The 72089-nt window shown below is 44.7% G+C and overlaps 1 protein-coding gene across 1 annotated transcript; it reads right to left on the reverse strand.

The window, feature by feature from the left end:
- Positions 1–4876: 4876 nt before the first annotated feature.
- Positions 4877–28439, reverse strand: ZFP64 (ZFP64 zinc finger protein). Its single transcript, XM_044298098.1, has 6 exons — positions 28302–28439; positions 25584–25817; positions 22357–22509; positions 21225–21287; positions 19326–19577; positions 4877–7782 (listed from the first exon to the last, which is right to left on the reverse strand). The coding sequence occupies exons 1-6, from the start codon at positions 28342–28344 to the stop codon at positions 6563–6565; spliced, it is 1965 nt and encodes a 654-aa protein (XP_044154033.1). The 5' UTR covers positions 28345–28439; the 3' UTR covers positions 4877–6562.
- Between the last annotated feature and the right edge of the window lie 43650 nt (positions 28440–72089).

Raw genomic sequence — 72089 nt, forward strand, 5'->3', positions numbered from 1 at the left:
TGGTGCAGATTTATCAATGTGCCACAGGGTCCTATTACATAGGCAGATACTGTGGGCGCCGATCGACAATATACAAGTTGATCGGCGCTTGTTTACATGGCCCGATTGCAAAGTGCAAGTTCATCCCTCAATGGGCATATTGTCACCAGCACATCCCAGTTTGTCCAGGGCAATATCCTGCCTACAAACGACGGTTTAAGGTGTCCCATTAAAGAGGCGATCAGCGACGCCTTTACAAAAGGCTATTATCGGGAACAAGCGTTTGTATAAACGTTCATTCAACTTGACCTATGTAACAGGCTGCTAATACAGGAGCGGCCTGGAATCTGGTGGGCACCATATGTGGTCTCCTGAGTGTCAGCTCCTTTTTATTTTATCTTAGGTCCATAAGGGAGCAGCTACGATCAGTGACTCCTGCTTAAGCTATGTTCACATATGCCTATGGGATTCCAGAATTATGTTCTGGCCCGCTGGATGCCCATTCACTATACTGGGATCTGTCGGGTTCCTGGCATGAATGCAGAAACCTCCTGGATCCCTTTATAGTGAATGGGTATTGGGCAGGCCCCAGCAGTGTCCAGCTAAGCTGGATATGGCAATTACAGTATTGTAACAGAATTACTGGAATCTGATATGCAGATGTCAATGTAACCTTAACTGTGTTTTCTATTGGAGTCTCAAACCCACTTCTTCTTTCATCAGAGTCTCTCCTCTATGCTTTACACTGCAGCTCTGCTTGTGCAGATATACTGCTGAGTATAAGCACAAGCGCAGCAGGAAGGCAGTCAATGCAGGACTGATTTCTATTAAATTTAAAAAAGAGAAGTTTATAAACTAGAAACAACTAAATCACCATGCAGAAAGATTAATAGGAACTGGTGCGCATAAAGCGGAAGGGTCTTAATGAGGGCAAAACCAGGAGAGGTTGAGATGAGTGTGTGTTTTGCACAACCTGAAAGGTTGAACAACAGATTAGGTTTTAAAGCAAACTAAAATAAAATCCAAAAATGTAAAAATACAGTGAGTAAATGTGAATGTTTAAACTGCTTATTTAAAAGAAAGCATTTTTTTAAATTTTTTTCTCTTTTAGGTGTGAATGCAGCACCCACTACTGCCCCCCTCTGTGCACTCTGTACCAATTATTTGTGACTCTACTTCTGTGCAATGACACAAAGCCTTGAAGATACCAGTTGGTCCTTTTCCTTGCACAATCTTGGTCTCTTGCGCCACCTGCCTGCTATAGTGCTAACTGCAGGGTCCTACAGTTTTACTATGCACTTTGTCAGACAACAGAGTTTTGTCCTCATCTTCACTTTCTTAAATTGTGGCGTTGGATAATGGTCGTATTCTCACTGAGCAGCATTGCTTCAGAGAGATCATACAGCTCCATATGGAGGATCTGCCGAGCCATATAGACTTCAGTGCGTACGCATACACGCACATTTAGGGTCCATTCACACGTCCGCAATTTCATTCCGCATTTTGCAGAACAGAATTGCGGACCCATTTATTTCTATGGGGGTGCACGATGTGCGGCCCGGCTCCGGAAATGCGGACCTGCACTTCCGGGTCCGCATTTCCGTTCCTGAAAAAAATAGAACATGTCCTATTCTTGTCCGCAATTGCGGACAAGAATAGGCATATTCAATTAGTGCCGGCAATGCAGAACGCACATTGCCGCTGTTCGTGTTTTGCTGATCCGCAAAACACATTCCGGATGTGTGAATGGAGCCTTAGGCTGGGGCTATACTGTGACTCATGTCATACCGTCACAAATCGCTGCCTTTTGCATTTTAAATTCTGTCAGCTGACCCATCGCCACACATTGAAACATGCCATTTGGTCAGCTTGTGCTGTTAATACAGAGATGGTAGCTTGTGGTCTGTGGTCAAGCATCACCTAGCAGACAATACGGATTCCATGAAGAAGACCTGCGCTGTAATATCCAGTTAAACCTCCACCTCTGTATTTACACCCAGGCTTTACATGACTGTCTGCTATATGAAACATCACACATTTGGCACACACAATAAACAACATTTTCTTTGTGCAATTTTGAAAACTATTTGGAGCATTTTTTCAGAAAGGCATCACCTTTAAGGGGTTGTCTGACTTAAAATAAAAATTGTATAAGCAGGGAAGGCGTTTAAAACAAAATAAGTTATACGCACTGGTTTAAACCCCTCCACTATAGCCCTCTCTACTTTGTTGCATGGTGATGTGCCGGTATACCGCACGTGACCGCTGCAGCCAATCGCTGGCCTTAGCAATTTTAATGGATTATACTGCCGAGGCCAGTGACTGACTGCAGCGGTATACTGGACACCATCGATGCAGCATTGAGGAGGATCAGAGCAGTGGCGCTAAGGCGTAGATGGTTTGAACTGGAAAAATAAACTAGTTTAATTATTTTAACCCCTTCCCTGCCTTAGCAATTTTTATTTGAACTTTGACAACCCCTTTAAATATGACGGACGAAGGGCATTTCCAAAACGGAAAGAAATGGCTATCTCACAGTAGATTTGCATATACTTTACTATTTCATTACACAATCGTTGTATAAAAACCTCAAACTTCATAAAACATATGATTCTCAGTCCCTTTAAATGTTAGAATGCGGAGCTCTCGCATAACAAATCCATATACATGTAAAAAGAGTTTATATACATATATATATATATATATACAGTACACACCAAAAGTCTGGACACACCTTCTCATTCAAAGAGTTTTCTTTATTTTCATGACTATGAATATTGTAGATTCACACTGAAGGCATCAAAACTATGAATTAACACATGTGGAATTATATACATAACAAAAAAGTGTGAAACAACTGAAAATATGTCATATTCTAGGTTCTTCAAAGTAGCCACCTTTTGCTTTGATTACTGCTTTGCACACTCTTGGCATTCTCTTGATGAGCTTCAAGAGGTAGTCACCTGAAATGGTTTTCACTTCACAGGTGTGCCCTGTCAGGTTTAATAAGTGGGATTTCCTGCCTTATAAATGGGGTTGGGCCCATCAGTTGCGTTGTGGAGAAGTCAGGTGGATACACAGCTGATAGTCCTACTGAATAGACTGTTAGAATTTGTATTATGGAAAGAAAAAAGCAGCTAAGTAAAGAAAAACGAGTGGCCATCATTACTTTAAGAAATGAATGTCAGTCAGTCAGAAAAATTGGGAAAACTTTGAAAGTGTCCCCAAGTGCAGTCACAAAAACCATCAAGCGCTACAAAGAAACTTGCTAACATGCGGACCGCCCCAGGAGAGGAAGACCAAGAGTCACCTCTGCTGCGGAGGATAAGTTCATCCGAGTCACCAGCCTCAGAAATCGCAGGTTAACAGCAGCTCAGATTAGAGACCAGGTCAATGCCACACAGAGTTCTAGCAGCAGACACATCTCTAGAACAACTGTTAAGAGGAGACTGTGTGAATCAGGCCTTCATGGTAGAATATCTGCTAGGAAACCACTGCTAAGGACAGGCAACAAGCAGAAGAGACTTGTTTGGGCTAAAGAACACAAGGAATGACATTAGACCAGTGGAAATCTGTGCTTTGCTCTGATGAGTCCAAATTTGAGATCTTTGGTTCCAACCACCGTGTCTTTGTGCGATGCAGAAAAGGTGAACGGATGGACTCTACATGCCTGGTTCCCACCGTGAAGCATGGAGGAGGAGGTGTGATGGTGTGGGGGTGCTTTGCTGGTGACACTGTTGGGGATTTATTCAAAATTGAAGGTATACTGAACCAGCATGGCTACCACAGCATCTTGCAGCGGCATGCCATTCCATCCGGTTTGCGTTTAGTTGGACCATAATTTATTTTTCAACAGGACAATGACCCCAAACACACCTCCAGGCTGTGTAAGGGCTATTTGACCATGAAGGAGAGTGATGGGGTGCTGCGCCAGATGACCTGGCCTCCACAGTCAGCGGACCTGAACCCAATCGAGATGGTTTGGGGTGAGCTGGACCGCAGAGTGAAGGCAAAAGGGCCAACAAGTGCTAAGCATCTCTGGGAACTCCTTCAAGACTGTTGGAAGACCATTTCAGGTGACTACCTCTTGAAGCTCATCAAGTGAATGCCAAGAGTGTGCAAAGCAGTAATCAAAGCAAAAGGTGGCTACTTTGAAGAACCTTGAATATGACATATTTTCAGTTGTTTCACACTTTTTTGTTATGTATATAATTCCACATGTGTTAATTCATAGTTTTGATGTCTTCAGTGTGAATCTACAATTTTCATTGTCCTGAAAATAAAGAAAACTCTTTGAATGAGAAGGTGTGTCCAAACTTTTGGTCTGTACTGTATATATCACACATTTGGCACACACAATAAACAACATTTTGAAAAATATTTGGAACATTTTTTCAGAAAGGCATCACCTTTAAGGGGTTGTCTGACTTAAAATAAAAATTGTATAAGCAGGGAAGGCGTTAAAACAAAATAAGTTATACGTACTGGTTTAAACCCCTCCACTATAGCCCTATCTACTTTGTTGCATGGTGATGTGCCGGTATACTGCATGTGACCGCTGCAGCCAATCACTGGCCTTAGCAATTTTAATGGATTATACTGCTGAGGCCAGTGACTGACTGCAGCGGTATACTGGACACCATCACTTTATATATATATACGGTTTAGTTCTATACTGGACACATATATATATATATATATGCGGTTTAGTTCTACTTATAATTCATTATGTTGGTATGCACATGTCACAGTCAATTGTATCTTAGTTTGTAGTTTTCCAATTGTTTCCATGTATAAGCTAGATCAGTGTTTCCCAACCAGTGTGCCTCCAGGTGTTGCAAAACTACAACTCCCAGCATGCCTGCACAGCCAAAGGCTGTCCGGACATGCTGGGAGTTGTAGTTTTGAAACAGCTGGAGGCATGCTGGTTGGGAAACACTGATCTAGATGACAGTCTAGGTAAACTGCATTTTTATATACATGAACTCTTTTTATATGTACAGTATATGGATTTTTTATGCGAGAGCTCCGCATTCTAACATTTAAAGGGACCGAGATAATATGTTCATTTTGGTTTTAGGAATTTTGAGGTTTTTATATAATGTATGTGTAATGAAATAGTAAAGTATATGCAAATCTACTGTGAGCCAGCCATTTCTTTCAGTTTTGTATATCTAATAACTAATTGGTAGTTAGTGGGCCGTGCTCCAGTTCGATATACTGGTGAGCATCCCCGATATCTGTTATTTAAGGCCAATTCCACACTAGTGTAATATGAGCGCACTTCTGTGCTGCTAATCTCAGTCTGAACTAGGATCTGGTCACCAGAACAGAATGTGAGTTTCAGTGATCAGATTAAGGGTCCATTCACACATCCGTAGAATAGGTCTGGATCCGTTCCGCAACGAATCCGGACCCATTCATTCTCTATGGGGTCGAAAGAGATGCGGACAGCACACAGTGTGCTGTCCACATCCACAATTCCGGAGAGTGGCCCCGATCTTCCGATCCGCGGCTCCCGGAAAAAAAAAAGAATAGAACATTTTCTATTCTTGTCCGCAATTGAGGACAAGAATAGGCAGTTCTATGGGGGTGCCGGCCGGGTGTATTGCGGATCTGCAATACACTATGGACGTGTGAATGGACACTAACTCGGGTTTTGCAACCGTATTACACTTGTGTAAAATTGGTCTCATCAACGGTGTCACCGTTTAAACAAATGTAATAGTAGGTGAAAATGGCACCATATTGCTCAAAAAGATGTAAATGGCATGATAAACTTGGCGCCACATTAGGCACGTTAGACTCTTCTTTATGTTACCTCATAACTGGTGTACATTTACACCAATATTATGTGCCAAGAAATGTTGCCCATAGTTGAAGCGTTTTATGACACCCATGAGGTAATTCATGTATGAAAATACAAGTGAAGGGGACCCTGCTCTACATCGATGAATAGAAGAGAAATCTGACGTCACCACTGAAAGAAATGAAGACCTGCTTGGGAAGTAATATATACTGTATATATTAGTCTGATGTTGCTCTTTACTTTCCAGTTCTTTGAAAGGTTGTGGATATGCCTTACCAACTCAACTGAGGCACATGTCTGTGAGATAATGTAAGATGGCTGAGTAGGGGTGCTCTCCTGCATATTCAGGGAACATCTGGAGTTTATGAAAGGCACTCAGATGGTCACTACGGTTTACATAGGACACTGACCGCTAAAGGCCTCTTTACACTGGCCAAGCATCAGGCAGATAATCACTAACTAATGTTCATAGAATCACTCGTTAGCGATGATCTGCCGATGTAACGGTGCCGCCATTTAGTGATCGCTCCTCCCCATACTGTGGTCTCCTCCACTGATGAGCAAACGATTGTCAGGAAGAAACGCTTCCCTCCTGACAATCGTCTGCTCTATCTAGCAGTGTAAAGGGGTCTTTAGTAAATCAGCTTTCTTGCCCTAACCAGTACAACCAACAAGAGTGTGACTGACATGGTGCTAACCTTGTATGTAGCACATTAAGTGGCAGTGCATAGTTTTTATCTAAGAAACAGTCTCAATCCTCCAAGATACGTCCAGTCAATCAGGTATGGCGTCCGCAGGGCATAGAACGTCAGGGCTTTCATTGTCTTGGATGATGATGTACTTTTCTTTGGGAGAGGCCACCGAAGGCGAAGGAAAATTTGGGGAGGACGGAGAGTTGGGTGCCGCAGAGTCACCATCTCGCACCCTAACCACAGTCACGTTATCGGACTCTTCATGAATTAAGACATTGAGACCCTCCAGGTCTGAACAGGACATGCCTTCGGCATTGATAAAGGTTGGGTTGGATGGGGATCCCTGGCTATGGTCCGCATCATTCCCTATCAGTTCCTCATTTATATGGTCACCATCCGCATGTACCATTTCTACTTCAGTGCTTTGAGAAGACCTTGTCTGAGAAGAGGCCATTAAATTGACATGGCTCAACATCTGGAGCTGGTTGCTAGTCAGTGTATTCTCTGGATCTGAAGCATTCTCCAAAGAAGTCTCTGTACTGTCTTTGCCTTGAAGCATTTGCCCAACTTTCTCTTTCCCTGTAATGAACGTTGTGGCTGGACTGGCTTTGGAAGGACTCTCTGTCGTTTGATCATCACTCTCTCTTGATGGATCGAGTGAAAGCTGCAGTATGGACAAGGTTTGGTTCTTCCGTATAATGTACTCGTTGTGTTGCTTCTTGTGACTGCGCAGAGAGTCTTCTCGAACAAACGAAGCCTCACAGAGGTCACACTTAAAAGTTTTTTTGGCTTCCACTTTGTTATTTTTCCGTGCCGTGGACTGCCTTTGAAAATTGCCTTCTGTCTTCTGTGGATCAGATATCTCTTTGACTTGGTCACCGTGAACCTTTTTGATGTGAGTTGTCAGGTTGCTGCGCTGTTTCGTGTCAAATTTACAGAAATGGCATTTAAACGGTCGGTCACTAGAGTGGATCCGCTCATGCACCTTCAGAGCTGCTCTATTGGCGCAGGAATAGCTGCACTCGAGGCATTTAACTGGTTGCTCGGGTAAGTGAGAGCGTAAATGTTGCCGCAGATCAGCCTTGCTGCTACACTGAAACTCACATTGATTGCACTTAAACATGCTCTCGGAGTTATGCTTCATGCGTATGTGCGATTTCAGGTTCCCCTTCATTGCACAATAGAAATCACAAAAGTCACAGTGGTATGGCTTCTCCCCTGTGTGGACTCGCATGTGTCTCTTCAGGTCAGAGTTGATCTTAAACTTGGAATTACAGAGGATACAGTGGAAAGGTGCATCTCCTGAAATGCAAGAGAACAAAAGAAAAGTGTAAACTTCTTAACTAAAAAGGGTTCTCTGGGAATGATGGATTATCCTTGGGTTACAAGTTACAACATCACTGTGTTATCTGTGGGGATACAATCCAGGGTGCCTGCCAGTCAGAAGAATGAAGAAGAAGACACCTACCCATCAGAAGAACCAAGAAGAAGACACCTTACAGTCAGAAGAACGAAGAAAACAATGCCTGCCAGTCAGAAAAAACTAAGGAGCCACTGTGCCTTCATAAGAAAAGGAAGGGACAGTGGCACTCGCCAGAGTCCAGGGGCGTTGGCCCCTCACTAATCACATATTTGATGGAAACCAAACTCAAATTCTAAACCCTCCCTTTCCAAAAAAGCAAATGTAAGTTTAGCCTTCTTGCATACATCAAAGGCTACATGCAAACGACCATCTGTATTTTGCAGTCTGCATTTTTTGTGGGCCCATTGACTTCATCGGGTCATTTGTCCTGCGGAACGGACATGCAGATAGCACATAGATAATCCATATGCTCTCCACATCTGTATGTGCTTTCTGCAAAATGATAAAGTGCAGACCATGGAAGTCAATGAGTCCACAAAAACAAATGCAGATGGCACACAGACTGCAGACCACAAAACAGACATGGTCATGTGCATGAGGCCTAATAGTAATCATGGTAATAACCTTTATACAGCGACAACATATTCCACAGCGCTTTACCATCGAATCAGAAATTCAGACAAGAGCGAGCAGGACCTTCACTATCAATCTAAAGGACACCCCTCTTATGTTAGCAGTAATTCATTACCACAGTGGATTGATACACATACGTTTATAAGCTGAAATATCTTATTCTTCTATAGAAAATTCTGCATTTTCTTCAAGGCTTGTAAGAAAAAAATACTTTATGTGACTTAGAGAACTCTTCTCAGAGAGCACCTCTCATTGATATAACAGACTTAGGATCTCTTAGAGAAGCGGAAATTGACTCTGTAAAGGTAAACTGGCCAGTCACTGCAAATTTAACCTGTTACGGACACAGGGCATACAGGTATGCCCTGGTGTCCTGGTACTTAAAAACACAGGGCGCACCTGTACGCCCTGTGTAGTTCCGATCACCGCCGCGCGACGGGCGGTGATCGGAACTGGGTGCCTGCTAAAATCAATCAGCAGGCACCCTGGGTCAATGCCGAGTGGGGTCCTGTGACCCCCTGTATTGGCAATCGCTGCAAATGGCAGGTCAATTCAGACGCTTTCGGAAGTTTCTGATCCCCGCTTCAGTGACTACGGGGATCAGAAACTTCAAAATGCTTTTTTTTTATGTTTAACCCCCACTTCCCTCTGCAGCCCTCTTTGTGATGTGCCGGCGGGCTGTGCGGGGGAAGGAGGTGCGGACGGTGATCAGCACCATGGACAGCCAGAAGCCAGTTGCCATGGTAACCATCACTCGCTGCCACAACAGAGCAGCGGGTGATGGGGAGGAAGTGGGGCCCCCTCCCTCTGTGATCCCATCAAGAATCGGGGGCTGAAAAGGCAAAGCTCCCTCCCTGTTAACCTCTTCCATACAACGGTCCCTACGGATCTCCACAGAGCTCTGTTTCCTTAAAATGTGACCTCCACAACATCCTGCCCATCTTAACAGTAACCTCTACAGCACCCGACCCCTTAACTGACCTTCATAACGGACTGTCCCCTTAACTGTGACCTCCATAGCAGCCTGCCCCCTAGGGTGGCCAGAGGTCCGGCTTTCAGACTCCTGTCCTCTGCCCGGAGCAGGGCCTGGACGGACACAGGGATGTCCTTTTGAACAGCTCACACTCGCACTGTGCTGGGTGTGAGCTGCAGGAAGAAAGTCACCCTCACTCCCACCCCTGCAGCTGACAGAAATAGATTTTTACCTTTATTTTTTTAATCCCCGTCGGCTGCGGAGTGGGAGGGGCGTGGCCTACCCGGATCAGGGCGTGGCTTGTCAGGGCCTAGGGGTGGGGTTTTTAAGTCCGTCTTTTGAGGGTGGCCTGAATGGCCACTCTACCTGCCCCCTTAACTGTGACCTCCACAGCACTCCGTTACCTTAAGTGTAATCCACAGGGCACTGCCCCTTTAAAGCTGACCTACAGAAGTGAAGAAAAATGGCTGGGTTGTTATGGAAACCTGGTGCAAAACTGTATATGTGAAGACTAAGGGCCTGGGAGCTTCTATTGGCTGATAAGGGTCATGTGACTAGGCTTCTATTGGCTAATGCATTTTTGGGGAATATCTTAGGAACGGTACGTGCTAGAGAGCTGAGATCCAGTCTAAAACCTTTCCGGACACCTGACGTACCTGTGTGCCAAATTTCGTGATTGTAAATGCGACGGTGCGGACTCCTTTAGTGGACATACACACATACACTTAGCTTTATATATTAGATATACAGTTGCAAGAAAAAGTATGTGAACCCTTTGGAATGATATGGATTTCTGCACAAATTGGTCATAAAATGTGATCTGATCTTCAAAAATAGACAATAACAGTCTGCTTAAACTAATAACACACAAAGAATTAAATGTTACCATGTTTTTATTAAACACACCATGTAAACATTCACAGTGAAGGTGGAAAAAGTATGTGAACCCCATAGACTAATGACATCTCCAAGAGCTAATTAGAGTGAGGTGTCAGCCAACTGGAGTCCAATCAATGAGATGAGATTGGATGTGTTGGTTACAGCTGCCCTGCCCTATAAAAAACACACACCAGTTCTGGGTTTGCTTTTTACAAGAAGCATTGCCTGATGAGAATGATGCCTCACACAAAAGAGCTCTCAGAAGACCTACGATTAAGAATTGTTGACTTGCATAAAGCTGGAAAGGGTTATAAAAGTATCTCCAAAAGCCTTGCTGTTCATCAGTCCATGGTAAGACAAATTGTCTATAAAAGGAGAAAGTTCAGCACTGCTGCTACTCTCCCTAGGAGTGGCCGTCCTGTAAAGATGACTGCAAGAGCACAGCGCAGACTGCTCAATGAGGTGAAGAAGAATCCTAGAGTGTCAGCTAAAGACTTACAAAAGTATCTGGCATATGCTAACATCCCTGTTAGCGAATCTACGATACGTAAAACACTAAACAAGAATGGATTTCATGGGAGGATGCCACAGAGGAAGCCACTGCTGTCCAAAAAATCATTGCTGCACGTTTCCAGTTTGCACAAGAGCACCTGGATGTTCCACACCAGTATTGGCAAATTATTCTGTGGACAGATGAAACCAAAGTTGAGTTGTTTGGAAGAAACACACAACACTATGTGTGGAGAAAAAGAGGCACAGCACACCAACATCAAAACCTCATCCCAACTGTGAAGTATAGTGGTGGGGGCATCATGGTTTGGGGCTGCTTTGTTGCGTCAGGGCCTGGGCGGATTGCCATTATCGAAGGAAAAATGAATTGCCAAGTTTATCAAGACATTTTGCAGGAGAACTTAAAGGGAACCTGTCACCGGGATTTTGGGTATAGAGCTGAGGACATGGGTTGCTAGATGGCCGCTAGCAGATTCGCAATACCCAGTCCCCATAGCTCTGTGTGCTTTCATCATGTAAAAAAAAAAGATTTGATACATGCATTTAATTTTTTGTGTGTTATTAGTTTAAGCAGACTGTGATTGTCTATTGTTGTGACTTAGATGAAGATCAGATCACATTTTATGACCAATTTGTGCAGAAATCCATATCATTCCAAAGGGGTTCACATATTTTTTCTTGCAACTGTATAATTATTATTAGTCTGCCTCTAAAAAGATGACAACCTCCATATCAAAGATTCATTATAGAGCGGTCTACCCATTGGATTTGTTGAGCAGTTTAAAGAATCTTATTGTAAACCGGATTTCTGTTATTTTTGGAAGGGTAAACTCTTACCCTCTCGGCAGGCTCCGCTGCTGTGTAACTGATGGCTGCTTTCAGCCTGTGCTCCCTTCTATATACATTCAAAGTGCATTTAATTAAAATATCAGTAGGAGACCAATTTGCTGTTTTCCTTTATATTTTAACTTTTTTACCTGAAATTTATTCATCTAATAATAAGGAATATCTCAGCTTTGTAAACAGCCGGCTGCAGTCGGGGAACGTTCAGCTGAATTTCACACTTAATCGCACTAAAAGCTTTAGTATGTAGATCAAGAGCACATCAATATGCATTTAGATTATTATCTTCCTCAGATCGGGGGGCTAGATAGAAGTGTACGTATGTACCATCTAAGTGGTTTACTTACCCCTAAAAAAACTGCAGAATTTGGATTAACACTGTCTACAATCGTAAATGCAATTTCGCCAAATAGTTTAACTCTTTCCTGCCTGACACTTTTAGGGTAGGGCTACACGGCAACACCGGTCGCGAAACAGCTGTCGTGGCCAGAAACACAGGGCAATCGCAGTGTACCAGTGATCCCATAGAAATTATCGCAGCGCAAATCGCAAGTGCGACCCCTTGAATGTCGAAAAAAGTCCAACACATGCTCCACGACCCCATGAATCGCAAAAAATACAGTTTTGGATTTTTCGCCATTCAGGGTTCGCAGTTGCGACTAGGCCAAGTATAGGATCATCCGCATGTCTTCCTCATCCGAATGTTCATTCTGCAAAAAGATAGAATATATCCTCAAAATGCAGACCACAGACCCATTGAGGTTGATAGGTACACACAAAAACACACACACACACCCCTCAAAACAGATATGGTCGTGTACATGAGGCCTCAAAGGCCAACTGGTACGAGTTTCAGTTTTGTGAAGCTAGATTATGAGGCAGTGGGTGTATGGCGCTGTCCGCAGCACTTCCAACACCAGTTATTGCACAGTCTCAAGGGATGATCTACAACAGCCTCCACTGCAAGACTGGAAGAGCATCCTGGAAATGTACCCACAGTAAAGAGCAGGGTGTCATAATGTATGTACACCCTCCAGCCCGAATTACTGACAATAGACTGACTGGACGTGGAGAAGCCTAGGAAATCAAGATTACCCGTCACGGACACTCACATGACAGATGTCAGGAGATCAGAGAGACTGGTAACACGTGGGTTAATCTGAATGGTTCCTTGTGGATCATTTGTGTCTGTGTTGGTTTGGTAATGACCACACCTCTTGCAGGTGTTGTTGGTTTGGTCATTTAACCTCCCCCATTTATTACTGCTTACCCCTTCTGGGGTGCGGTTTATAGCTTCAGTTTCTGGACTCTGGGCTAGCTGGTTGTTGGATCTCGGTTGAGCTCCTGGCGCTGCCTTTGCTACACGTGAAGTTAAGTGTCGTCTTCCCTATTTGTATTTTGTTTGTTTAGATCTAGGCCTGAGGGAGACTCCTGTTCATCCTTCTGGTGGAGGAATAGGTTGTCTCAAGTCCTGTCAGTATACCAGGACCCCACAGGGTGTGTTAGGGCTCTAGGTTCCAGTGTATGAACGATCCTACCATCGAGATCAGTTCATACTGATAGTTAGTCAGGACTTGGATTAGGGTTGTTCTAGGAGGTGACCTTCTCCTCTACCCTAGTTTTCAGGCCTAGTTCCTGTCCCATTTCCTCCTGTGCTCGGTGTGGAGTTTTCCATCCACACCGCATCCGTGACAATACTATAATGACATGCAAAGAAGGACCCAACAAATTTTGGGGATAAGAATGAAACAAACATCAATATCATGTCACATTAGTAAAAATGAGCAAATGTATTCTCTTTCAACATTGTAATGTTAGAAAATCCCCACCAAATTCTAAAAGATCCCCTCGAAAAGCCTGGGGCCCCTCGTATACATTATACTTACCTGCTCCCTGGCACCCGTGTTGCTCTGGATTTCTGCAAGGCCGCCACTGCATCTGGAGGGGGGGAGCAGTCAATAGCAGGCCAAGCCCCCTTGAGGCTGGTCACTGTAGCCCTTTAACCCCTTAAGGACATAGGACGTACCGGTACGCCCTATTTCCCGAGTCCTTAAGGACCAAGGACGTACCGGTACGTCCTGACTTTAAAATCGGCATTCCGGCGCCGCAGGGGTTAATTTGAACAGGATGCCGGCTGAAATCATTCAGCCGGCATCCTGTTAAAACGCCAGGGGGGGTCATGTGACCCCCCCGTGTCGGCGATCGCAGCAAACCGCAGGTCAATTCAGACCTGCGGTTTGCTGCGCTTTTTGCAGTTTCTGATCCCCGCGGTCCCTGACCGCGGGGATCAGAAACTTCTGAGTGCCTAAAATCAATATTGCGCACCCCCCCCTGCACCCCTGTATGATTTGATGGCGGCGGGTGGTGCAGGGGGGGTGTCGCAGGCAGTGGGGGCGTTGCGGGAGGCGGGCGGTGCGGCAGGCGGGATCGCGATCCCCCGCCCGCCTCCCATTGCATAATCGTTGGTGTACAGTGGGTATACCAGGGTGCCAGCACATTGCTGGCACCCTGGTATAAACGGCTGACATCGTTGATGCGATGTCAGCCGTTTAACCCTTTCCATACAGCGGTCCGTACGGACCGCTGTATGGAAAAGGTTAACAGTAAAAGGGAGCTCCCTCCCTCTCCGATCGGGGGGCTGCTGTGCCTTTGCAGCCCCCCGATGGAGAGGGAGAGAGCCCCCAGACAGCCCCCCCAGAGCCCCGTCCTTACCCTTCCCCGTCTGCGCAGTTATGACCATAACTGAGCAGACGGGGAAGGTTCCCATGGCAACAGGACGCCTGCTCAGGCGTCCTGCTGTCCATGGTGCTGAACAGATCTGTGCTGAAAGCATAGATCTGTTCAGTGTAAGTAAAATACAGTGCAGAACCCTATATAGGGTTCTGTACTGTATTATACAGACATCAGACCCACTGGATCTTCAAGAACCAAGTGGGTCTGGGTCAAAAAAAAAAAAAAATAAGTGAGAAAAGTTAAGATAAAAAAAAAAAACATTTATCACTGAATAAAAATTTAAAAAAAATAATAAACTACACATATTAGGTATCGCCGCGTCCGTAACGACCTGATCTATAAAACGGTCATGTTACTTTCCCCGCACAGTGAACGCCATAAAAATAAAAAAATAAAAACTATGAGAAAATTGAAATTTTGCCCACCTTACTTCCCAAAAAAGGTAATAAAAGTGATCAAAAAAGTCGCATGTACGCCAAAATAGTACCAATCAAACCGTCATCTCATCCCGCAAAAAATTTGACCCTACTCAAGATAATCGCCCAAAAACTGAAAAAACTATGGCTCTTAGACTATGGAAACACTAAAACATCATTTTTTTTGTTTCAAAAATAAAATCATTGTGTAAAACCTACATAAATAAAAATAAAGTATACATATTAGGTATTGCCGCGTCCGTATCGACCGGCTCTATATAAATATCATATGACCTAACCCCTCAGGTGACCACCATAAAAAATAAAAATAATAAATTGTGCAAAAAAAGCAATTTTTTGCCATCTTACGTCACAAAAAGTGTAATAGCAAGCGATCAAAAAGTCATATGCACCCCAAAATAGTGCCAATCAAACTGTCATCTCATCCCGCAAAAAATTAGACCCTACTCAAGATAATCGCCCAAAAACTGAAAAAACTATGGCTCTCAGACTATGGAGACACTAAACAATTTTTTGGTTTTAAAAATGAAGTTATTGTATAAAACTTACATAAATAAAAAAATTGTATACATATTAGGTATCGCTACGTCCGTGACAACCTGCTCTATAAAATTACCACGTGATCTAACCTGTCAGATGAATGTTGTAAATAACAAAAAAAAAAACGTGCCAAAAAAGCTATTTCTTGTTACCTTGCCGCACAAAAAGTGTAATATAGAGCAACCAAAAATCATATCTACCCTGAACTAGTACCAACAATACTGCCACCCTATTCCGTACTTTCTAAAATGGGGTCACTTTTTTGGAGTTTCTACTCTAGGGGTGCATCAGGGGGGCTTCAAATAGGACATGGTGTCAAAAAACCAGTCCAGCAAAATCTGCCTTCCAAAAACCGTATGGCATTCCTTTCCTTCTGCGCCCTGCCGTGTGCCCGTACAGCGGTCTACAGCCACATATGAGGTTTTTCTGTAAACTACAGAATCAGGGCCATAAATAATGAGTTTTGTTTGGCTGTTAACCCTTGCTTTGTAACTGGAAAAAAAATATTAAAATGGAAAATCTGCCAAAAAAGTGAAATTTTGAAATTGTATCTCTATTTTCCATTAAATCTTGTGCAACACCTAAAGGGTTAACAAAGTTTGTAAAATCAGTTTTGAATACCTTGAGGGGTGTAGTTTCTTAGATGGGGTCACTTTTATGGAGTTTCTACTCTAGGGGTGCATCAGGGGGCTTCAAATGGGACATGGTGTCAAAAAAACTGTCCAGCAAAATCTGGCTTCCAAAAACCATACAGCGTACCTTTCACTCTACGCCCCGCTGTGTGGCCGTACAGTAGTTTACGGCCACATATGGGGTGTTTCTGTAAACGGCAGAGTCAGGGCAATAAAGATACAGTCTTGTTTGGCTGTTAACCCTTGCTTTGTTAGTGGAAAAAATGGGTTAAAATTGAAAATTAGGCAAAAAAATGAAATTCTCAAATTTCATCCCCATTTGCCAATAACTCTTGTGCAACACCTAAAGGGTTAACGAAGTTTGTAAAATCAGTTTTGAATACCTTGAGGGGTGTAGTTTCTTAGATGGGGTCACTTTTATGGAGTTTCTACTCTAGGGGTGCATCAGGGGGCTTCAAATGGGACATGGTGTCAAAAAAACTGTCCAGCAAAATCTGGCTTCCAAAAACCATCCGGCGCACCTTTCACTCTACGCCCCGCTGTGTGGCCGTACAGTAGTTTACGGCCACATATGGGGTGTTTCTGTAAACGGCAGAGTCAGGGCAATAAAGATACAGTCTTTTTTGGCTGTTAACCCTTGCTTTGTTAGTGGAAAAAATGGGTTAAAATTGAAAATTAGGCAAAAAAATGAAATTCTCAAATTTCATCCCCATTTGCCAATAACTCTTGTGCAACACCTAAAGGGTTAACAGAGTTTGTAAAATCAGTTTTGAATACCTTGAGGGGTGTAGTTTATAGAATGGGGTCATTTTTGGGTGGTTTCTATTATGTAAGCCTTGCAAAGTGACTTCAGAGCTGTAGTGGTCCCTAAAAATTGGGTTTTTGTAAATTTCTGAAAAATTTCAAGATTTGCTTCTAAACTTCTAAGCCTTGTAACATCCCCAAAAAATAAAATATCATTCCCAAAATAATTCAAACATGAAGTAGACATATGGGGAATGTAAAGTCATCACAATTTTTGGGGGTATTACTATGTATTACAGAAGTAGAGAAACTGAAACTTTGAAATTTGCTAATTTTTCCAAATTTTTGGTAAATTAGGTATTTTATTATGCAAAAAAATTAATTTTTTTGACTTTATTTTACCAGTGTCATGAAGTACAATATGTGACGAAAAAACAATCTCAGAATGGCCTGTATAAGTAAAAGCGTTTTAAAGTTATCAGCACTTAAAGTGACACTGGTCAGATTTGCAAAAAATGGCCTGGTCCTTAAGGTGAAAATGAGCCTGGTCCTTAAGGGGTTAAAGGGCTTTTCCAAGAATTTTTTTTTTAATGGCCACTGAGCTCTTATTCACCATTCAAATGTCCTGCCGTACTGGTCTCAGCAGAGCCTGCAGCAGTCACATGCCATTCATCGTTCACATGACCACTGCAGCCATTCGCTGTCCTCACCCTGCCCCATCAGCCGGCTCCCGAAGATAGGAGAGACCAGCAGATTAACCCCTAAGTTCTCTGCAAGACTGTTTGTGTCAGGATAATGCAGAAAATACTGCAGACTGACACACTGTCAGGGGGCCTATACTTGTTTAACTGTAGCATCTGTATCCAGGCTTAGTGTTCCTTTAAGGACGCAGCTCCTTTCAATCTTAAAGGGGTTGTCAGGCTGATCACATATATATTTTTTTTCAAAGGTCAAATGGTAGCAGTTACATTTCAATGACAATAGGGACCAGGAAGTAGAAGCTGAACGGAAGAGATGAAGAATCAGTGAGGCGTGTATCACTTATTTTTTTAAGCCATTCTGGTCCCTTAAATTTTAGGAATGCATCCATTGTTTCCAATCTCTCCACTTCAAAATAAAAAAAGTTTATATTTTTCTTCCATTGTATCTGTATAAGAGATTATTTTTTGAAGACGGTTGTACTTTAAAATGGCATCATTTTGGGGTACATATTATATATTGCATAATGTTCAAAAAATGCTGAAATTCCGCCGGGGTTTTTTCAGTTTTGCTTCGACAGCATTCATCCTGTGGTATAAATGACCTGTTAGCTTTATTCTGTGGGTGAGGGCGATTACATTGATATCAAATTTGTATAGTTTGTGGTTGTTTTATACTATTTTGGCATAATTAAGGTTTTTTTTTAACAATTTTTATGCTCCTTTCCAAGATGACAAAGCTTTCATTGTTCCGTTAACAGAGCTGTGTGAGGGTTTGTTTTTTGCAGGAGAACTTTCACTTTTTATTGGTACTATTTTAGGGTAGATACAACAGCATCCTAATGCATTAGGCCTTGGAGGGCAACAATGGGGTAACACAAGGAGCCACTCCCTATGCCTAAACACCTAGACGTCACAGCTCGGCCGTGCCCGTATTGCGGCCCACAAACAGCGGGTCTGCAATATGCGGGCATTGGACGTGTGAACCCCGCATCATGAATGTGGACCCATTCACTTGAATGGGTCCGCAATCCAGAAGGTCCGGTGCGGAATGGAGGCACGGAACATCACGGAAATCCTTCCGTGGGGTTTCTGTCCGTGCCATTTAAACCGCAAAAAAGTAGTGCATGCACTACTTTTTGGCGGTGCAAACGGATCGTGGACCCATTCCAGTTGAATAGGTGTGAATCAGTCTGCGGAATACGCACGGATGTTGCCTGTGCATTGAGGGAAACAAATTGTGGTCCCCAATGCACAGAACGGCCGATCAATGGCCATGGGCATGAGGCCCAAGGGGATAAATGGCAGCTAGCATGATTCCAGCCATTGCAGAAAGATGTCAGTTTTATGTTACAGCCAATAACTGCTGCTCATGATGCGAGTACAACTCCTGCGCCATCCCTGCGTATTACATTTAGGGCTCATTCAGACGGCTGTATGTTGCTTTCCGCATCTAATCCACAATTTTGCAGATTAGATGCGGACCCACTCACTTCTATGGGCCCGTTCCTCCGTTCCACAGTCCCGCAAAACAAATAAAACTTCCTATTCTTGTCAGTGAAAATCGTGGCCATGGCCCCATTGAAGTCTATAGGTCCGCAAAAATGCGTAATGCAATCCGATTTTTGGCGGACCTGCTGAACTGACTGCAAAAAAGCGGATCAGCATTTTTTCAGCCTGCAAAAAACATATGGCCGTCTGAATGAGCCCTCACAGTGCTTCCATTAATGGCTAGCTGTCAGAGCCTAAGTGTACAGCGCACGTTAGGAAGGGGATAAGCAGTTGTCTACTATATTCTGAAACGTCACTTATAAGTGGAGGAACTAGTTGAATCTTGCCAGTCTACATGGAGTCTCTTACCTGTGTGTGACCGCAGATGCACAGTCAGCTGGCTGGAGTTGCGGCTGGCATATGGGCAGATCTGACACTTGAATGGGCGCTCATCCGTGTGAATGCGCTGGTGTTTGCAAAGGCTACTACTGTCTGCTGCACTGTAGTCGCACTCCTTACATTTATATGGTTTCTCTCCCGTGTGGGACCGCATGTGCGTCTTTAGCTTATCCTTCCGGCTGAAACACTTTCCACATGTCTCACACTTGTGGGGTTTGTCACCTGAGGGTGAATGAGAATAACATTGGAAACAATACGTGAATACGTAGCAATTCCCCAAAAATAAGCATTTATTACTTTATTTGCTTCGTAAGCAGGTTTCTGATAATGCAATGGGGCCAACAAAGTCCTACCAGCACTCAGCCTAAGGACTATAATGCAATGCAGTCTACCATAGAACAGCCTGTGCCAGGGGCGGCTGCGGGGAGCTGGAATTTCCTGCTTAGTTGCCCATACCAACCAATCAGATTCAACCTTTCATTTTCCAAAGGAGCTCTAAAAATGAAAAGTGGAATCTCATTGGTTGCAATGGGCAACTAAGCCAGTTTTCATTTACAGCAGTTTTGATAAATCTCCTCCATTGTGTCTACAGATACAGATATCATAGGCAGATAGGAGGGAGGTGGTACTTCTAGCAGTCAGTGATGGTAATGTCGTATACAGATGAATCTGTTACATGTGCACTTGGCAGCTGAAGGCATCTGTGTTGGTCCCATGTTCATATGTGCCCGCATTGCTGAGAAAAATGATGTTTTAGTATATGCAAATGAGCCTCTAGGAGCAACGGGGGTGTTGCTATTACACCTAGAGGCTCTGCTCTCTCTACAACTGCCACGCCTCCTGTACTTTGAGTCTCTAGGAGCAATGGGGGTGTTGCCTTTATACCTAGAGGCTCTGCTCTCTTTGCAACTGCCACTCTCCCTGCACTTTCATTGACAGGGCCAGGCAGTGAAAATGTCATCACACCAGACCCTGTCAATCAAAGTGCAGGGAGAGTGGCAGTTTCAAAGAGAGCAGAGCCTCTAGGTGTAATGGCAACACACCCGTTGCTCCTAGAGGCTCATTTGCATATATTAAAACATCATTTTTCTCAGCAATGCAGGCACATATGAACATGGGACCAACACAGATGCCTTCAGCTGCCAAGCGCACATACAAGAGGTCAGCCAATGTCATAGGTACAAATCTGCTTACAGATACCCTTTAAGTCTGCATTTAAAAGCTATGTACACCTTTGGGGGCAATTTTTTTAGGATTGCATTTTACTAATTTTGGTCTTAAAAATATTGAGCTGTTCTGTCACAAAGGGTGTGAAAAGGGTTTTTCTAGCTGTGTGAAGTCTATTTTTACTTTTAGCCAAACCCTTATCTCTAAATTACTAAGAGGCCATAAACATTTATTTAATCCACATTCTTATCAGTAAGATAAGGATTGAGGATTTGATGAGTGTTTATAAGGTCAGAGAGCAGAGATAAGGAGACAGCTAGTTGTCTGAGGAAGCAGGGAGAAAATTCAGATCCTGCTAGTAGAGCATCTCAGCTCTGTACAGAGAAAAGAACTCCATATTTTTAATGAAGACCAAATGAAAAAAATATTTTTTCCTCATAATGAGTACAATGGAATAAAAAATGCCCCCAAAGGTGTGCTTTGCCTTTAAGTCTGGCCATACACCTAAGATGTATTATGGAAATGCACTCGAGATAAGAACAGCAGGCACAGAAAACCTATAAGTAATCGACAGGTATTTTAATCCCGTCCATGAACTGCTAAGACTGGAATATTCCTTGAAGGAAAAACATTGTTAGTGTTATAATATCACATAAAAGAAAAAATATATATAGGTTGCCTGACCTCATCTTTCACAAATACCTGTATGGGTCCTCAAGTGACGCTCCATGTCTTTCATTCCATAAGCAGTTTTGAACTGACAGCCTAAAGTTAGAGGTCAAAGGGGAAAATACGTTACACGGCTTACTTCTTAGAGGGGCTGTTTGCATTTTATTATGTTTTACTTTCTTTGTCAGAAAACTCCTTCATCTACCCTATTAGGATATACGGGTGTAATACAGGGGGTAGAACTAGAGGAGAGAGCCTCTGGTATGTCCTTAAACTGAGCTGGAGCTGGGTAATCCTTAAAAAGGGTTGTTCATCTTCTGGGGGTCTTCCAGCAGACCCCTCCTCATAACTGGACATGTGGAGAGAAGCATACTTACCTCCTCCCTGCCGCTGGGTCCCAACTCCATGGCTCCCCCGCAGCACTTGAGTCCCCCACTGTCAACAGTTGATGCCACTGCAGCCAATGACATGCCCCTCCTCCGTCACATAACCAGTTGAGGTGACGCAATGGGGAAAGGTAACTGCTGCGGCCAGTAAATGGCTTCAGTGATGTCATGGGGTGGGGTCTGCAGAAAGATCCCCAGAAGATGAACAACACTTTTAATTTTCCCAGCATTGGATGTTTTGCACCCACTTCCCCCAGACATAATAGGTGATTGCTGGGAGTCACAGGGAGTGGTTTCTCCTTAAAGGGGTGTCTCACTTCTGCAAATGGCATTTATCATGCTGAGAAAGTTAATACAAGGCACTTTCTCATGTATTGTGATTGTCCACATTGCTTCCTTTACTGACTTAATTCATTTTTCCATCGCATTATACACTGCTCGTATCCACGGGTTATGACCACCCCGCAATCCAGGAGTGGTGGTCGTGCTTGCTTACTATAGGAAAAAGTGCCAGCCTATGTGCACACCCGCAATCTCGGCCACCAAGAGAGACTGGTGCTTTTTTCTATATTGTGAAAGCACGGCCACCACTTCTGGATTGCAGGGAAACAAGCAGTGTATAATTTGAAGGAAAAATGAACCAAGCCAGCAAAGGAGGCAATATGGACAAACACAATACATTAGTAAGGGCCTTGTATTAACCTTCTCTACATGATAAATGCTATTTGCTGAAGTGAGACAAGCCATTTAAGGGAAGAATATATAATGGCCCTTGTCACCTGGGTAGTGGCAGCTTTGCTTCTTCTGGGATAAGGAAGCAGAGAGTTTCCTGGAGCGACATTTTGTGGCTATAGTGACGCTCTGGGATGCTGGCCCTTCACTCGGCAAAAAGGTTTGATATCCGTGTTCAAACACAAATTCTGGAGCAGAAACTGAAAAATAAAAACAACATAAGGGGCTGTTCACATCTGTTGCATAGGTTGTGTTTTTATGTTCCATCAGGGGGGCAGAAAAATAGGTAGTGTGAGAGGCTGTCAGCCAATAGCAGGCTGCGATTGGGACGAGCCTCTCTAGCATCACAGGTGACACTAGGGAGGCTCGTCCCCAACGTGGCCTCCTATTGGCTGCACCCCCCCATCGCCGGATGTTTTGATCTGGGCAAAGGGGAGATGCAGCGGCGGCTGTGCAGGGATCTGGTGTGACGCGGGTGCTGGGGAGCAGGTAAGTATAATGTATACGAGGGGCCCGGGCTTCGGGGGGGTTTATTATAGTGGTTGGATAACCCCTTTAGAGGGGTATTCCCATCTGGAACATTTATGACATATTGATCGGATGTGCCATAAATGTGCAGCAGGTGTGTGGTCCCACCTCTGGGACCTGCTCCTATCTAAAGAATGGGGCCACAAAGTGAGCAGAGAGCACTCCATTCACTTCAGGGCCTTGTTCTTGACAGTGCAGCAGATCTCAGAGGTGGGACCCGCACCAATCAAACATCTATGGCACATCCTATCAATACACTATGAGTGTCCCAGATGGGAATAACCCTTTAAAGTGGTTGCCCTGGTAAAAAATATTGTTAAAACGGGTCAGCATGTTGGAAATAAATATATAACGAACGGCATACTCACCTCACCGATCCCCCACCACTGCCGTTCCAAAACTGCCCGGTCCTCCGTCATTCTCTATTCCTCCTGCATCACTGATGTCACCAAAACAGGGGCTGCTGCGGCCAGTCACAGCAGTAGTCCACCACAGCCAGTAGCTGGCTGCAGCACTCACATGTCCCTGTCAGGATGGCACTGCTGCAGCTGGATTGGGAGCAGAGGGGGATCGGTCAGGGGAATACGCCTTTTAAATATACAGGGAGTGCAGAATTATTAGGCAAGTTGTATTTTTGAGGATTAATTTTATTATTGAACAACAACCATGTTCTCAATGAACCCAAAAAACTCATTAATATCAAAGCTGAATGTTTTTGGAAGTAGTTTTTAGTTTGTTTTTAGTTTTAGCTATTTTAGGGGGATATCTGTGTGTGCAGATGACTATTACTGTGCATAATTATTAGGCAACTTAACAAAAAACAAATATATACCCATTTCTATTTTTTATTTTTACCAGTGAAACCAATATAACATCTCAACATTCACAAATATACATTTCTGACATTCAAAAACAAAACAAAAACAAATCAGTGACCAATATAGCCACCTTTCTTTGCAAGGACACTCAAAAGCCTGCCATCCATGGATTCTGTCAGTGTTTTGATCTGTTCACCATCAACATTGCGTGCAGCAGCAACCACAGCCTCCCAGACACTGTTCAGAGAGGTGTACTGTTTTCCGTCCTTGTAAATCTCACATTTGATGATGGACCACAGGTTCTCAATGGGGTTCAGATCAGGTGAACAAGGAGGCTGTGTCATTAGTTTTTCTTCTTTTATACCCTTTCTTGCCAGCCACGCTGTGGAGTACTTGGACGCGTGTGATGGAGCATTGTCATTGTCAAATCATGTTTTTCTTGAAGGATGCAGACTTCTTCCTGTACCACTGCTTGAAGAAGGTGTCTTCCAGAAACTGGCAGTAGGACTGGGAGTTGAGCTTGACTCCATCCTCAACCCGAAAAGGCCCCACAAGCTCATCTTTGATGATACCAGCCCAAACCAGTACTCCACCTCCACCTTGCTGGCGTCTGAGTCGGACTGGCGCTCTCTGCCCTTTACCAATCCAGCTACGGGCCCATCCATCTGGCCCATCAAGACTCACTCTCATTTCATCAGTCCATAAAACCTTAGAAAAATCAGTCTTGAGATATTTCTTGGCCCAGTCTTGACGTTTCAGCTTGTGTGTCTTGTTCAGTGGTGGTCGTCTTTCAGCCTTTCTTACCTTGGCCATGTCTCTGAGTATTGCACACCTTGTGCTTTTGGGCACTCCAGTGATGTTGCAGCTCTGAAATATGGCCAAACTGGTGGCAAGTGGCATCTTGGCAGCTGCACGCTTGACTTTTCTCAGTTCATGGGCAGTTATTTTGCGCCTTGGTTTTTCCACACGCTTCTTGCGACCCTGTTGACTATTTTGAATGAAACGCTTGATTGTTCGATGATCACGCTTCAGAAGCTTTGCAATTTTAAGAGTGCTGCATCCCTCTGCAAGATATCTCACTATTTTTGACTTTTCTGAGCCTGTCAAGTCCTTCTTTTGACCCATTTTGCCAAAGGAAAGGAAGTTGCCTAATAATTATGCAAACCTGATATAGGGTGTTGATGTCATTAGACCACACCCCTTCTCATTACAGAGATGCACATCACCTAATATGCTTAATTGGTAGTAGGCTTTCGAGCCTATACAGCTTGGAGTAAGACAACATGCATAAAGAGGATGATGTGGTCAAAATACTCATTTGCCTAATAATTCTGCACTCGCTGTATATATATATATATATATATTTCCAACATACTGAGCCATTTTAACGATATTTTCTTTTTCCATTGACAAACCCTTTAAATCACTGATTAATGCAAAGTCTTTAAATTTCTAATATACTTCGTTTAGGCTCTCCATCATTTCCAAGAGCTTTGCTTGCCATCAGTGAATGAGACCATTGCTGTTTACTTCCAGAAGCTGAAGTCTGCACTGTAGATAATCCTCTGTAAACTGACGATATCAGCAGCATGAATCTCTTTCCTGTTCAGCTGTTGTAAAACTACAACCACCAGCATGCTCCGCTCACCTATATGAGAGTCCCCAGGATAGCCAAGCAGGTGTGCATGATGGGAGTTGTAGTTTCACAACGGCTGGAGGTTGCTGACCCTTGGTCTACACTAATACATTGCTATGACACCAGAGTGAGTAGGACGAGGTCAAGAAGGATGATCAAGATTCAGTGACAGCAAGCAGAGATACTGAAAAAACAAAGTAGATGAAACTACAGAGATTTAATATAGCAAAAATTATCTACATCTTGTTTTCCTCCCTCATGTCTTCTTCTGTAGAGAACCGTGAAGGCTTACCAGTGATAGTCTGTGTCTCCGAGGTGATGGTCCGCGCTGCTGTCTGAGACGGGGTCACCGTTTCTGCCGATACAAACTGGACGGCGTTCGCTCCGCCCGTGGTGGCGCTGGTAAGGTGGCAGCCAGTCTGCTTGTGTGCCACAAAAGCATCCAGATTATTGAACTGGGCCTTGCAGAGGCCACAGATGTGTATGTCTGCAGTGAGCTCCACCAGCACTGTGGCCCCTCCTGAAACTAGACACGATAGAAAGGCAATTACCACATCTACTACGTGGACATCAGCTGACTTGTACATGTTGGGGGTCATTCACACATTAGTGTCTGTCCTGTGGATGCAGGTACACTGACTCTGCTGCATCTGCAAACATCCCTATTTAGGACGTGTCTAATTTTTTATTTTTTTTTGCTGATTGATACGTTTTTTTTCGGCACCCACTAAAAAATGGCAAGTTTAAAAAATAAATAAAATTTTACACATCTTTCTAGGTATCGGATCAGCGATAAACGGACAGAACACGGCTGGTCCGCAGACTTCTATGGGCCATGTCATCATTGTGTTTCCACCGATCCATGGCAAAATCAATGAATGCCTGAGCTGTCTGATGTGCATAAGCACTCAAAGGGGTTTTTCTTAAAGGGGTTGTTCAGCCTTTACGAAGCGATGGCCTATCCTCAGGATAAGCCATCACTAGCTGATCGGTAGGGGTTCCAACACCGTATACCCACACTGATCAACTGTTTCGGTGTAGCTCCCATTGACTTCAATGGCAGCAGCGCTGTAGTAACGCGTTCCCTCCACGACAGAGCCGACGGTGTTGTGTAGATCTGGCAATGGTGCGTCACCCAAATAGCTGATCTGCAGGGTGTCAGACCCCCGACAAGCGGCTAGTGATGGCCCCTCCTGAGAATAGGCCATCACTTAGTAAAGGCTGGACGACCCCTTTAAAGGGGTTTTCTGAAAGTAGAATATTGATGACCTACCCCCAGGACAAGTCATCAATATCAGATTGGTGGGTATCCGACTCCCGCACCTCCACAATCAGGTGTTTGAAGAGGCCACGGTGCTCCAATGAGCGCTGTGGCCTCTTCCTAGGTCTGTGACATTGGCCACATGGCCCATGTGCAGCTCAGACCCATTCAAATGGGCTGCAATACCAGGCACAGCCATTATACAATGTGTGGCACTGTGCTTGATATGCTGTGAGGAGGCTGCGGCCTCTTCAGGCAGCTGATCAGTGTCGGTGCCAGGAGTCAGACCCCTATCTATCAGATATCCTGAGGATACGTCATCAATATTCTACTCCTGAATAGTCCTTTTAAAATAAGCCATCAATTGCAGATCCGTAGGGGTCCGACACCCACCGATCAGCTTGATATTATACCAAGTGTAGCATTGTATAGTGGCCATGGGTGGTACTGCAGCTCACTCTCATTCACTTGATTGCACTTGGAGCACGTGACTGATGGACGTGAGGTCACTGGCTGAGGAAGGGGCCGCAGAGTGCATAAGAGCGTGCAGCTAATCGGGGTGCTGGGAATCGGACCCCCATTATTCAGATATAGGTGACCTATCCTGAGGATAAGTCATCAATATTTAAGTCCCAAAAAACTCCTTTGGTATTCCGTTTACATTAAATTATCCCCTATCCACAGGGTATGGGATAACTATTAGATCAGTGAGGGTCCTACCGCTGGGCCCCCTACTGATCACAAGAACAGGGGCCCTGTACCCCCTGCAATGAACACCCCCCTGTCATTTAACCTCTCAGGTGCCACGATCAACGCTGAGTGCGGTACCTGTGAGTGAAGGCAGAGGTACGCGTCTCCCTCCGCCTTCCGATCAGAGCCCCCCACAGTGAAATCGCGGGGCTCCGGTTGGTTGCCATGGCAGCCTGGACGCTGCTAAAGCTCTCCAGGCCTGCCATGGCGTTCTCCATACTGAGCTATGTATGACGAGAATAGGAGAGGGGGATCAAAACATCCCATGTACTAGGCCACTAAGGGGTCTAATAGTTTAAAAAAAAATAGGTATCGCCGCATCCAAAAATTATTCAAATTTTTTTTTAAAATCCTGTACACTGAACACCATAACAAAAAAAAAAAAGAAAAACGCACGATTCGCTATTTCTTTGTCATCTTGTCCTTCCGAAAAATAACAACGATCAAAAAGACATACATACCACAAAAATGGTACCAATAAAAATATAGTTTGTTACAGGAAAAAAAAAAGCCCTTATACAGCTCGTTAGACCGAAGCATAAAAAGACTTTATTTTTTTAAGTAGCAGTCGCATTTGTATGGAGCCGCTGAACCCCCAAAACCTTGTCGGAATTCTGTTTTGTTTTTAAATTTTGCCACACAAATAATTTTTTTATGTTTTCCAATAAATCCAAAATGGTTAAGGTCACCCCTTTTCGAGTTGGTTTCTTTTTCTCTCTGGCCTCAAATGTTAAAAACCTAATGATGACGTAACCGATGACGTTGAAAAATAAAAGCATGAGTGAACATCAGCGACAGTATGCGTTCACACACTGCGGCTGTCTCCCAGCACAGGCCCGGCTGCAGCCTCCCTGGAGAAGAGGCTGGTGCACTCTGGGAGCCGCGCTGTCACTCTGCAGCCGTTCAGGGATCATCGTTATAAGCGCAGGCACGTTCCGGGGTTACTCACATTGAGCCCAGGGCGGCGCCCCGGAACCTGCACGCTCTCCTAATACTCACACTGCACGGCGGGAAATCCCTCGGCGGCTGCGCTGGGGTTCATGGCCGCCCCCGGGACCCCCTGCTGCGGAGCCCAGAATAATACAGGGGGGGTTTCGGGGGCCTGTGAGGCTACTGAGAGTAGTTATTAATGGTAGATGCTAGATCCTAGTAGGATAAAGGACCTTAGATGATGTCATGGTCATGTGATCGGTCACATGGGGTGGGAGGAGTCAGGGGTGTTTTGCTGCTGCATGTGTATGTGTGATAAGTCAAAGTTTTAGAGTCTGTACCGTATAGAGCAGGGGCAGGCAGTGTGACACTACAACTCCCAGCATGCATGCTTTCTCTGCTCTATTTGCTGGGAATTGTAGTTTCACAGCAGAGAAAACAGATGCAGACTAGGCAGATAGAGCTATGATTGTGATGTGTGTGATGCATAGTAGGATAGCAGAGCTGTGTGTGTGATGCATAGTAGGACAGCAGAACTGTGTGTGTGATGCATAGTAGGATAGCAGAGCTGTGCGTGTGATGCATAGTAGGACAGTAGAGCTGTGTGCGTGTGTGATGCATAGTAGGACAGCAGAGCTGTGTGCTTGTGTGATGCATAGTAGGACAGCAGAGCTGTGTGTGATGCATAGTAGGACAGCAGAGCTGTGTGTGTGTGTGTGATGCATAGTAGGACAGCAGAGCTGTGTGAGTGTATTATGCATAGTAGGACAGCAGAGCTGTGTGCGTGTGTGATGCATAGTAGGACAGCAGAGCTGTGTGCGTGTGTGATGCTTAGTACGACAGCAGAGCTTTGTGCGTGTGTGATGTATAGTAGGACAGCAGAGCTGTGTGCGTGTGTGATGCATAGTAGGACAGCAGAGCTGTGTGCGTGTGTGATGCATAGTAGGACAGCAGAGCTGTGTGCATGTGTGATGCATAGTAGGACAGGAGAGTTGTGTGCATGTGTGATGCATAGTAGGACAGCAGAGCTGTGTGCGTGTGTGATGCATAGTATGACAGCAGAGTTGTGTGCGTGTGTGATGCATAGTAGGACAGCAGAGCTGTGTGCGTGTGATGCATAGTAGGACAGCAGAGCTGTGTGCGTGTGTGATGCATAGTAGGACAGGAGAGTTGTGTGCATGTGTGATGCATAGTAGGACAGCAGAGCTGTGTGCGTGTGTGATGCATAGTAGGACAGCAGAACTGTGTGTGTGATGCATAGTAGGACAGCAGAGCTGTGTGCGTGTGTGATGCATAGTAGGACAGTAGTACTGTGTGCAGCAGAGCTGTGTGTTTGCTGATTGCAGGGGGGTCCCAGCAGTCTGACCCCCCCCCTTCCCCACAATCCGTTATTTATCACCAATCAGTGAATGAAACCATAACTTTGGGTGTTATGAATGCGAGGATTCCATTTATCTATAGCTTTTTCTTATTCTTTCTTCCCCCTGAAAATAATGGACAAAATCTGGGAAACCGTGATTTTAATATTTATTTATTTTTACTTAGGGTTGCATCGGGTATAGAATTATCAATACCCAATCGATACTTTTGTACCCGGATCGATACGATACTAGGCTGCAGTGGAGGAGAAGGGAGTCTCTCCCAACTGTGCCGCTGCCACCAATGAGAATAGAAAGGGGGAGGGGCTGTGGCCACTGTGCCACCAATGATTATAATTTATAATACTGAGGTTGGGGGGGAGGGAGTGCACTGCGCCACCAATGAAGATAACTAAGCCATTAATTCAAATATAGGCAGCAGGTGCCGACGGTGTCACATACCCGGCACCCGACCTCTATGTCAAGGCCTTGCGATCTGCGACAAATAACCCCTCAGGTGCGGCACCAGATCGCAGCTCCTTGCCACAGAGGTCGGGTGCCGGGTATGTAATTCTGCTGCCGACACCCGCCGCCTATATTTGTAATAAAGGTTAGTCATCTTCATCGGTGCCGCAGTGCGCCTCCCCCAACCCCAGTATTATAAATTCTAATCGTTAGTGGCGTAGTGCGCCCCCCCTCAACCCCCCAGTATTATAGTCATTGGTGGCAGTGGCATTTTGCATGATGCCATGGCTGGTGGAAGGGATCTTCTGTGGGGAAAAAAGATTGTCATGTTCCATCTGAAGGGCTGCACTGCTGTACGCTTCCCTTATTCATGTGCCCCCACACACCTACTGAGGCTGTCCAGACGAGAAAGCTGGCCTCCGCGGCAGGGGAGCAGGAGCTCATGAATAAGCCGGACTCTCCTGCAGGCACTGGCGGCATTGTACAGTAAGGTATGCGACTGTGTCCGTCACTACTTTATACTGCCCTCAGTGAGGAGCAGTTCCCTTTAAGACAACACAGCAGTGCTTTTCCGTTAGCATGCGGTGCCCTGCGGCACACTGACTCCCTGCACACTGGCGTTTTGTTTGCCCTGAGGATTCATGGCCAGGCTGAGGGGTGTTTGGTCAGGCACAGCACATGGTGCCGCAGAATCAAAGCCGCTAGTAATGGGATTGTTTACTCATTGTAGTTGTAGTTTATAACATTCATTATGTTTTTGCTTTACATTTTTAAAATCCTTTTAATGTTTTAGATGCTATTTACCGGCAATTATCTTATGCATTTGTAAACCAATCTGTAGTGTAAAAAAAATGTGTTTTATATATATGAAGCATAACAAGTTCTGAGATGGGGAGGCTCTAAAAGTTTTACATAATAGAAGCTTTATAGTATTGTCATATATGAGAAATGGGGGGGGGGGGGAGTGAGAAACTCATATTTTAGGCGACTTTCACACTGGCGCTTTGGCTTTCCGTTTGTGAGATCCGTTCAGGGCTCTCACATGCGGTCCAAAACGGATCAGTTTGGCGCTAATGCATTCTGAATGGAAAAGGATCCGCTCAGAATGCATCAGTTTGCCTCCGATCAGTCTACATTCCGCTCTGGAGGCGGACACCAAAACGCTGCCTGCAGCGTTTTGGTGTCCGTCTGACGAAACTGAGCCAAACGGATCCGTCCTGGCACACAATGTAAGTCAATGGGGACGGATCCGTTTTCTATGACACAATCTGGCACAATAGAAAACTGATCTGTCCTCCATTGACTTTCAATGGGTTTCAAGACGGATCCGTCTTGGCTATGTTCAAGATAGTACAAACGGATCCGTTCTGAACGGATGCAAACGTTGTTGTATTATCTGAACTGATCCGTCTGTGCAGATCCATGACGGATCCGCTCCAAACGCAAGTGTGAAAGTAGCCTTACTTGTGCAAGGGACGGGCGCCAGTGCTGCTCATGAGATGGTTTGGTACATAAAACTTTTTTTTGTTTTTTGGAATAAGATGTGCAACTTTTTAACAGACTTTTTGGCCCACTTCCTCCAGCATGTTCATGTCTGCTGCCTCCTGTCCTGTTCTAATCTAGATTTCCTTCACGAAGCTGGACACCTACTTTAGGCTACATTCGCTCACAAAATGGCCATGAAAAATGGACACACTGTCAGCTTTTCATGACCATTTTTACATCCATTTTCTGGATGCTGGTTTTGCATCCATTTTTAACGGCCATTAGAAGTGGATGGTTTTTGTTGGTTTTTTATTTACCATATTGTTAGCCCTATAAGACGCACCGGCACATAAGACGCATCTAGGTTTTAGAAGAGGACAATAAGAAAAAAATATTTTTCATTAGACCTGAGATCAGACCCCCAATGTTAATAAGACCCTCGATCAGACCTCAGATAAGAGCCCCAGTATAAATAAGACCCCCCATTCAAACCTCACCTCAGACCCCCATGCCTCAGCTCACATAAAATAAAAAACTAACCTCTCCTGCAGCGCTCTCTCTCTTCTTCCTGCTGCGGTTGTGCTGTGACCAGACTAGAGTGGCCACTGGCTTCACCCCAGAAACCTGGACCTCACCAGCCACGCCCCCAAACTTCTAAACCACGCCCCCGCTCTGTTAATCCACACCCCGCTTCATTACGCCACGCATCATCGCCAGCCAAAAAAAAAGGTGGGGGAAGAACTTTCAGACCGGAAGGTGAACTGGGGGCAGCCCGGGGCACTTCTCTCCCCCTCAGTCAGCCACAGGGAGCCATGTCTGCGGCTCTAGTGACTGACTGGGGGGAGAGAAGCCTCACTCAGTTTGTGCTGGCAGCTCACGCTCAGACAGCGCAATGCTACTGTCTGAGCATGAGCTACTGAAAAGAAGGACATTCCTGCGTCCATCCAGGCCCTGAAATAGACGGAGGACAGGGAGTCTGAAAACCGGACTGTCCGGTCTAAAACTGGACATCTTGCCACACTAGACCCGACGAGCACAGCATAAGGTCACAGAGTGCCCTCACACTATGTGCATCTACAGCACATCCAACAGCAGAGGACCAGGAAGCGGTAAGTGCTGCATTCACCGCTACCCGGTCCTCCGGTACTAATGAGCGCTTCTATAAAGCCTCATTCACACGTTGATGTCCGTACTCAAATCCGTGAGCAGGTGGTCAGTTATGCATCCATTAAGCTGTCCGTGAAGGATCTGTGTTGGGTCCGTGTGTCCGTTTTTTGCTGTCCGTGTGTCATCCGTGTTTCACTGACACTGAACAACTGGAAAATTATTTTCAAAGCATTTCTTCTTAATGATCCGTGAAAAACGGATGGTATCCGTGTTGCATCCGTGGTTTTCACGGACCCATAGACTATAATGGACGTGATGGATCCGTGAACACGGACAAAATAGAGCATGCATCCGTGCTTAAATCACTGACCCACTGACCGCGCTAAAACACTGATGTCTGAATACACACATTAAAATGAATAGGGATGTGTGCTGTCCATTGAGAACATGTACAGTACACGTCCATGAAACACTGATGGGTGAATGAGGCTTAATGGAAGTGCAGCACGCCAGACCTGCAGGGTATAGCGACAGTGAGGTCACGGTATGGGCAATCAAGGGTTACTCACTTTCCTGAGGAGAACCCTGGGCAGGCATGCGGCAGTGAAGGAGAGGTAGACACAAGTTCCTCTGGGGCACACTCTGTAGATAGGGACCAGGCCTGATGGTGTGTGAGGTGCCCTGGATGTTGCAGGTGTTTTGAGTGCCTTAGGTAAGGTCCCTTTAAGGATTGTGACGCCAGTGCCTGTAACGGTGGCACACCGATTTGTAGGTGGATTAAATGAGTACACAGATGGTAAACCAAACGTTGCTTTACTTGGTGAAAACAGTCCAACTTTGTACATGTAGTTACAGAAGATGGTGATACAGTCCTTTACAGTTCCCAATGCACAGCAGGTTTATATCACAGCAGGTTTCAATCTTGCAAGATACTTGGAGGGTATATAGTTAATGCTTTGCAGTGCAATGCTGCTCTATCCCCACAGCTATGCTAGCTGGCTGGATCCCAAGGCACGGATGCCTAATTGCTGGCTTAAATCCTTGGTATAAATTCCTTCCTCCAGTATTGGCACTTGCTTATGGTTACAGTACCTTTGTTTTCTGGCTGTCTCACTGCTGGATGTGAAAGGTGGCTGCAGGTTTCTCCCAGGAGGTGGGTGATGTCCTACTACTGGGGTATCTCAACTGAGCTATCCTTAGCCTCAGGAGCTTCAGGCTGACTAGGTGACTCCTCTAGTCCCCTGGAATACACTACTCCTCCCCTGTCTGGGCCGTCCTATATATAACTAGGGCTCTCTAGCTCCCTCTAACGTCTGGGAGGCTAAACTGCACCCTGACAGGCCTGACACCCAGTTAACACAGGGAAATACATGCACATGACATTCAATGCAATAAGACACATTAACCCCTTTTGTGTATTGCCCACCTTTACCTAGTGGGACACTACAGAAGCGCTCATTAGTATACGCCCCATAAGACACAGTGATATTTTTTGGGGAAAAAAATATGGTAAATCTATAACACCGCAGAGTTGTGTTACTACATGCCTCTACCCCGCTACTATCTTCTAAAAGCCTTTATACTGTCATCAGATGTGATTTTGCTCATGTCCTCCAGAAATGTGCATATAAAACTATGTTAAATGTAATGGTTCATGTAATTATCCTCGTTACCAGCGGGTGGCAGCATCATTGGCAGAGATAGTCTTAATGTTATGGCACTTCAGAGTGGAACATTCCTGTTCTATTCTCCCCCCCCCCCTTCTGGAGAGAGGTGGGCCGGTCCCTCTTCCTGCAGCAAGGGAGGGAAAAACCAGTTAGAGCCAGATATAGTTACCCCCTGTTGGGGAAAGGAGGGTTTTGAGTAGTACTCCCTCCTTAGGGAAGAAAGTAGGGGCATGTCTCCACAAGAGACGTGACCATATACCCAGTTTGAGCACCTTCAGCCCTACTGGATGAAGAGAGCAGAAACTACAGCCAAACTACAGAGTTCCAAGAAGAAAGCATCCCCTGAGAATCCATCTGTGAGAGAAGACCAGAGTCCTAGGATAAGCCTATTCCTCCTCAGCTAGTCTGTCCCCACACAGCAGAAGTTACAGATTTGACTACTTTCACACTAGCGGCAGGACGGATCCGACCGGCTGTTCACCCTGTCGGATCCATCCTGCCGCTATTTTGCCATGCCGCCGGACTGCCGCTCCGTCCCCATTGCTCCGGCGCAGCATGGCAGTGCGCGGTGAGAGGCCGCAGGACTAAAGTCGGACATGCAGTACTTTTAGTCCGGCGGCCTTTCGCTGTGCAGTGCTGTGCTGCGCCGGAGCTCCGCCCCGTCCCCATTATAGTCAATGCTGATGGAGCGGCAGTCCGGCGGCACAGCGAAATAGCGGCAGGATGGATCTGACAGGGTGAACAGCCTGTCGCATCCGTCCTGCCGGCTAATGTGAAAGTACTCTAAGTGCAGAAGCTAATCCTGCCACAGTTACAGAGCTACCAAGCAGACATCTATCCTGCAAGCTCCACATTCAAAGCAGAAGTACTCATTCCTGCCAATCATTGCCAAAACCTGCTGGGACCAAGAGACCAAAGCTGTATACCGCTTGGATGCAAGTTATTTCAAGTAAAGAAACGTTTGAACTTCATCTAAAGGTCTGGACATCATTTATTCTGTGCAAAGTTCCTTTATTACTCCTACTATCACTACACTCAAATTTATTGCAAGTGCCGTACCCAGGTAGGAGACACCGTGACACAACTACCACAACACTACAGAGACATTATAGGTCATTACACCACTCTGGCATTCCTAACCTGGGACGTGGGTTATAACACCTTTGAAGGGCCCTGGGATAGTATCCTGTGCACGCTGCAATTGGCGTCACGACAAATACAGAATATTATCCACCCGTACCTGGCCACTGCAATAAAATTGGCGTCACGAACAGCTTTACTCTGGTCCTGGGTATCAAGAGTAATGTCTGACAGTGAAAATGGACTGCAGTGATCCATCAGCAGCAACTGCAGCCACCTGCATCATGCCTCTTACTATGGCATACTATTTTGGGGCACCAAATTACCCAAGTTACTCAGGAGAACCCCATTCACTCAGGGAATTCTGTGATAAAATGCTAGCCACATTTAAGCTATATCCAATATCACAGGATCAGAAAGTGGAAATCCTGATTGGCCAGTTACAGGGAGCTGCGCTCCAGGAAGTCAGGAAGTCAAGTCCTGGCCTCGGCCAAAGTGGAAAACCGCTGAGTAGATCCTAGACCGACTCAGTGCCACCTTTGAGACTAGGACCGCCTCTGAGCTTAAAATGCGCTTCTTTGGAAAGCGGCAGCAGTCAAAGGAGACCTTGAGAGACTTTGCTGTGTCTCTGCAGGAAGCCCTGCGGGCTGTTATCCACATTGATCTCCGTGAAGCTGAGGGACAAGATCAAACCCTCAGAGAACAGTTTATTGAAGGTGTCCTTGACGAATCCCTCAAACGTCAGCTGAACCACCCAGATACCCCTTTCTTGAATTTTAAGGAACTTGCTATTGGCATCCTAGGGCAGTGATGGGCAAAATCCCATCATGGCTTGCTGTAGGTTGATAGCTGTAGACAGTCTGGGCATACTGGGAGTTGTAGTTTTACAACAGCTGGAGAGCCGCAGTTTGCCCATCCCTGTCCTAGGGGAAAGTCACCAATCTGAACCCCCTGAAAACAAGAGGGCAGGGCCCGCACTACGGCCTGCTACTCACAGCCAAATAGCTGAACATGGAGCTCAGGCACCAGTTCCAGATGCCGTTGCAACTCTGATGGCTCAAGTCTCCCTCTTAGCTGAGAATATGGAGAGGATGAGAGAACAGCTAGAGCGACTGGAACAGCAGCCCAAGGTGGAGAAAGGGACTTCTGCAACCAGAGACCGCCCTACACCTGGTCCACGAGAACATCAGCACCAGCCGACCGGTAGGTTGCCAGACCCCGGTTATGAAGGCACTAGGAAATACCTATGCCTGCATTGTCAAGGTATGGACACACTGAAAAGGACTGCCGTAAGTAAAACAAATATCCTCTCAGATCAAGAAGCGCCCCTCGGGAGGAAGAATACTAGGTCCCAAAAATCCAGCCTTTCTGCCTAGATATGTGGGTCCCCGCCCCATGGTTGAAGTCGACATCAACAGAATGAAGTTTCCTGCTTTAATCGATACCGGATCTCAAGTGACCATCTGCCAAGTAGCATTTGAAACATGCCGAAACGGAGCCCAGCTGACGCAACCTCCTGAATCCTGGCTCCACATCATAGCTACCAATGGCAAACCGGTGCCGATACTAGGTTATTGGGAACCTACCTTATAGATTGAAGATACTAAACTCCCATGCCAAGGGGTAGTCGTGATTCAGGTCCCGGAAGATGACAATTTCCCTGTAGTCCTGGGGATGAATGTACTTGGCAACTGTAACCCTGAAGTGGTGAAAGCCTTAAAGAAAACCCTACTGACTGCACCCCATGCAACTCAATGTGCTATAAACCGGACCATTCAAGTGCTAGCCGCCCAGCAAAAAATCTGCAATCAACAGGGCGAAATATGCAGTGTCCGCATCAAGGATGCTCAACCTATCAAACTCCAGCCTGGAGCAGAGACTCTGATATGGTGCAGGGCCTGCATCGATGTATAGGTCGTGGGACCTATACATCTTCAAGATCATCCCCTTGTCCTAGCCGCTAGGAGCATGGTCACCGTAGCACTACCCAGTCGCCTGCCTATATCACATCCATCAGCAGGATATCCTGGATTCCCCTACTGCTGCGGCCCAACAATCTCTCCAAACAGTGGAGGAAGCCAAAGACCTGCCGGAACAACCCTATTGGGCCGAATTATATATTGGGGATACCACCACCTATGCTGAACAGATCGAAGGTGTGCTGGACTTAGTCAAACAACACCATCAAGTCTTCAGCAAACATTCTCTGGACTATGGTCAGACTAGCTTAATACAGCACACCAGTCCAACCGACACTCATCCTCCAATTAAATAGAGATAAAGACCAGTGCCTCCTTCCATGTACCAACAGGTGAAGAAGATGGTTCAGGATATGAAGACAGCTACCATCATCCAGGATAGTCACAGCCCCTGGGCTGTGCCCCTAGTCTTGGTAAAAAAAGAAGTATGGAACCATCCTTTTCTGTGTGGATTACTGTAAGATCAACAACATTACACACAAGGATGCATACCCCCTGCCACGAATTAAGGGGTCCCTGGTAGCTCTGGGATCCTCTTCTTACTTTTCAAACCTGGATCTAACCAATGGCTATTGGCAAGTCCCCATGGCACCAGAAGATAAAGAAAAAACAGCTTTTGCCACTCCAATGGGTCTGTTCGAGTTCAACTACATGCCATTTGGGTTGTGCAACGCCCCCAGGATATTTAAGAGACTTTTGGAAAGATGTATTGGACACAAAAACTTTGAGACCATATTGCTGTACCTGGATGATGTGATCGTCTACTCCAAGACCTACGAAGAGCATTTACAGCACTTGGCAGAAGTGACCCAGACTTTGGCCCAACATGGACTGAAAGTGAAACCTTCAAAGTGTCACTTACTGAAGCCCCAGGTGAAATATCTGGGACATGTTGTGAGTGCGGCGGGCGTGAGACCTGACCCTGACAAGATAGCCGCAGTACAAAGCTGGCCTCACTGATCAGGGATCTGCATTTGAGTCTCAGTTATTATATGAACTTTGTACCTTGTACAACTGCAAAAAACTGAGGGCCACTGCATACCACCCTCAGGGGAACGGGCTGTGCGAAAAGATGAACCAGACACTGATCAACATGCTCAAAGCTATGCCACCTCACAACAGGGCCAAATGGCTGTTACTTCTCCCTGAAATAGTGTACCTGTGCAACAATACAACTTATTGCTCCACTGGGTCCACCCCATACTGCCTCATGTTTGGAAGACATAGCCGTTTACCTGCAGATCTTACCTTCAACGTCCCTATGCCGGACTCTGAACCACTCCTTCCCCAATCTGATTGGGTCAAAGAGCATCAGAAGCGCCTGGAAGACGCCAGAGAAATAGTGGACTTCAAAATAGAGAAGGCCCAACAAAAACAGGACTTTGATACGCATGCACATGCTAAGCCCTTACAGCCTGGAGACCAGGTCTAGCTAAAAAACAATCACCCAGTAAGCAAGCTGGATAGTCGCTGGGAGCGTGAGCCATATGCAATAGCAGCCTTCCCCTCATCGGAGGTCTACGAAATCCAGAGAGAAGATAAAGGTACTCAGCGAGTACATCGCAACAGGCTCAAGAAATGCCTGCATGAACCTGTTCAGGAGCAGTCAAGAGAAGTGGATGAGTCATCTGAACTGTCGTTGTCTTCAGGAAATGAGACTCCAATAGAGTTGTTGGGGAAAGAAGGGTTTTGAGTAGTACTCCCTCCTTAGGGAAGAAAGTAGGGGCATGTCTCCGCATGAGATGTGGCTATATACCCAGTCTGAGCACCTCCAGCCCTGCTGGATGAAGAGAGCAGAAACTACAGCCAAACTTCAGAATTCCAAGAAGAAAGCATCCACTGAGAAGCCATCTGTGAGATAAGTCCAGAGTCCTAGGATAAGCCTATTCCTCCTCAGCTAGTCTGTCCCCACACAGCAGAAGTTACAGATAAGTGCAGAAGCTAATCCTGCCACAGTTACAGAGCTACCAAGCAGACGTCTATCCTGCAAGCTCCACATTTAAAGCAGAAGTACTCATTCCTGCCAATCATTGCCTCAACCTGCTGGGACCAAGAGACCAAAGCTGTATACTGTTATTTCAAGTAAAGCAACGTTTGAACTTTATCTAAAGGTCTGGACATAATTTATTCTGCAAAGTTCCTCTATTACTCCATCACTATGCTCAAATTTATTGCAAGTGAGCCAGGAGTCCGGCCGTACCCAGGTATGAGACACCATGACACAACTATCACAACACTACAGAGATATTATAGGCCATTACACCACTCTGGCAATCCTAACCTGGAACGTGCGTTATAACACCTTGGAAGGGCCCTGGGATAGTACCCTGCGCACGCTGCAATTGGCGTCACAACAAATACAGAATATTATCCACCCGTACCTGGCCACTGCAAATCCCAACCCCTGGAGTATGCATAATGTCCCCCATAGTGGCCCCAGCAGTAATAATGTCCCCCATAGAGGCCCCTAGCAGTAATAATGTCCCCCAGAGTGGCCACCAGCAGTAATAATGTTCCCTAGAGTGGCCCCCAACCCAATAAACATATTAAAGTCAATGGATATGTGTGCTGTCTGTGAAGAACACAGACAGCACACATCCATGATTCACTGACGTGTGAAAGCCCTTATATTTTCTAGTAGTAATTAAATAATTTTCTCCGGTCTGTGTAGGATTTCTCCTCCCAGGAACCAGATTAAATCATAACATGGAATGCAAGAAAATAATGAAGCTTATTAAGGTGTGATTTATCTTCTGGCTTGCTGAGAGTAGTGTGGGCCGTGCGTGGCAGCGTTATTAATATCAGATAATCATTCTACCATCCTGACAGAAGAAACGAGTTAGAAGGTATTTCTTTCTACAGGTGTAACAGCTTAAATGGGTTCTCTGGGAGTGATTTAAAATGGCCGCAGGTAACCTATCCTAGAAGGTGAGCAGAACTGGTTGTCCCCCCTTGCAGAGCTGCCTAGGTGAGTGAGGAGGCACGGGCACACTACACACTACACTCTAGCACTTGCATATACTACATATTGGTGAGTGCTGCTGTCAGGCAGCTCAGCCATGATAGTATAACATAGGCAGGATCGTATTATTAAAGTCTATTGTAGAGCAGTGTAGTGAGCCTCCTCACCCCCTAGGCAGCTCTGCAAGGGGTGGCAACCATCCTGTTCACATTCTAGGACAGGTTAGCGGAGGACAGTTTAAATAATTCTTGGAGAACCCCTTTAAGTAATAAATCCCTTTAGAGACGGCCACGTGGTCAGGTTTCCTGACAAAATCATGAGTGGATCATAAAAAGTAGAGAAAATCTAAAATTATACAGGGCAGAAACGACTTCTCACCTTTTGTGAGTTCACTCCTGGGTTTGGTATCTAGAACTGCATGCAGAAACCTGACCGTGTGGTCGTACCCTTAAAAAGTTGCAGATCTTCTCATTACACAAAAAAAGTGAGTTTTCAAACCATCTCATGAGCAGCACTGGCACCGGTGCCGTGCACAAGTAAGACATGAGTTTCTCTGTGCCCTTCCCCCCATTACTCATATATGACAATACTATAAAGCTTCTATTCTGTAAAACTTTTAGAGCCTCCCCATCTCAGAACTTGTTATGCTTCATATATATAAAACACATTTTCCCCCTACAGATTGGTTTACAAATGCATAAGATAATTGCCAGTAAATAGCGTCTAAAACATTAAAAGGATGTTAAAATTGTGAAGTGAAAACGTAATGAATGTTATAAATTACATCCCACGTTTAATGTACTCTTAAATGGATTGTCCCATTAAGACAACGTATCCCCTATTCACTGTCCTAATGCTGTGTCCTAATGCAGGGGGCCGACCACTGTAGCTGCCACCGATGACGAGAATGCTCCCCTGTTTTAATGGAGCGGCGGTCATGCGTATGCGCTGCTGCCCTCAGCTCCTTTATTCCACTGTCTCCTGCAGTCCCATAGAGTTCAAACTTGGAGCATGGACCCTTGTTTGTGTGATTGTGTCGTAGTTTTATTCCGGCCGCCTCTCTGCATATTTGCCGTGCTGCCGCCAGACCTCCGGCCCGCCCCTATTATAGTCAATGGGACCGGAGCGGACCTCCAGCAACATGCGCGCACTAGCGGCAGCACGGATCCGGCAGGCTGCTCACCTGCCGGAATAGCCTGCCGGATAAGGCTGCCGCTAATGTGAAAGTAGCCTTACAAGTACAGCGGTTGTCAGGTCTTTAAGAATGGCATCCGCTCCGGAGCGAGCGCCATAGCTAGCAGGTGTTTCATACAGCAGACACCTGCGGCTAATGTCTGCGATCCTTGTCCGTAATGCGGACAATAATAAGACATGTTCTATTTTTTTGCAGAACGGACACAGAATGCACATGGAGCTACTTCCGTTTTTTTTTTTTTTCCGACCCATGAAATAAATGGTTCCGCATAAAAAAAAACGCAATGGACACGGAAAGAAAATACATTTGTGTGCATAAGCCCTTACAGTAAGCATGGGACAAGTAAAGATGATGTGCCACTGGACGAAGCGTGCAAGGGTGAGATGTCCCTTTATGGTCAGGGTAATGAGGGGCACTACTGACTCTTCTGCGGCTGCCAACTCCGTGATAAATGTGTGAGGAGACAGGGAGCTAGAATATCAGCTTCAGATTTGTGTAACATACTTCTGCCCTAAGCCGAGCGTTCTCACATTAATAAATTATAGATTCCAGGGCTGAGAAGGAAATTGCTGTCGCTAAACCTCACTGCTGTTCTCTCAGTTCTTCCCCATGTGGAGCTAAACCCAAAAAAAATCCCATCACTCAATGACTTGTTAGTTTGATAAACTGTCATAAGTGAGCTGCTACAATGGGAACCACTAACACAGCAGCATTTATGGGGCTCCGGGGAGATCTGCAAACACAAGGCGTCTTTAGGAACTGGAAACGCAGCCAGGTATGCGCAGGCAGAAATGTCACCGCAGAGAAATGGAGCCTTGTGTTCCCTGCAGGTTTCCATTAGTCGCAGTGCATGCAAGTGTCTGTAGAGTGGAATTAGCTTTGTAGGTAATGCATTGTCACCGTGCGGCCCCTTAGTCGGCACCATTTACATCTTCCCTGGAAAGCAGGTGATGCTCGGAGAGTGATCTATAATTCACAAGCAGGAGCACAAACACGCTGTATTTGAATGCGAAAACCGAACTTCAAAGCCGCACGGCATGTTTCAACAAGGAGTGACACGGCGCGGAGCTCACCACCACCCCTCTGCTTCCCCTAGATGCAAGGCAAATGTTTGTCATATTTAGGCCTCATGCACACGACCATTGTTGTGTCCCGTGTCCGTTGTTCTGTTTTCCGTGATTTTCTGCGGACCCATTGACTTTCAATGGGTCCGTGGAAAACTCGGCTAATGCACCGTTTGTCATCCGCGTCCGTGATCCGTGTTTCCAGTCCGTGAAAAAAATATGACCTGTCCTATTTTTTGCACGGACAACGGTTCGTAGACCCATTCAAGTCAATGGGTCCGTGAAAAAACACGGATGCACACAAGATTGTCGTCCGCGTCAGTTTTTTTCCTACCATTTGCATGGCAAACTAAACTTAGATTTTTTTTTTAACTTTCCTTCATGTTTGGAGATCCTCCAAAAATAAACGAAGACACACGGAAACAAAAACAGACACGGATCACGGAACAACGGAACCCCTTTTTGCGGACCGCAAAAAAATACTGTCGTGTGCATGAGGCCTAAACGAGAGGATCATGAGTAGGATAGAAACAAAGGAGGCAAAAGTGACCTCTAAAGGCAGATTCACACACAGCAACGGGGTGCGGCAGTTTGTGCGATTTTAGCGTGTTCGAGAAAGTATAGTGTGCTCTAGGTATGGCTTTTTTTCAGGCATCTCTGTAGATGTTAAAAAAAATGCCAATTAAAAGTATACATGATTAAAAATACATGCAGAGAAAAAGACAAAAAAAAAAGCCTTAAAGGACAACTGTCAGACAGATTTTAAGCTCAGGTACATTAGTAAATCTGTGCCAATGTTTACAAAAAAACACAGTTGCCCCCCCAAAAAAACTTCAAGTCGTTATTCTGACATTTTTACAGCCCCCCAAAAAAGCCAGTGCCAGGTTGTGTGTGTTGGGACTCACAGGCTTCCTTCACACATAGGATTTTTAAAGGGCATTTAACATAGTAACATGGTTTGTAAGGCTAAAAAAAGACATCTGCAAGTTGATCCATAGGAAGGCAAAAAAAACCCCCGTGAGGTAGAAGTCAATTTTGCTAAAAAAAAATCCTTCTCAACTCCAATCAGGCAATCAGAATAACTCCCTGGATCAACGACCCCTCTCTAGTAGCTATAGCCTGTAATATTATTACGCTCCAGAAATACATCCAGGCCCCTCTTAAACTCTTTTAGTGACCTCACCATCACCACCTCCTCAGGCAGAAAGGTCCATAGTCTCACTGCTCTTACCGTAAAGAATCCTCTTCTATGTTTGTGTACAAACCTTCTTTCCTCCAGACGCAGAGGATGTCCCCTCGTCACAGTCACTGTCCTGGGGATAAATAAATGACAGAAGAGATCTCTGATATAGTTATACATAGTTATTAGATCTCCTCTTAGTCATCTTTTTTCTAAAATTAATAACCATAATGATAATCTTTCAGGGTACTGTAGTCCCCCTGTTCCAGTTATTACTTTAGTTGCCCTCCTCTGGACCCTCTCCAGCTCTGCTATGTCTGCTTTGTTCACTGGAGCCCAGAACTGTACACAGTACTCCATGTGCGGTCTGACCAGTGATTTGTAAAGTGGTAGGACTATGTTCTTATCACGGGCATCTATGCCCCTTTTGATGCAACCCATTATCTTATTGGCCTTGGCAGCAGCTTCCTGACACTGGTTTCTACAGCTTAGTTTGCCGTTTATTAAAATTCCTAGGTCCTTTTCCACGTCAGTGTTACCCAGTGTTTTATCATTTAGTGTGTACGGGTGACTTGCATTATTCCTTCCCATGCCTTCTACAAGACAAGATATATCATTGAGCCAGTTACTTACCCACATACAGACATTTTCTCCTAGTCCAAGCATTCTCATTTTATATACTAACTTTTTATGTGGTACAGAGTCAAATGCTTTGGAGAAGTCCAGGTTCTCTCTGCAACTTCCACTCTCTCTCCCCTTTGATTGACTTTAGCAGAAGTCAGAGCCAAGTGTGATGATGTTTTCTCTGCCTGTCCCTAAAAATCAAAGTGCAGAGGACATGGTACTTACAGAGATAAAGAGAGCAGAGCCTCAAAGAGTAAGGGCAATGCCCTCATTGCTCTTACAGACTGATTTGTATATATTAATACTTTATTTTTATCAGCAATGCGGGCACAAATGAACATGGAACCAACACAGATGCCACACGCAGCAGGTCAACCAGTTTCATAGGTACAAATCTGCTACCCATTAAAAAATCCTATGAGCGAAGGAAGCCTGTGGGTTGCAACACACACAAATTGGCACTGGCTTTTTTTTGGGGGGGGGATGGGGGGCTGTAAAAATGCCAGAATAATGACTTGCACCACCAACTGTACCACCACCAGCAAAGTGTCATTTTATTATATGCAAAAATCTGTTATGTTCATGTAATGTGCCTGGTTGTCCAGCAGGTGTCAACGTATCTGGCAGAGAGATCTTTAGTTAGGATGAAACTTACCATTCGATTCTCCCATCTTTTGGGCAGTAGTGGGCTAGTTCCACTCTCTACCAAGTGAGGGGTTTGCAGGAAGCTGTAGTGGAGTGAGAGAGTGAAGCAGCATTGTGTGGTGATGTTTTCATCCGTGTACAGTTAGAAGCAGCAGCGTTGCGGGGACCAGGAGCGGCACGGGGTACAGGGTAAGTATATTACCTGTGAGGGGCCTAGCATATGGGGGGGGGGTTGTTTGAGAACTTGGATGAAAGAAGAAATCAATGGTGTTGAGTCTAGTGCTCCAAAAGCTGATTCTCTAATACTTTGTTAGTCTTGTGCACACAGCTGACCACATTTCAATCCACGAAAAATGGATCCTTAAAATATGGATAGCTTCCATGGGCAGTCTGTATTTTTCTCATTCCAATCACTAGAAAGGGTTATTCTCATCTGCAAATAAAAACCAGAATAGGACATGCTTTATAATAAGGCTACTTTCACACGACCGTAGTTTTTTGTGGTCCGCAAAACATGGATACCAGCTCGTGTGTGTTCTGCAATTTGCGGACTGCACATGGCCGCCGCAAAATGATAGCAAATGCCTATTTTTGTCCGTAGTTGCGGACAAGAATAGGACCTGCTCTATCTTTTTTGCAGGGCTGCGGAACAGAACTACGGTGGGCTGTCTGCATCTTTTGCAGCCCCATTGAAATTAATCAATTTTATGGAATGGATGCAGACTGATTTATACGGTTGTGTGAACGAGCCCTTATTTACAGAATGTGTGCATGTCCCCATAGAAATAAATGGGTCAGTGGTTTATCTGCAAAAATATGGATGTGGCCATGGCCTCATAGAAATAAATGGGTCTGTATTTTATCTGCAAAAAATGCGGGTAACACACTGAAGCAAAATACAGTTGCGCACATGAGCCCTTGAAGGGGTATTCTGGTTTTGTGATATTGATGACCCCTGCCGATCATCTGTTTGAAGGGACTGCGGTGCTAGTGCAAGAGCTGCGTTCTCTTCAGTGTTTACCTGCATTCCGTCTCCCTTGTGGCGGCGCAGCAGTGTAATTACAGCTTCCTCTTCCATTTACTTGAATAGGACGAACAGCTGTAATTACACCGCTGCTACGAGGGAGACGTAGAAGAGGACGCAGCTCTTGCACTGGCAATACTGACCTATACTGAGGAATACCCTTTTAAAGGTGTCACCCTGAAAATATTTTTCTCACTTTCCATCCTATTTTATGTGACACATATTCTGGCCACTAGAGGTCGCCTCTGCACAAGTGTTATTAGAGGATCTGTGCTAATCTGAGAGAAGTGCCTCTTCCTGGATGTTTTATGTTGGCCATTGACATTAGGTAATTATCGCGCAATCCAGTTTTCCGTGCGGGGCCTGGCAATGTCTGATCTGATACCCCCCGGGCAGATCCTTTGTTTCCCTTGATATGAGCGGTGGCACAGGAAAAGTGCATTTACAATATCTTCACACTGATGTGATATATACCCAAAGACTTCCTGCCATACTGCTAACAGACCTCCCAAGTGTCCCTCTTTGATCCTTAAATGTCCCTCTTTTTGATCTGAGGTATAGATTTGCATTATTACATTTACAATATTGACCCAGAAATAATTTCTCTGGTTCCTCTCTGTATATTTGAGGCCGTCTTGTATATTATTTCATTATTTGATGAATTTGGGATTTTAGAAATTTCTATATTAAGATAATTTTTGCACCATTTCCTAAGAGAAAACTATTAACGTGTATAGATATGCAGGAAGAATGGATCTTTCACGCAATGAACCATAAGTGTCCCTCTTTGACCGTCCAAAAAGTTGGGAGGTATGCTACCACACCTGATCGTTTCCTGCTTCCCGACCCATGTCCTCTGCTTGCCCCTTGTACAGATTTTCATGACTTTCGGTGTCCGTAGCCATGTAGACAGGACTTGAGATTTTGGGGTGTCTGCAGATTTTGTAGGTATATACATCACCGTAACCCGCATCATTGAGCCATTACTGTCACGAGGGTGTCAAGAGCCACGTCTGACTCCGTTATACCCGGGGTCAGGAAGTCGCAGCGGGTGGCTGCGCGCTCTATGTCTAAAGATCACGGTGTTTCTTAGTGTTTGTTTTCTGTGTTTGCCTTACTATCCTTTTTGTCTCACTCAGGGATCCGTAGCTTCTCCTCCTCAGCTGTTTCTTGTCTGCCACTCCCAAACTCCTTATATTCTCCTCTCACACTTCTCTTGTTGCCAGTTATAGAGCTTCCTGCCTGGACATCTATGCTGACCCACTGGAGCTGAGAATCTGGTTGTTGTTCCAGAGTGCTACCCTCCGGATCCCTGTTGGGCTTTTGTTGTCTCCTGTTGTTGCCCACCTGGGATTATATGTTTAGTTTGTATTGTCTGTCCTCCCCTTGGTGTTTTCCTCTAGAGCTAGTGGTGCGGACTAGTGTTCCCACCGCCCTGTTCACTATCTAGGGCTCATCCTAGGGAAAGCCAGGGTTTTAGGCACGTGATCGGCGTACGGGTGAGGAACCCGTCTAGGGACGACAGGGCAGCCAGGTGCCAGACGCAAGGTGAGTCAGGGGTCACCACCTTCCCTCTCACTAGTGCAGGGCCTCCCCCTTTTCCTCCCTCCGTGTCACGTATGTGACAGTTACGCCGATCGTGATATTATAACTGGCCCTTATTTTTTGAAAAAAAAAAATATATATTTAATTTTTTTTTTCTCTACTTAGAATCCAATATGGATCCTATTGCTGCTTTGGCAAAACAGCTTCAAGGCCTGTCTTTGGAGGTGGCAGGATTGAAGGCGTCTGTCCTCCAACAGCAGCAGCAAATGCAGCAGACCGTAAGCCCAGCGGTTGCTATGGGTAACCAGGTTGTTACAGAACCCAAGGTTGTTCTTCCTGACAGATTCTCTGGGGGAAGGGACAAATTTGTGTTGTTCCGTGAGGCCTGCAAATTATATTTTAAGCTGCGCCCTTACTCCTCAGGTAATGAAGAACAGCGGGTGGGGATTGTTATTTCCCTGCTTCAGGGGGACCCGCAATCCTGGGCGTTCTCGTTACCCCCTGGTTCCCAGGCTCTCCGGTCAGTGGAGGGATTTTTTGGGGCTTTGGGTCTCATATATGATGACCCTGACCGTGTCGCCCTGGCTGAGTCGAAATTACGGAGACTCCTACAGGGAGATCGGCCAGCAGAGGAATATTGCTCAGAGTTCCGCAGGTGGGCTACGGATACTCAGTGGAACGACCCGGCTCTCAGGAGTCAGTTCTGCTCTGGGTTATCTGAAAGGGTTAAGGATGCGCTGGCGCTGTATGAGACCCCCCTTTCCCTTGATGCTGTTATGTCCCTCTCTATCAGGATAGATAGACGTCTTAGGGAGAGATCGAAAATTCCTGAGCAATCGGTAACCTCTCCCAAGCAGCAGTTAGTCTGTACGGACTTGGATGAGCCTATGCAGCTAGGAGGAACTTCTCGTCAGGTCCGTCCTCCTGAGGTTCGCCGTAGGTGGGGGGCTTGTTTTTTCTGTGGGGGGAGGGGTCATTTCATTAATGTCTGTCCCTCCTTTCCCAAAAACAAAAGACCGTCGGAAAACTACTAACCCCAGGCTGTGCGGAGGATGTCAGCCGGGGGGTATACGTTTCCTCCATACGAACATCTCAATTTGTGTTGCCAGCGGTTATTGTTTTTGGTGTTAAGACGGAGTCTATTTCTTTTTTTTCTAGACAGTGGAGCAGGGGTAAATTTGATTGATGCCCATTTTGCCCGCACTATGGGTTTGTCTCTCTGTACGCTGCAGAGACCCATTCCCATATTCGCTATTGACTCTGCTCCTCTGTCTCAGAGAAACCTCACTCACGTTGTCCATAACTTACATCTTCGGGTAGGGGACCACCATAAGGAGCGTCTTTCATGTTACGTTCTGGAGGGCCTTCCCTCTCCTGTGGTATTGGGTCTTCCCTGGTTGGTAGCGCACAATCCAGTGGTGGATTGGCAGGCCAGGGAGATATTGGAGTGGAGTGAGCATTGCAGAGAGAATTGCTTAAATAACAATTGCTTAATCGCCTCCATAGCTTCCCTACCTACATTTATTTCGGACTTTGAGGACGTTTTTTCTGAAAAGGGTTGTCAGAAGCTACCACCTCATCGTCCTTATGATTGCCCGGTTAACCTGATTCCCGGTGCAAAATTACCCAAGTCCAGGTTGTATAATCTTTCGGGTCCCGAGAGACAAGCCATGAAAGATTATATCTCCGAGAGTCTGGCCAAGGGACACATCAGACCCTCTTCTTCACCCGTGGCTGCAGGGTTTTTCTTTGTTAAAAAGAAAGATGGGGGCCTGCGTCCTTGCCTAGATTTCCGTGAGCTAAACCGGATAACCGTCCGAGACCCATACCCTCTTCCTCTCATTCCTGACCTTTTTAATCAGATTGCGGGTGCTAAGTGGTTCTCCAAACTTGATCTTAGGGGGGCCTACAATCTGATTCGTATCAAGGAAGGGGATGAGTGGAAGACAGCTTTTAACACCCCTGAGGGGCATTACGAAAATTTAGTCATGCCTTTCGGTCTGACCAATGCCCCTGCTGTCTTCCAACATTTCGTTAATGATATTTTTAGTCATCTCATCGGCAGGTTTGTAGTCATATACCTAGATGATATCTTAATTTATTCGGCTGATCTGAATACACATGAAGTACATGTCAGGCAGGTACTGCAGGTCCTACGGACGAATAAATTATATGCGAAAATTGAAAAATGTGTCTTCGCCGTTCAGGAAATACAATTCCTGGGATATCTATTATCTGCTTCAGGTTTCCGTATGGATCCTGGGAAGGTCCAGGCAATTTTAGATTGGGATCTTCCTGAGAACCTTAAAGCTCTACAACGGTTTTTGGGTTTCGCAAATTTCTACAGAAAGTTTATTAAAAATTATTCAGTGATCGTTAAACCCCTTACTGACATGACTAGGAAGGGGACTGATTTTTCTAAATGGTCTGACGCCGCTAAAATTGCATTTTCCTCTCTAAAAGAGAGATTTACCTCGGCACCTGTTCTAATTCAACCTGATGTCTCCCAGCCTTTTATTGTTGAAGTTGATGCGTCGGAGGTGGGAGTGGGGGCTGTATTGTCTCAGGGTCCGTCTCCTGGCAAATGGCGTCCTTGCGCTTTCTTTTCCAAAAAATTATCTGCAGCAGAAAAGAACTATGATATTGGAAATAGGGAACTGTTGGCGATTAAACTGGCGTTTGAAGAGTGGCGTCACTTCTTAGAGGGAGCAATCCACCCCGTCACGGTAATTACGGATCACAAAAACCTTCTGTACCTAGAATCGGCTAAGCGTCTCACCCCTAGACAAGCTAGGTGGTCGCTATTCTTTACCAGATTTAACTTTGTAATCACCTATCGTCCTGGGGCAAAAAATACCAAGGCAGACGCATTGTCTCGTAGTTTCCCTGGAGGGGGTAATGTTAGTGATCCGGTACCTATTTTACAAAGAGGAGTGGTTGTCTCGGCTGTACACTCTGTTCTAGAGGGAAAGGTGTTAGAGGCCCAGGGGGACGCCCCGGCCTCTTGCCCCTCAGAGAAATTGTTTGTACCGTTAAACCTGCGTCTTGAGTTATTGAAGGAACATCATAATTCGGCACTTGCTGGGCACCCAGGTAGTAAAGCAACCTTGGAGCTATTGTCTCGTCGTTTTTGGTGGCCAAGGTTGCGTCAGGATGTAATAGATTTCGTGTCTACTTGTTCTACTTGTGCACGCGCGAAAGTCTCTCATACACGTCCAGCAGGGTCTTTATTGCCACTTTTCATCCCCAATAGACCATGGACACATCTATCAATGGATTTCATCACTGACTTACCTTTGTCTGCGGGTAAAACAGTTATCTTGGTAGTAGTAGACAGGTTTAGCAAGATGGTACACTTTATTGCGCTACCCGCACTTCCTAATGCTAAGACTCTTGCTCAGGTGTTTATCAGTGAAATCGTGACACTTCACGGGGTCCCTTCCGATGTGGTTTCGGATCGGGGAACCCAGTTTATTTCTAAGTTTTGGAAAGCTTTTTGTACCCGTTTAGGGGTACACTTATCCTTTTCCTCAGCTTTCCATCCTCAGTCGAATGGACAGACTGAGCGTACCAACCAAAACCTAGAAACATATTTAAGGTGTTTTGCGTCTGAAAACCAAGAGGTGTGGTCATCATATTTACCGTTACCCGAGTTTGCCATAAATAATCGCCGTCAGGAATCCACTGGCAAGTCACCATTTCTTGGTGCATACGGTTTTCATCCCCAATTTTGTACTTTCAAAGAGGGGGGGTCTTCTGGGGTTCCCGAAGAGGAACGGTTTTCTTCATCTCTTTCATCGGTATGGCAGAAGGTGCAAGCTAACTTGAAAAATATGAGTGGTAAATACAAATGCATGGCCGATAAGAAACGGTCGCCAGGTCCGGACCTAGGAGTGAATGACTATGTGTGGTTGTCTACTAGGAATATTAAGTTGAAGGTTCCCTCTTGGAAACTGGGTCCTAGGTTCATTGGTCCTTATAAAATTGTAGCCGTCATTAACCCTGTGGCTTTTTGCCTGGAGCTACCTCAGACTTTTAAGATCCATAACGTCTTCCATAAGTCGTTGCTCAAGAAGTATGTTCCACCTCTAGAACCATCACCGCTGCCACCTCCTCCTGTTGTTGTGGATGGTAATCTGGAGTTTCAAATATCCAGAATTGTTGATTCTCGTCGGGTCCGCCGCTCTCTTCAGTATCTGGTGCATTGGAGGGGTTACGGTCCCGAGGAAAGAATGTGGGTTCCAGCGTCAGAGGTAAACGCCAACAGGTTGATTCAGGCTTTCCATGTCTCTCATCCGGAGAGACCTGGTCCTGAGTGTCCGGAGGCCCCTCGTGAAAGGGGGGGTACTGTCACGAGGGTGTCAAGAGCCACGTCTGACTCCGTTATACCCGGGGTCAGGAAGTCGCAGCGGGTGGCTGCGCGCTCTATGTCTAAAGATCACGGTGTTTCTTAGTGTTTGTTTTCTGTGTTTGCCTTACTATCCTTTTTGTCTCACTCAGGGATCCGTAGCTTCTCCTCCTCAGCTGTTTCTTGTCTGCCACTCCCAAACTCCTTATATTCTCCTCTCACACTTCTCTTGTTGCCAGTTATAGAGCTTCCTGCCTGGACATCTATGCTGACCCACTGGAGCTGAGAATCTGGTTGTTGTTCCAGAGTGCTACCCTCTGGATACCTGTTGGGCTTTTGTTGTCTCCTGTTGTTGCCCACCTGGGATTATATGTTTAGTTTGTATTGTCTGTCCTCCCCTTGGTGTTTTCTTCTAGAGCTAGTGGTGCGGACTAGTGTTCCCACCGCCCTGTTCACTATCTAGGGCTCATCCTAGGGAAAGCCAGGGTTTTAGGCACGTGATCGGCGTACGGGTGAGGAACCCGTCTAGGGACGACAGGGCAGCCAGGTGCCAGACGCAAGGTGAGTCAGGGGTCACCACCTTCCCTCTCACTAGGGCAGGGCCTCCCCCTTTTCCTCCCTCCGTGTCACGTATGTGACAGTTACGCCGATCGTGATAATTACCTTCCGCAAACCTTGTCTTATTGTCTGTTGGATCCAAACTCCCCGCCGCCGGCGAGTAGCCAAGTGAGTGACATCAGCATTGTTATTTATGTCACTGGTGTTAGGAGTTATGATTAATTCCACTTTTATGATGCCGATAACATCTTCGTTATTAGCACTTAGCGCACATTACAACTTGTTTTACACTCTTCCATTAACCTCTCACCTTACGTGGATATCCTGTTCCTGGCTGCACTGATGAATGTTCGCGCCTCAGTTTACCCCCAGTCCATCAATCCATGGAACAAGCATGTGCAACCGAATGGAGTCAGCAGCACTGCAGGTAATAGTATCAGTCGAGATTTAGATAAGACAGAAGCAATCTGCTCCTGTCAGTCATGAGAGGCTCGCCGGGGCGAATGGGCTGCGTACACTTTATGGTAAAAGTTTATGAAACCCCCCCAACTAATTACTATTAAATAAGCTTTATCAGATGTAGCCTCCAAGCCTTCACTTTCAGGGGCCCATTCTGGAGGTAGTTGCAGACCCGAACCTATCTGAAATTGGATATGCCACCAACATCTGAGATGATAAAACCCTCTAAGGCCACCTGCACACATTGCATATTACTGCAGAAAAATACAGCGTAATAAAGTCGCAGGAAAGTAAAAGCCACACTTGTGGATCTTGGTGCAGAAGCGCACCGAAAACTGCATGAAATTCGGCATTGACACACAGCCATGTGCATATACTATTAGTGTAAATTCACATGCAGCAGATGCGTTGTTGATTATCCAAGTATTTGAATGGGGGTTACAGACATATATGTGCAGTGACCAGGAATGGGTACGCTGATGCCACTTATGTAGTTGGCCAGGATACGGGTGGATAATAGTCTGTATTTGTTTGTGACGCCAATTGCTTCGTGTTATGACGCACGTCCCATGTTAGGAATGCCAGAGTGGTGTAATGGCCTATAATATCTCTATAGGGTGGTGGTAATTGTGTCAACGTGTCTCCTACCTGGGTACAGCTGGACTCCTAGCTCACTTGCAATAAATGTGAGTGTAGTGATAGTAGGAGTAATAGAGGAATTTTGCAGCACAAATGATGTCCAGACCTTTAGGTGAAGTTCAAACGTTTATTTACTGAAGATGACTTGTATACAAGCAGTATACAGCTTTGGTCTCTTGTCCCAGCAGGTTTTGGCAATCATTGGCAGGAATAAATGCTTCTGCTTGATATGTGGGCAGCTTTCAGCATAGGACGTCTGCTTGGTAGCTCTATAACTGTGGCAGGAATTAATCTTCTGCACTTCTCTGTACCTTCTGCTTTGTGGGGACAGACTAGCTGAAGAGGAATGGCTTCTCCTAGGTCTCTGGACTTATCTCTTAGATATTTTCTCTGGGGATGCTTTCTTTCTGGAACTGTGGAGGTTGTCTGTGGCTTTCTGCTTTATTTTTATCCAGTTGAGCTGCAGATGCTCAGACTGGGAATGTGATCAAGTCTCAGCTGAGACAAGATCCTTGCTGTCTTCCCTATGCCAGGGATCTCCTACACACACACCCTACCCCTAGCAGGGGCTGGGCTACACTAACTCTAACTTCCTTCTCCACCCATGCTGCAGGATGTGGGAACAGTCCACACCTCCACAGAGGGGGAGCTAGGCTGGAATAATCCATTCCAGCCCAGATATACTAAACTAAGACTAGTACCTGGCCAATGCGTTGCTGCCACCTTCTGGTAAACCTGGAAAATTACAAGGAACACATATTTAACATGGCTTTAGATGCACATTTGTGGAGGACATAAGCAAAATCACATCTGATGACAGTATAAAGGCTCTTAGGAGATAGTAGCGGGGTAGAGGCGTGTAGTAACACAACTCTGGGGTGTTACATATGTGATTGCCTTCTAAACAGCCCCCTTCAGATATATATGAATCAGGTTTTCAGTAGCAGATATTTCAGCAACAAATTTGCCCTTGAGCTGGCAACACACATTAGATTAAAGGGGTTTTCCGAGCTTTTGATACTTATGGCCTATCCTTTGATCGGTGGACCCCCAGGACCCTCGGCGATCAGCTGTTTGAGAAGGCAGCGGTGCCTTCTCTCAGCTTTTCCTAGGCCACTGACGTCAAGTTCATCGGTCATATGGAAAGTGAATGGTGCTGTGCACGATACAAAGCACAGCCGCTATACAATGTATGGCGCACTGCTTGGTGAGAATGGAAAAGGCAGTGGCGCTCACAGGAGCACTCGTGCTTTCTCAAACATCTGATCAGCGAGGGGTCCCGGGTGTCGGACCCCCACCTATCATATACTGATGACCTATCCAGAGGACAACTGTTTTGGCTTGACAGGCCGACCCTTCCCCAATGACATGCCTGATCTTTATGGTCTTGCTGGAGAAAAGCTGCCACCATAGGAGTCTGGCAGTGGCTTACATCCCTCTCTCTATTCAGGACACGTATATACTCGGAAAAACCAAGTGTGCATGTGTATGAGGCAGTCAGGAGGAACAGCTGTTGGTTGAATGTGTATGTCCAGCTTTAGAGCTGAGCTATTAGGCCACATGCTTGACTGATAAACCAATTCCAAGCAGCAACAGCAGACTCAACTTTTGCTTTGGGTGTGAATGGAGTAAGGCACGTGATTTTTATTTTATTGTTTTCTACTTATTTTGTCCAAACTAAATAGAATTATAGTGAATAATGAATAAACCAACATCCTGATACACAAATAACAGCTAAGGAATCTGAGGAAGCTCTGGGGCACTGGATCAATAACACTCCAGGGCTAATGGTCTATATGAGGCCATGTGAAAGGATCGACTCTACCCTTCTACCTATGTTACATAGAACAGTAATACATATTCTATAAGGGCATAGAGTAGTACATGAGACCCTACTGTACCTCCGTATGCCTCTGATTTCATAGAGTGATGAATGCGACCCTACTGTACCTCCACATGCCTCTAGTTTATTCAGTTCCCCTGAAGAACTAGAATGTCGGTTTATTGCAGGGTTATTTCAGGGATTTGCAGGACATCAGTGGCCCTACTGTACCTGTAGTGCATGAGGCCATGCTATATCTTCTCATGTCTTCGATTTTATGGAGAGGTGTACAGGTTTTGCTGTTGCATTCTGTATGATTCCTTGGGTGTCATATGTGTGTACAAGGGAGCATTGCTAATAGGAGAGAACACCTCCATAACGTGATGCCTTACAGAGGCACCATACAGTGGGAGATGGAGTTCCTACATAATGTGGAGCTGCTTTCGTATGAGCCCCAAATAGTACTACCGCATGCATTTCTCCAACATCTTCTGGAAGACTTGAGAGTTTTACTCCAGTATGTCCCCTGGCCAAATGCTGGAGGTCAGCATCCTATACTCGTGTGCAGTTCTAACGTTCTTTTCGTCTTTTGTCTCGTATTTCTATTCCAGTCACATATGTATAAGTGTAGATATAAATGCTGAGCGTTTCTGTTGGTATTGCATTAATTGGCTATTTCCTGGCAGCTAATTTACCATCAACTCGTTAGCTGCTTGGAAATGCCCTGTGCACTTGGATTTATGGCTGAAATCAGATCGTCTGTAGTAGCGCATTATACAGAGGTTTACGTCTGGTTCTCAGCAGTGTTTAAATAAATCCCCGCTTCCAGACTCCCAAGATACACCGGCAGTCACTGAGCACGGTGCTTAGGAGGGTGCAACCTGGGACCTGCACCCCATTAATGCTCCCAACATAGAAAGGTTGTAAAAAGACTCAAGCACTGGACATACAGGTCACTCTGTAGTGCTTATACAGGGGAGACCAAACAACCCCTAAGGAGGAGAAGCGAATTCCTTCCTGAACCATATATGACTTCAGAATGAATCCCCAGATCCAAGAGCATCTTCTACTGCTGGGTATGTTAGAGATATATCATGTCATACAAAAAAAGACATCCAGACTTATGTAAATTTTGTAATTTGAACCCCTAGTCACCTCTGATCAGCACTTTAAAGGGCTTCTGTCACCCCCTAACCCCCAATTTTTAGTTTTTGACTTATTATATTTGTTAATGTAAGCAGATTCCCTATATGCCCCTCTTACCTCGGGCAGTAATTACAGTAAAAAACATACTTTTATTATATGTAAATTTCTTCACTACCAGCAAGTTGGGCGGACTTGCTGGTAGCCGCCACATCCTCTGTTTGAAAAAACGCCCCCTCCTCCACTTGATTGATAGGCCCAGCGAGCGCTCTCCTCCTCTCGCTGGCCCTGCCTGCAGTCTCAAATCCTGTGCCTGCACCGTACCGGTCGTCATTCGGCGCAGGCGCTCTGAGAGAAGGACGGCCGCTTGGCCGCTCTTTCCTCAGTGCGCCTGCGCCGATGACGTCAGCCCTACACCCGGAAGAGAGGTTTTCTCTTCCGGGTGTAGGGCTGACGTCATCGGCGCAGGCGCACTAAGGAAGCAGCATCCGTCCTTCTCTCAGAGCGCCTGCGCCGAATGACGACCGGTACGGCGCAGGCGTGGGATTTGAGGCTGCAGGCAGGGCCAGCGAGAGGAGGAGAGCGCTCGCTGGCCCTGTCAATCAAGTGGAGGAGGGGGCGTTTTTTCAAATAGAGGATGTGGCGGCTACCAGCAAGTCCGCCCAACTTGCTGGTAGTGAAGAAATTTACATATAATAAAAGTATGTTTTTTACTGTAATTACTGCCCAGCCCGAGGTAAGAGGGGCATATATGGAATCTGCTTACATTAACAAATATAATAAGTCAAAAACTGAAAATTGGGGGTTGGGGGGTGACAGAAGCCCTTTAAAGGGGTTGTCCAAGATAATTAGAAATTTTACCAATCCCCCAGACATGATTGGATGGAACTCCCTAGAACGGAGCTCCCCGATGCTCCTCTCCACCGCGCCCCTGTCTGCAAACTTCCAGGTGGATAGGGTCACTTGTACCACTGCAGCCAATGATTGGCCTCAGGGGTGACGTGCCCAAGTGGCACATCACAGCTGGGTCATGTGCTGCTTGTGGACATGTCACACTGAGGCCAGTCATTGGTGGTAGATGTGACCCCGTCAGTACGGAAGTTTACAGGATGGGGATCTGTAGACCCAGCAGGGAGCCAGAATGGAGTAACAGGGTGCAGGTGTGTATGGTTATTTCAAAACTAAAGCATGAAACATAAAGCATAAAATATATATAATTCATCACATTGAGCTTCTAGCCGCGGGGCCTTCGCGGTCAGTGTTAGGTGTGGTGCAGTCAATGTATCCTTTCATAGGAATAGAAAAAAAGGAATATAAAAATAAGTATAAAAATAGTTCTATTGGTGTTGCAAAGTGTCTGTTTAAAAACTGTTACAAGTCTGAAACAGAAGAGAGCAGTAAATCTCATCATAGATTTAGGCTGGTGCTTTTTTCCGATTCCTGTGAAAGGATACATTGACTGCACCACACCTAACACTGACCGCGAGGGCCCCGTGGCTAGAAGCTCAATGTGAAGAATTATATATATTTTATGTTTTATTTTTAGGAAGTATTAAATTCCAATTATTATATTTGAAATATAATATCTGAAATATTTTGTCTCATTGCCAGACAGTGTGAGTGCCAACACCTCTGTATTCAACCCTTTCGGGGGCTCAGCTATGTTATTAGGCTGTTGTCTGCCCTATAGGCTTTCCAACTAAACAAGCAATACTGCAGGGAGTGTAAAGGGTCTTGAATGAGGATGCCCCCTACAGGCCACATGCTCTTGAGGTCAAATGACCAAAATAAAAGCAGGGCTTACCTGTAATGCTGCTTTATGAAGGGAAAATAAGTGAGGAGGAGGAGGTTGCTGCTGCTGCAAGCTACTGCTGTGTAGGAGGTAATGAGGGCACTGGGAACAAGAGGAAACAGTCTGTGGGATAAAAGGGGGCAGGTGGAGGAGTCTATGATGGAGACGGCAATCTGGAACAGTCTGAGAAGGGAGAGGGGAACATAGGAGCGAGCAAGAGGAGCAGTCTGTGAGTCCGGACAAGGTTATCAGAAGCAGACTGTGAGGGAGAAGGGGAGAAATGGAGAGCACTCAAAAATGGGGGTCTTGATGTACCATCTGTAAGAGAGAAGAGGACCATGGGGATCAGGTATTAGAAAGAAGTGGACCATGAGTAACAGTATGTGAACGAGGAGAGGGTCATGGAGGACAGCCTGTGAAAGTGGAGACAGCTGGGGGAGCAGTCTGTCAGAGTGAATGGAACATGGGGAGCAGTCTGTAGGAGAGGAGGGGACTTTGAGGAGCTGTCCATGACAGATGAGGGGACTGTGTGGAGCTGTCTCTGAGAGTAGGGGCATGGAGAGCAGTTTGTAGGAGTGGAGGGGACTTTGAGGACCTGTCTATGACAGATGAGGGGGCTTTGTGGAGCTGTCTCTGAGAGTAAGGGGCATGGAGAGCAGTTTGTAGGAGAGGAGGGGACTTTGAGGAGCTGTCCATGTCAAATGAGGGGGCTATGTGGAGCTGTCTCTGAGAGAGTAAGGGGCATGGAGAGCAGTTTGTAGGAGTGGAGGGGACTTTTAAGAGCTGTCCATGACAGATGAGGGGACTATGTGGAGCTGTCTCTGAGAGAGTAAGGGGCATGGACAGCAGTTTGTATGAGAGGAGGGGACTTTGAGGAGCTGTCCATGACAGATGAGGGGACTATGTGGAGCTGTCTCTGAGAGTAAGGAGCATGGACAGCAGTTTGTATGAGAGGAGGGGACTTTGAGGAGCTGTCCATGACAGATGAGGGGGCTATGTGGAGCTGTCTCTGAGAGTAAGGAGCATGGAGAGCAGTTTGTGAGCGAAATGAGAAATGGGAGCAGTCTATGTGACTGACAGAAGCATGGGAGCCGTCTGTATGAGAAAGAGGGCAGCATGGAAGAGCAGGCCGGGGGATTATTACTTATTATTACAATTTTTTATAAATTTGGTTCATGTGCGCAAAGCAACTAACCTCAGATACACCCACGATGATAAAGTCCCCTCATTAAGTTAAATTAAAGGGGTTCCCAGGACCCTGATATTGATGACCTATCCTTACCTGTCTTTCCTTGCTAATAGGGCAGGGGTGGCCAACCTGAGTCTCTCCAGCTGTTGCAAAACTACAACTCCATCATGCCCAGACAGTCTACAGCTATCAGCCTACAGCAGGGCATGGTGGGAGTTGTAGTTTTACAACAGCTGGAGAGCCGCAGGTTGGCCATGCCTGTAATAGGGGATTTCAGGCTCCTGATATTAAAGACCTATTCTTAGGATAGGTCAATAATGTCTAATCGGTGAGGGTCCGACACCCAGCACCCCCCTTCCCCAGTCAGCTGTGTTCAAAGTGTAGTGGCCCTGCGGTTACTGCAGCTGCCACTAAAATGTGCCTGGAAAACCCTTTTAAGCAAGGACAGACACAGCCTAAAATATAGTACCCACTACTAACCCTTACTTGGTTACCTGACCCTAGGATTCTCACAGAACGGTATTACAGTTACTGTTCTGTAGATCTGAGGCCTGGATCTATCTGTGTTGCAACCATAATACATTGCTCAAATGAAGGAGTTATTGTCACGTGAATCTTGCCTTAGTGTAAACCTGGATATATTGTCCAGCTGCTCTTCCTCTAATCCACCACTAGATGGGGTTCTGTGTCCTACCAATGGAATCATGAGATATTATCCAAACAATGGCTGGTCCATGGAAGTACACTGATACCCTGTAGTTATATCTCGTATAGAGACCGCAGAGCACGCTTTACAGCAATCCCTTTATATCATACGACTGTCGTATTTCACTCTTTTGTTTTCTGTGTGATTTGGGAGTAACATAACACATAGGAGGTGATTAACTGAGCTAAGACTACTTTCACATTTGTGATTTTGCCTGATCCGCCAGGGTTCAGCAAAAACGCTTCCGTTACAACCGGCTGCATCCGTTATAAACGGATCCGGTTGTATTATCTTTAAAATAACAATGACGGATCCGGCACTAAAACCATTGTAAGTTCAGGGGTGCCGCATCCGTTTTCCATTGTGTCTGAAAAAAACAGCACCATTGACTTGCATTGTGTGTCATGCCAGATCCGTTTTACTCCGCATCCCATACCAGACAGGAAACCGCAGCTTGCAAACGCAACCAAACGGAACAGGATGCATTCTGGTGCACTCTGTTCTGTTCAGTTCAGTTTTTCTCTGGTATTGAGATCCTCTGCCGGATCTCAATACCGGAAAAGTTAAACGCTAGTGTGAAAGTAGCCTTAATGTGCCAGAAGTCTGGCTTAGGGATGCTACAATCAAAAATTTCTTTACCATTTATTGACAGCCTATATATTAATATTCTATGCAACAGGTTGATGTTTTTCTTGGTATAATTTTTTGAGGTCACTCCATGTATTCTACTTTCTTTCCTGGTTCCTTAACTTGTTCCTTTGTTTGGACTTTAAACATGGCAAACAAACAGCCTCGTCTGACTTTCTTAGACAGACCATCACTCTGACCAGAAAGGTGAAGGGGACAAGTGACTCAATTATATCATCACACAGTACACTGACATCTTTATCTAGGCCTATCAATAGAGCTGCCATACTGTCATCCCAATTCTACTAATCTACAATTTTACTAACAGATAACATCTTCCCCTCACAACAATAGTAAAGTGACAATGGGTTCCCTATCTATATAGGAGGTCTTATCCTTTATGCAGACTGTTACAGAAGGACAATAGTTTATATTTAATTTCAGAGGTATAGTACTGCCAAAATGAAAAAGAAAAGCAACCAAAAGTCTTAAAGTGTTTGCTATGAATATTGAGTGTAAAGAAATACCCTTTTCTGACTGAAGTATCCGTTTATTTTGATATAATCACAGAGTACCTTCGCCAGTGTAAAATGTAACCATTATTGCCCATAAAAAGCAATTGACAACAAGGCTGGGCGGGACAAGGAAAGGAAAATTATCTCACCCTCACACTTGCCCTATCAAACTACAAGCCCTGCCCATCAAAACGGAATAGCCGCCCCGATAGGGCGTGTCAGGAACCTCTTGGTAGGCCGTATATGTCCCTGACAAGGGATAGATTCCGCCACCAGAGAATAGACCTATTATGACTACAGTGGAACAGTAATATCATTGGTCAATGCATGTATCAGAAAATAATAAAGTTACATCATAAATAAATAATCGCACAAAATACATATATGCTCCCAAATAGAACAGTGGCGTACAACTTTGATCACCAGTGGAAAAAAGGAGCACATACCATATGTCCCAGGAATGCAAACTTGGCCCCGAAGCGTTTCTCTGAACCGTTCTCTGGGGTCAGTTCATCAGAGGACCACATATAACAAAAAAACTCCACAAAGCAAACCATACAAAAATGGAGGCAATAATATGTGTGCGAATCAGATTAAACTATTGTAATAATGCCCATATAACAAGGGCAAATCTCATGGCCAAAAAAAAATAACAATTCCCACAAATTTGGGACCAAATATAATGCCTCCGCATCACACACCTAATGTCCACAATGCTGGTTTATATTGATCCAGACATCTGGCTTTCATGTTTTGCATTATGTTTATAATGTATTTTAGACACTTTTGTGTCTTGTCTATCTTTAGGCATGAGTCACTGTGTTACATGTGGCACATCTTTAGACAGTCTAGTCTACATTTACACTGTCTAAATATTAGGAATAATATATTTTCCCACTGATATTCTTATAATAATAAATGTCTATTAACGCTGATATTAATAGTTCCAACCTGCTGCAAACAATTACGGTAATACAATTTATTTGGGTATGCAGTTAGCTCCCCCTAGTGGTGGATACATTGAGCCAGAACTGTATACCTGCATAAGCAAATATCACAGGTGTTTAGGAGATTCTATGATCTCACCCCTCTAGGAAGGAAGATAGTTGAAATGATATTGACCCAGTTATAATTAAGCTATTATTCCAGTATACATTTTAAATAGTCTAAAAGTAATAGTCTGAAATATGCTAGATTTATCAAAGTGGCTGATGCTGGATGCTAAAAATCTGGTACACTTTTAGATAATTTAGTCCAAGTTTACAGCACCTTTTAGTTGGCTTACCTTAGACAAGAATCATGCACCAAATTTTTGGCGCATTTTTGCACACATTTGCACTGTGACACAGTGAGGGGTTTTGTCTGGGAAGGCAGGTATTTTCCTTCCAACATGTGTGGCTGGGCTGGTTATGCAGACCATAGACGTCTATTATGACGGAATGAATAACGGAATGCCTCTAAAGGCATTAAGTTATGCATTCCGTCATGGAATTGCGTTATGGTCCGTGGTAATGGAATCCATAACGCAATTCACCATATACCACAACCCAAACACGAACTCGAACTTCAAAATATGAAGTTCGCTCATCCCTAGTTAATATGTGCTGTGGGGTTTTGCTCTGGTAGATAGGGTACAGAGGTAAAATACAAGTTCTTAACTCAGCTACCTATTTAAAGACAGCCAGGTGAGGTCAAATACCGGACCGGAGTTTAAGTGTCCTTAAATAAGCAGCTGAATTAAGAACTTGTATTTTGCCTCTGTACCCTATCTACCAGAGCAAAACCCCACAGCACATATTAACTAGGGCTGAGCGAACTTCATATTTTGAAGTTCGAGTTCGTGTTTGGGTTGTGGTATATGGTGAATTGCGTTATGGATTCCATTACCACGGACCATAACGCAGTTTCATGACGGAATGCATAACTTAATGCCTTTAGAGGAATTCCATTATTCATTCTGTCATAATAGAAGTCTATAGTCTGCATAACGGATCCGTCCGGTTTTTGTTATGCTGGAGTCCTCTACTGCATAACGGAAACCGAACTGATCCGTTATGCAGGCCATAGACTTCTATTATGATGGAATGAATAACGGAATGCCTCTAAAGGCATTAAGTTATGCATTCCATCATGGAATTGCGTTATGGTCCGTGGTAACGGAATCCATAACGCTATTCAGCATATACCCCAACCCGAACATGAACTCGAACTTCAAAATATGAAGTTTGCTTATTCCAATATTAACCACTTCATTACAGTGTGATTTTCCGTTTTTGCATTTCTGTTTTTCACTCCCTGCCTTTCCTGAGCCATAACGTAATTTTTCAGTTCGCATATCCATATGAGGACTTTTTTTTTTTTGGGACAAGTTGCACTTTATAGTGGCACTATTTAATATTGCATACGATGTAGTGGGAAGCTGGAAAAAACATTCCAAATGGGGTGGAGTTGTACAATTCCACCAAAGTTTTATGTGTTTTGTTTTCATGGCGTTCCCTATGCAGTAAAACTGGCCTGTTAACGTAATTCCCTGGGTCAGCACGATTACAAAAGGTACCACATTTATATAGTTTTTCTGGAGTTTTAAAACGTAAAAAATTAAAGCTTTGAAAAAAACAATATTATTTGCTTTGCCATATTCTGACCTCCATAACTTTTTCAAATGCAGCAATGCCTGTCATGTTTATTTTTATTTTATTTTTTTATTTAGCAGAAAGTGGGTGACTTGAATTTTTATATTTTTATTTTTCAATATTTTTAAAAACTTTGTTTTTTATGACCACACGGGGACCTCAACAAGCAATTATTAGATTGCTATTTATATTCATTAATGGAATTTAATCCATTGCTGAATAGAAAATAGTATTGCCACCTGCAGGCCTGCACTGGAATCTACTTGTCATAGGCATCAGGCCTATTAGCACTAAGAAACCTTCCCTAATCCCAGTGAGCATGTGCTCCCAGTTTTTTTAGCCATTACATCTGAGGGGTTTAATGTCTGCGATCTGCGTTATCGCCGATTGCAGACATTAGCCTTGAGTGTCCGCTGTGTTAAACAGGAGGCACCTGGTGGCTATGGTGCCCACTCCACTCTTGAGCGGGCACTATCTTTAAAGATCTACAGTCATATGGCGGTAGGGAAGTGGTTAGGCCATGCCCTTTCCAGATGGCTAGGTCCTTTTTCCACTAAGCCACATCCCCTTGTCGGATGAGTTGAAAAATAAATCTAAAACATGAAAAGCATGAACACCGTTATTTGGTGCAAATTATGCAGAATTGTGGGGTACAAATCTCCCCTAGTGCATTGGCATAACAGTAGACAGCCTATTATGTTATATTACATTCTTTGTACTAAAGGGTTAGCGGCCCTTTAAGCCATTGCGGCTAGAACCTAAGATGGCATAGCTGTAACAAATGGGATCTTGTTCGCTTCCCTTGAGGGGAGAGCTGAGGCTCAGTCAATTCTGTGTGCGCTCTAACACATGACTGTCCACACTGAGGCACGTCTGGCTGTACCCCCCACGACTGGTAGATGCTGCACACAGTAATACGGCCTGTGACATACTCTATTGTAATATCCACGTCAACATATGGTCTCCGTCTGACAGCTGTTCCACAGATGTGGCAATTAGCAAACCTTATGGCCACCGCATTAGGATTAGAGCACACTCCCGGCGTACATTTCCAGGGGTTGTTATCCCCTCTCTATTCTTCACATTGCTAGAACTTGTGTCAAACACGACTTAAAAGTCGCCGGCATGAATTTTTTTATTTTTTCTGTTCTGTTTCATCTCAGGGATAATGCGGAGAAACTTACCATAGAACAATATTAATTCAGCAGATTCTTCAATTAAAAGAGGCTAAGAGACAATCGCAGCATAAAACGTCGAGATCCGGCGAGCTCTTTTCAATTAGGTTTTTGCGCATATAAAAAGCGTCGCTGGATGGATATTTTTCCTTGATGTTCGATGCGTTGCAGGAGATGAGAGCGGCTTTGCTTTTTCATTAGCGAGGAGAAAAAGGCATATATAACGACGCATATTTAAATTATGAATCAGGTCAGTATCTGCCAACTGGAAGTAATATCAATTAGGGCTGCACTGGATTCATGCACACGGCGTCCTTATATCTAATGACAAAAGTAAGACTGTTAATCTCACCAACGAACAAAGGGATAATTTAAGGCGGCAAGAAATCAAAGTATGATGTCACGAAAACCGTCGCTCTCAGCTCTCTCCTTTTTCTGTTTGACTTTTTTCTTTCTCCCCGACTGCTAATATCATAATTAATAGACTTCGAATGACTTTTTTTGTGGGTTACGGGCTTTCAGAGGAGCATTTATTGCTGACATAAAATATAAACTTGGAGAGAGTGGGTTTGATGGAGGCAGACAGTGGGTCGGCAAGGCCCTTGTTCCGCCTTAAAAATAATAATTCAGCCTCGCAGGCTGTGTCTGATAATGCTCAATTAATGCCAGTTCAAGCTCTATAAATCTTGCTAATAGCGAGATTGACTGTACATCAGTAGAGCAGGAGCTCAATATATGCCAGAAATGTGTCTGCTGCAAAAAAAAAGAGGAGAGGAAAAACCGATAAACTGAAAAGAAGGTTGATATGGAGATACTGTAAGATTGGGGGGAGGTGGTCACATCTCTAGTACAGCATTCAGCTTTGAATAGTACATTAGTTGAGAAATTTAATTGTAAATTAATTACCTTATTCTGTACCGATCTTGAGTTACATCCTGTATTGTACTACAGAGCTGTACTCAGCTGGAGTCACTGTGTAGATACATTACTTATCCTGTACCACTTCTGAGTTACATCCTGTGTTATACTTCAGAGCTGTGCTCACTATTCTGCTGGCAGAGTCACTGTGTACATACATTACTTATCCTGTACCATTTCTGAGTTACATCCTGTATTGTACTACAGAGCTGTACTCAGCTGGAGTCACTGTGTAGATACATTACTTATCCTGTACCACTTCTGAGTTACATCCTGTGTTATACTTCAGAGCTGTGCTCACTATTCTGCTGGCAGAGTCACTGTGTACATACATTACTTATCCTGTACCATTTCTGAGTTACATCCTGTATTGTACTACAGAGCTGTACTCAGCTGGAGTCACTGTGTACATACATTACTTATCCTGTACCATTTCTGAGTTACATCCTATGTTATACTTCAGAGCTGTGCTCACTATTCTGCTGCTAGAGTCACTGTGTACATACATTCCTTATCCTGAACCATTTCTGAGTTACATCCTGTGTTATACTTCAGAGCTGTGCTCACTATTCTGCTGGTAGAGTCACTGTGTACATACATTTCTTATCCTGAACCATTTCTGAGTTACATCCTGTGTTATACTTCAGAGCTGTCCTCACTATTCTGCTGGTAGAGTCACTGTGTACATACATTTCTTATCCTGAACCACTTCTGAGTTACATCCTGTGTTATACTTCAGAGCCTTGCTCACTATTCTGCTGGTAGAGTCACTGTGTACATACATTACTTATCCTGTACCATTTCTGAGTTACATCCTGAGTTATACTTCAGAGCTGTGCTCACTATTCTGCTGGTAGAGTCACTGTGTACATACATTTCTTATCCTGTACCATTTCTGAGTTACATCCTGTGTTATACTTCAGAGCTGTGCTCCCTATTCTTCTGGTAGAGTCACTGTGTACATACATTACATGTGTGTACATATATTAGATACTTATCCTTTACTGTTCCTAAGCTACAATTTATATTATACTTTGAAGCTGCACTCACTGTTTTGCTGGTGGAATCACTGTATAACTATATTGCATTATGTACCCAGTACTGATAGTAAGTTATATCCTGCATTACACTCCAGAGCTGCACTCACTATTCTGATGGACTGATCCTGAGTTACATCCTGCATTATACTCCCAGCTGTACTCACCATACTGCTGACATAGTCACTGTGTACATACATTACATTACTTACAGTTTTTTGTACTGATCCTTAGTTACAGCCTGTATTATACTCCAGAGCTGCACTCACTATTCTGCTGGTGGAATCATTGTGTACATACATTTCTTATCCTGAACCATTTCTGAGTTACATCCTGTGTTATACTTCAGAGCTGTGCTCACTATTCTGCTGGTAGAGTCACTGTGTACATACATTACTTATCCTGTACCATTTCTGAGTTACATCCTGTGTTATACTTCAGAGCTGTGCTCACTATTCTGCTGGTAGAGTCACTGTGTACATACATTACTTATCCTGTACCATTTCTGAGTTACATCCTGTATTGTACTACAGAGCTGTACTCAGCTGGAGTCACTGTGTACATACATTACTTATCCTGTACCATTTCTGAGTTACATCCTATGTTATACTTCAGAGCTGTGCTCACTATTCTGCTGCTAGAGTCACTGTGTACATACATTCCTTATCCTGAACCATTTCTGAGTTACATCCTGTGTTATACTTCAGAGCTGTGCTCACTATTCTGCTGGTAGAGTCACTGTGTACGTACATTTCTTATCCTGAACCATTTCTGAGTTACATCCTGTGTTATACTTCAGAGCTGTGCTCACTATTCTGCTGGTAGAGTCACTGTGTAGATACATTACTTATCCTGTACCATTTCTGAGTTACATCCTGTGTTATACTTCAGAGCTGTGCTCACTATTCTGCTGGTAGAGTCACTGTGTACATACATTTCTTATCCTGAACCACTTCTGAGTTACATCCTGTGTTATACTTCAGAGCCTTGCTCACTATTCTGCTGGTAGAGTCACTGTGTACATACATTACTTATCCTGTACCATTTCTGAGTTACATCCTGAGTTATACTTCAGAGCTGTGCTCACTATTCTGCTGGTAGAGTCACTGTGTACATACATTTCTTATCCTGTACCATTTCTGAGTTACATCCTGTGTTATACTTCAGAGCTGTGCTCCCTATTCTTCTGGTAGAGTCACTGTGTACATACATTACATGTGTGTACATATATTAGATACTTATCCTTTACTGTTCCTAAGCTACAATTTATATTATACTTTGAAGCTGCACTCACAGTTTTGCTGGTGGAATCACTGTATAACTATATTGCATTATGTACCCAGTACTGATAGTTATATCCTGCATTACACTCCAGAGCTGCACTCACTATTCTGATGGACTGATCCTGAGTTACATCCTGCATTATACTCCCAGCTGTACTCACCATACTGCTGACATAGTCACTGTGTACATACATTACATTACTTACAGTTTCTTGTACTGATCCTTAGTTACAGCCTGTATTATACTCCAGAGCTGCACTCACTATTCTGCTGGTGGAATCATTGTGTACGTATATTATATTACTTATGCTGTACTGATCCTGAGTTGCATCCTGTATTATACCCCAGCTCTGTACTCACTATTCTGCTAGTAGAGTTACTGTCGCTTGTGAAGAGGTGGGATATATAAGGCCGGACCTGAACAGTCAGCTTCTGAAGGGGATGTGTTGGAAGCAGGAAAATGGGCAGGCTGTAAACAACTTCAACAAGGTCCAAATTGTGATGGGTAGATGACTGGCTCAAGGTATCTTTTACACAGAAGTTTTTTGGGGTGTTCCTAGTATGCAGTGGTTAGTACCTACTAAAAGTGATCCAAGGAAGGACATCCAGTAAATCTATGACTTGGTAAATGATGCATTTTGGAGAATGAAGGCTAGCCCGTTTGGTCTGATTCCACAGAAGAACTAGGTGCAAATTGCTTAAACATTATTGCTAACCATGATAGAACGGTGTCAGAACACATGGTACGTCACAGTTTCGGGGTAGCTGCAGACCAGAGTGCCCATAGTGAGCCCTGTCCACTCCTGAAAGCTCCTACAATGGGCACATGAGCATCAGAGCTTAGCTATGGAGCAGGTGGCCTGGTCCACTCGTCACGTGGAGTGTATGTGCGTCAGTGCACCAGGATGAACTATAGCGAAGGAGGCAAGCCAATGGAGGTGTGTGATGAATTGATCCAGTTTTACCTGGAAACAAGGTAAGTGACCTGTGATTTGCAGTTCTGGACAAGGAGTGTGTCAGTGGGAGGTCAGTCATCTTTCAGCATTGTTTTTTTGGTTTTTGTGTTTTTTTTTTTACATGGATCTCTTAACTGATACTATTGTATGCAATCAATGTAACTGAGCCTCCTGTTACTTTAATAAGCGTCACATCCATTTTTCTTTTCTAGGTGCAGACATCTCTGCTTTCCCATCCAAAACGGATAAGAATGCAAAATAGACAAAATAGACGCACTTTTGGCACCAATTTTTTTTCTATAAGAAGCCAATGTATCCATTAAATTGATCAGTTTTTTTTAAAGTTTTACTGAAAGTCAAAAAAAAAAAAACATGTTATAAAGGGCTCTTAGGGGGCAGCTCACACAACTTTTTTGTGTGTGTGTGTAATTTTGGAGTGGACAGCCAAGCCGAAATTTTGCTGACATCCACTTCCTTTCTGCCTCCTATTCATTTCAATGAGGCAGTGCTAAAGATCACTGAGCGGAGGTTTAAAGCAGCGGCCACAAGGCTGGACATCGGTCCGTGGAACTTTAGCACAGACACCCACGCTGAAATTTCACTGACGGCCGTGTGTTGTTTTTTTTGGGCTAGTTTCTGCCTCCTATTTGTTTTAACCAGAGGCAACACTAAAGATCCATTCTTGGCGCAGATGTGGCTTTAAACCGTCACTCCGTGATCTTCCGTGCTGCCTCCAATTGAAATGAATCGGAGGCAGAAAGGACCCGGCTGCTGGTGGGATTTCGGTGACATTTTACCACGGCTGTCCACATCAAAATTCTCTGGAAAATTCTAAATTCTGCCCCTAAAGCTGGATTTCCACGAGGCAGCCCAGGTGCAACTGATGCAACCCTGCCCACTAACGGAGGCCAATGGCTGCATGATCGTGAAGGTTGGGTCAGCCACATCAAAACCACCTCATGGAAACCAATCCTAAGGGGGTTACTATACAGTTTACCGCTATTTGCCTGGCCGCACTTCAGCTTGCAAACTGAGGCAATGGCAAGTCAGGGTACAGGTGACAATTGTATATAATAGAGGCCAATAGATAGAATATAATAGGTCAGTTAGGCTAGTCTAGACATAGTTCTATTTTTTTCTTTACCTTAAACCTCCTAAACTATAAATCTAGACACAAAGCCTCGTCCTGGGATTGGAAATGGAAAAGTTTTCTCTTAGTAATGGGCTGGTTCCATAAAACAACTAAATCATAATAAATTGCCATTTAACTTTTGATGATTTATGTCCAGAAAGCTCAGAAACCATTGGAGTCTTGTCATTCACCATTATATGAAATATAGAATTAAATAACATGTGTAATAAAGACTATAAGCCGCCTGTCCAGAGACATTATTTGCAGTCTAATGGTTGACAATATTCATAGATTTAGCAGTACTACCCAAAGGCATGACAGAACTATAAAGTTTTGTTACTCTGATGGAGCATTTTAAGATTATACTGACAAGGATTTCCAGAAGGAAAGATTTATGTTCCTGGCTGTAGTTTTTTCTCTGCCTGTTAGGACAAAATTGAGCCCCTATAAATAACTGCGCTGTTCATATAATTACTGTCATTATTGTCATGTGCACTGATAGATGTCATGTAGAGAGATACGAGATAGACAGACAGATACGAGATGATTAGATAGACAAACAGGTAGGTAGATTGGATATATAGGTTAGATACTGTAGATAGATATAAGATAGATTAATATTAGATAAATATGAGATAGATATTAGATAGATAGAAATCAGATAGATACAGGCTCGGTGGGCCCCTAAGCAAGGTGGGCCCCTAGTCTACTACCTTCTGCACAGGTGGCACATAACACATTAGACTTACTGCACTACATACATATATTGAATGTACAGCACCTCAACCAGCCTGTGTTCATATAAAAAACGTGTTAGATTATTTACTATATTTGAATGTATCCCTATGGTGGGCCCCCAAAGTAAATTTTACTGGTGGGCCCTAGGTACCCCAGTCTGACACTGGATAGATAGATATATATTAGATAGATAGATAGATAGATATATAGATAGATACACATTAGATAGATTGATTGATTGATATTAGATAGATAGATAGATAGATATACATTAGATAGGCTGATTGATTGATATTAGATAGTTATTGATAGATAGAAATCACTTAGATATACAGATAGATAGTGGATTAGATATCAGTTAGATAGATAGATACCATATATATATATATATATATATATTTATATTAGATAGATAGAAATCAGATAGATAATAGATTATTAGATAGATACAATATGATAGATTTGATTAGCTATTTAGGCTACTTTCATTCTTGCAGTAGCCTTTTCATCTTGTCCCTGCCAGTTCCGTGCTATTGTAAGTCCACCATGCTGGCGGAAGTCCGCTCCGACCCCATTTACTATAATGCGGGGGGTGGGAGATCCGGCTGTAGCATGGAAAACATGCCGAGAGGCGGCTGGAATAAAACGACAGCACATTGCGGTTTTTGTCCGCCCGCCTCTCGGCATGTTTGCCGTGCTGCAGCCGGACCTCCGACCCGCCCCCATTATAGTGAATGGGGCCGGAGCGGACTACTGCCAACACAGTGGACTTGCAGTAGCACGGATCCAACACGCTGTCCCCCCATT

Source organism: Bufo gargarizans, chromosome 6 (assembly GCF_014858855.1).
Source record: "Bufo gargarizans isolate SCDJY-AF-19 chromosome 6, ASM1485885v1, whole genome shotgun sequence".
Lineage (NCBI taxonomy): Eukaryota > Metazoa > Chordata > Amphibia > Anura > Bufonidae > Bufo > Bufo gargarizans.

Bases quoted from the DNA above. Each gene is read 5' to 3' on its own strand.
- ZFP64 (XM_044298098.1), bottom strand. From the start codon at position 28,344: ATGAACCCCAGCGCAGCCGCCGAGGGATTTCCCGCCGTGCAGT. The intron at 25,818-28,301 runs GTGAGTATTAGG...TATCGTGTCTAG, and splicing joins GGGATTTCCCGCCGTGCAGT to TTTCAGGAGGGGCCACAGTG. The intron at 21,288-22,356 runs GTGACAAGGGCC...CTCTAACTTTAG, and splicing joins GCAAAGCTGCCACTACCCAG to GCTGTCAGTTCAAAACTGCT.